General features: G+C 37.4%; 3 protein-coding genes across 5 annotated transcripts; all 3 read left to right on the top strand.

Moving 5' to 3' along the window:
* The first annotated feature begins 10763 nt into the window (after positions 1–10763).
* On the top strand, positions 10764–13132 carry LOC111019247 (SWIB/MDM2 domain superfamily protein). The gene is made up of 2 exons (XM_022295592.2): positions 10764–11241; positions 12827–13132. Exons 1-2 carry the CDS (start codon positions 11068–11070, stop codon positions 12953–12955), a joined length of 303 nt encoding a protein of 100 aa, XP_022151284.1. The 5' UTR covers positions 10764–11067; the 3' UTR covers positions 12956–13132.
* A 20331-nt stretch (positions 13133–33463) lies between these two features.
* Positions 33464–40981, top strand: LOC148208549 (Pentatricopeptide repeat (PPR) superfamily protein). 3 transcript variants are annotated; one of them, XM_088118655.1, is made up of 7 exons: positions 33464–33745; positions 34233–34398; positions 34473–34666; positions 34797–34964; positions 36967–37414; positions 37511–39873; positions 40685–40822. In XM_088118655.1, exons 1-6 carry the CDS (start codon positions 33599–33601, stop codon positions 39751–39753), a joined length of 3366 nt encoding a protein of 1121 aa, XP_087974781.1. In that variant the 5' UTR covers positions 33464–33598; the 3' UTR covers positions 39754–39873; positions 40685–40822. The 3 variants fall into 3 exon arrangements, with proteins under 3 accessions (XP_087974781.1, XP_087974780.1, XP_087974779.1); XM_088118654.1 differs by lacking the exon at positions 40685–40822 and adding an exon at positions 40842–40981 and having other exon boundaries at positions 36967–39873; XM_088118653.1 differs by having other exon boundaries at positions 36967–39873.
* On the top strand, positions 40911–42287 carry LOC111019252 (serine carboxypeptidase-like 42). The gene is given in 5 exon segments (XM_022295595.2): positions 40911–41120; positions 41216–41349; positions 41536–41628; positions 41721–41838; positions 41913–42287. Coding segments are annotated over 5 exon segments (723 nt in total). The 3' UTR covers positions 42081–42287.
* Positions 42288–60948: the final 18661 nt, after the last annotated feature.

Raw genomic sequence — 60948 nt, 5'->3', positions numbered from 1 at the left:
GAAGGGGAGGTTCCTTCTTTGCTATTTTTTTGTGTTTTCTTCTTTTGGTTAATGACGTAGTTTGCATATTCTAGCATTACTACGCATGTTTTTTTTGTATTGATTATGTTTCGAGCTCAGTTGAAGCATGAATAAATTAGTATCGTTTATCTTCTGATCACTTAAAGTATGCCTTCACTTAACCTTAGTTTAGCTTTTCACATGCCTATTTTGAAGCATCTGTGCTGTGCATGTGATTTCATGTCGATGATGATTATAAGAGATTGTTGAGTTTTCTGTTCTATGCCTGACTAAGCTTTGAGCTATTTCCTTTGTTTATGTGATAAACTCATTTTCTTTTATGTCTTTTTGATCTTTACAGACTTTAAGCTTTTTTCTTTGCCCCTATATAGGAAGTCCTTGTCCTTTTTACTGTTAAGCTTTTTTTCATCTGATGCAAAAGTCTTTTCCCAGTGAGGACACTGTCTCTCTTAAGTTTGGGGGGACAGTCGTTGTGTCAGTCGTTGTTTCAGAAAGATAAGGTGTTATTTATATTTGAAAAATCATGCTATTTTCTTTTGAAAAAGAGTCAGTTGGAAAAACAAATGCTATTAAAAAAAGAAAGTGTTGAAAAGAAAAAAAAAACACAACAAACAATAAAAAAAATTGCAAAAGAGTAAAAAGAGTCTTGTTGAGAGAAAATAAGAGTGGGGAAAAGACTTGTGTTAGAAAGAAAAGAGCGGTAAAAACAATGAGAGTTAAAGAAAATGTATTTATGATTCCCGAGTCCTACTGTAGACACCCATTTAGTTTTAGGTTGGGTGTTGACTTTGAAAATAGCAGTAAAGATGGTGATAAGTGACTTCGTGTTTCTCATTGTCGTTGTTTTATGACCTAGCTGTTAGTTCAAAGTCTTTCTACGAGTAGCTGTGGTTGAAACCGATGTTAGTGTGTCGAAACCTCAGGGGCTAGTAGCCGGTCTGTCAGATGTAAAAGTCTTAGTGTAAGGAGGGAGTGTGCAGATTCCTTAGGGGTATTTGAAAACGTTTTCTGTTTTTGAAAGAGAAAAAGGATTTTGAAAGAAAAAGTTTTTATCATTTCAAACTTGGTTTATAGTGACTAAGTTTACAAAGGCAATAGAATGGTAGGCTCTGACATCTTTTCCTTGAGACAATTTATGATTGAACATCTCGGTTGCTTTTGCTTTTCCTTGTCCATGTGTTAGAAAGCTGATTAAAGTTGCTAAGTTTTGCTTGAGGACAAGCAAAAAGTTAAGTTTGGGGGTGTGATTACGCTTGTTTACATGCGTAAAAAGAAGGTTTTAGATGCTGTTTTTACAATGTTTCAGCTTTGTTTCGGATTTTTCTCGGTCGTTTGAGTTCCAATTCATGCAAAATTCATATATTATGGTTTGTGGTTGGCTTATATTGTATTTATGACATTTTAGGACCATTTGGGACTGCAAATTAATCAAAAGAAGCAAAAAGACGAAAAAAGCTTCATGGGAGGCGCCAGGCGCCTGCGTGCCTGCAGAAAAACAGTTTTTCTTCCAACTTTGCCCTTAATGAAACGCGTCTTCCAATGCGTTTTGGTGGTTCCAACCGATGCATACGTGTAGAAGAAGTGTTCCACTATCAGTTTGAGCACGATTTGGTCAGTCAAAAGAGTTGGAAATGGGTGATTCACCATCGTTTTAGGACCTACCTAACCAATTCTGCACAGCTATAAATTCCAGCAACTTTTCCACCAAAATCATCAAGCCTTGCTTTCTTCTCTTGATCATTTTTAGTGTTTCTTTGTTGCTTTCTAAGTACTTTTGAGTTGCTTTCATTAGTTACTTTTGGTTTTTAAATCCCGAGCACTTTACATTCCTTTATTGAGCTTGTTTTGTTTCCATTTGTACTTAGTCATTTTCTACTTATTTAAATATATAAAAATCCAGCACTTTGCTTATCTTCCCTTTGCCTTTACTTTATTTTTAGTTAAGAGAGTTGTGTTTTTGGAGGAAAGAGCACGTGACACTCCCCCTTGCTTGAAAGAGAAGGGCGAAGCTCTCAATCCCGATAAAAACTCTCCGTTAGTTAACTTTTGTTTTTCACACATGCATTCCACATTCAACCATTTTACTTGCTGTATTTTCTTCAATATGTCTTTCTAAATTCCCGTCTCTAGCCCGGTTATGGATAGTTAGCCTTTTATGTCTAAAAAAGGTTGCTAAGAAGTAGTGTTTTTGCTTTCCATTCATTGCTCAACATGTTTTCCCAAAAAGTTAGGATTTAGAGAAGGTCACTGTAAGTCTTAACAAGCCAATACTGAAAAGGTTACTTATTTGCATTGTTGAGTGGTTAAACCGAGGAGAGGAGTGCCTTAGACATAAGGGTTCCGCTTAAGTAGCCTAGACATAGGACCTTAACCCGAGGTTGCGACTATTTCCATCCTAAAACTAAGATATCTCTCATAATAGACATATTAGGGAATGTCTTAGGACTTTGAACTTGCTTAGACATAAGTCAAGTGAGAAGCGTAGTCGTTGGTTTCTAAAGTAAAAAGCATATTGTCCTTAGCATGTCTTTGATTCTTTTTTGGCTAACTTGAAGTAGTTCGGGCTAGGTTTTATCATTCTAAGTCGAAATCCCAAATCCAAACCATTATTTGTGACCACTTCCCATTTTACAAGAATCACTCATTCCAACATTCACTATTCTTTAAAACTTTAGAGTTTGGAAATTGTTTAGAAGTCCTTGAGGATCGATACTTGGATACTCCATCCATTTTATATTACTCTGACAGGTGTGCGCTTGCATCTATATAATTGTTACCACGCTTAGCGCGTGCGTTCAGCATAAACGCCCAGTCAGTTACAATAAGCATGAAACCAATCTATAGGCGCCGCAGAGTGAACCCCATTCCTAGGTACTCACTACTTTGTTTCAGAAAGAACATAGAAACTACGACTAACAGCAGCGAATCCACACACAGGAGCTTTCCCAAGCTTCCTATGAACTTGCACACTAAACCTGTTGGCCAAATATGTTTAGAACGATGGAAAAATAAAACTCACTGCTATTAAATAAGAGTTCAAACGCATTCAACAGTGGTTCAACGTCTATTACAGTAAGTTTCAACCCCTCACCGAAGGGGGGGATTAGTTCATGATGAAACAGAAATCAGAAGATGTAAAGGTGGAAGAAGAATCCATAAGCTTCCCCGGATGAACAGTGAAGATCTCGAGCCAAATCAGTGTTTCTCTCTCTTCTGTCTTCAATGGACACCCTACGCTTTTTCAGGGAATGTTTCCCTCCAACTGATGCTTCCAAGTTAGGTCCACCTTTTTTTCTCTGTTGTGGCTGGGGTTGCTGTTTTTCTTTAAGTACCGGGCCTTTAGCTTAGGGCACCAAAGAAACTCATGCAGATGTTGTCTGAACAATGTACGGATGTTGTATGGACACAGTAACGGAGCGGGTGAAATCAAATTACTACTCCAGCCTCTGCTCTCCAAATCGCTAGCCTGCTTCCGACTTCAACCAGTTGCCCTTAGCCTTCAACAGCACCAATCTATTCCACTAATGCTTCACCTACTCCGAATGCACCATACTTTTCTCTCTACACTAAACATCCATAATTTAGTATTCACTCAAAAATTTACTGAATTTACAAGAATCTATGCATTGAAGGTTCCCTCTGGAATTTCTCACATTCTTGTGGCTTAATTAGCTTGTATCTCACATTCCTGTCACACAGTTACCCTTAGCTTGGCCCATAATTCACTCTCTATTTGAGAGCTATCATACCTTTATGGTTCAGCTATTGTTATATTTATATAGGGAAAATCCTAAGACCATCAAGATATTTTATCCTTTTGGATATATGATATCTTCTTCTGAATCTACGGGTCCCAAGACATCGGGATATCATATTCTTTTGGATATAGGATATCTTCTTTTGAATCTAAGGGAAATCCGAAGACCATTAGGATATCTTTTTCTTTTGAAGTTCTAAATGTAGAAAATAGGGATTTTTCTCATCCATAACATTAGCCCTTACTCTCAAAATACATAGTATTAATTTTGAATCTTTATCAAAAATTAACATATATTTATGTAATGTGTCAATATACATTATATACATTCCCTTATATAATTTGAACATTTCAAATTATTTCATAATTCTTGATCCTCATTTTACCCATTGTGAGCTAGCAAGGGAACCTAATGAACTTATAGATCAGAAGCTCTAACGATGCGAGATTAATCAGTCAAGCTTATTAACCGAGTTAATCAACATTCATTAACTGTAGGTCACTCCACCAAATACATGCAACTGCACTCCTCACTGTAGAATATTTTTGTATCCACGGATGTACGACCATTAACGACAAGTCAATCCTTCACGAGTGCTCGTAACTCTAGATGGGTCAAAGTACTGTTTTACCCCTGAGTTACATCTTGCTCCTTAAATACTACTGCTCATTTAATGAACAATCTGGTTATGTTTCTACAAATAAGCAGAAGTCCCTCTCAGCTAATGAGAGGGTGGAGCCCCTTGTTCAAGTCTCAGAGTCAGTATATAAGAGAACACTCATCTATTTCCCTAAAGTCGGGAAGAAGTGAATTTCATGTTGCGTACTTATGTTGCTAGCTCCCAACTTGGTCTCGTCCCCAAAATGGTAGAATCATTGAGTCGGAAACCCGGGTCACGCTTACCCATACAAATCAAAGGACGATCCCTTATAGGCAGGAGCCCATAACTCGTTCAGGATTAAGATCGGGTTACCTGGTCATCCTATGAGATAACAATTTATTGACTGATGGTGTTAGAGCCAATGATTAATTATTTCGCGGTTCGGTCTTATACAAACTCATTGTATAGGATACCTCCATTCGCATGTCTCTACATGAACGACCTGGATAAAATTGTTTGTAATTATTACTATTACAAAGTGGGTCGTATCCATAGTATTATCAGGATAAAGTATCCAACCTTATCCATGTACTATAGACCATTTAGGTTATTACTGGAACATTATCCACTTATATATCGAATATATAATTTATATATATTGTATATCAATTATATACACTGTATATTAAATATATACTGTGTATCAAATATATACTGTTCCAGTTAGATTAAATAACCATGGATCTTAGTTTATTGGAATACGAGTAATGCAAAGAAATGATAAAATAACATTTATTAATAATAAATAAAATTTTTACAAATTACAAACTCATGAACTTAAGGCACTAAACCCAACACCAAGACAGATCCTGGATGATATAAATCGATGGATTCCTAAACATGCTCCGGGAGAAACGAGTCAACAAATCCCATAATGGAGAAAGCAACTTGTTGAAGTTCCAATGCATCCAGATGACAAACTGGCTGCTGTGAAAAGTCAAAGGAATGTATCGGAAGCATCACCCCTTCAACTAAGTATAGAATGAAGTCATGGTCAAGCAAGTAGAAGAGTTATTAAAATATAATTACGAGAAATGATATCAAATATTGGGGTTGTTCCATAAAAATGTTCGGCCCATGAACAATGAAGTCTTCGAAAACCAAACAACAAGTACTCTCAATATAGACGTATAGCTTTTTATCAGTGCTTATTGTCTTCTATTTTTAGAGCGGGTGTTACTATAGGAAGACAAAATATGACTCGATAGGTGCATTACATAACTGGTCATGGCCCGATCATGACCCGATCGAGGACATGACCAGACTCCAGGACATGACCAAGTCCAAGGCATGACTAGTCAAAGCATGACCAAGTCTCGGCCGAACAAGTCTAAGCCGACCAGATCTCTTCTATCAACAAGGTCTCTTCCGTCGACCAGATCCGATAACTGCACGACAGCAAAAGTCAGCAGCACACAATAGGAGGAGCAACCTGAAATCGATCAGGTCTCAAGAAATCGTGCCCGACAAAGAAAAGTCACATAGCCGACACGAGCAAGCAGAGAAAGCATAGGAGCTTAGTAAAAAATGGAAAGATAGAAGATGTGATCCTCCGAAGATAATTGACCAAGTGGATTCACCGCTTGTGGAAGAGAAAGTCCCTTTTAAGTTCAAATTCTCTGCTATCAGACAATATGACGGCCAACAAATCCTATCGACCACCTGGACGCATATAGAGAATGGATTGACATCTACAGAGTGATAGATGCTATCAGGTGCAGGGTATTTTCATTCACATTAATCGGCACGCCCTACGTCCAAGTTCGACAATTGAGGAGAAAGTCAATTTCCTTTTTCAAAGAATTGGCCAAGGCATTTGGAGGACGAAATAAGAGTCAACTTGTGGCCCAATTTCTTACCATAAAACAGAAATCAACGAAGAGCCTCAAAGAATGTGTGACTCGCTTCAACAAGAACCTTTGGAGAGGTATACCTCAATGACAATCTCGCTCAAGCAAATCGTGATAAGAGATGAGAAGCTACCCAGATGGCTCGAAAAGATGGAAACACCATCTTAAAGGAAGATATTGCCTCACTCGCTAGAGTCGAGGCCACCCAACACAAGAATGTCATGATCTAAAGGAAAAAGTGAAAGATCTCATCCGCAAAGGTCACCTCAAAGAATTTGTTGAAGATTCCAAGGTAACTTCCAACAACAACCAAAGCAACAAAGTTTCCCACCAGAGAGATAAGGATAATGTTAAGAGGACCTATAGGATGAGAATCTAGTAGAAAGAGAAAACCAAGAATAAAAAAAGAACAAGTATCACAAGAATGCTACTACACTACCTTGAAAAACAACTAAATAAAATATGGAGTTTCTACTTCACATGATGGCAAGTTTATGGTTTAAATTCTAGTGATTATGAAAGTTTAGGTTTAATTTTATGGTAATTGCATATTTGGTAGATCGCATAATTTAGGACTGGTTTTTTGGTAAATGCATATTTATCAAAGTCAAATATTATGTTTCCAAAGATACTTATTCGTTTATAATTAGAATAAGCTTTTATCATTTGAGATTTAATTAGTTCTTTATTACTTGAGCATTTATTTTTTATTCTAAGCGAAAAGCTAGTTAAGGAACTCGAACTGGGACATATCTAGAACAAAGTCTATAAGCTAGAAGCCAGTCAGTGAAACCAAGTAAGATTAATAGTAGATTAAGCCTAAATCATCAAAAGAATCCCAAGGGTATCCAAAAAAGCATGTGTATAGGCCCTGCAAGGTTAAAACAGAAAGCAGGCGGGCCAAACCACTCAACGAAACCCAAGATATAAAACCATTTGGTAAAAAGCCAAAATAGGTTCTAACCCAAGGGTATTGATTAAACTTAGGGTATAAAACCATGGGCAGAAGCCAAATAGGTTAGAAACCCAAGGGTGTCAACTAAACTCATGGTATAAAACCATTGACGAAAGCCAGATAGGTTAGAAATCCAAGGTTGTTAGACTAAACTCTATGGTATAAAACCATAAGCAAAAGCAAAATAGGTTAGAAACCCAAGGGTGGTACAGCTAGCCCAACTAAACGTTGGATCCCAAGGTCGAAATCTAAGCGGTTAAAACTAACTGTATAGCAGAGCTCAAGAAACTTGACTGCAGCTAACTACGATAAAAGGGTATGGTGGCTAAGTAGGTCAACCCGTGAAATGACAGTCAACCACGACAAAAGGGTATAGGGGCTATTCCACAAAATAGCAATTCGTGGAACGACCAAGTGACAAGTACTCTCAATATAGAAATTTTAGCATTGAGCCAACCAAGTGACAGAAGGGAAAAGAGGGCTCGAGAGAAGTAAACACAAACGGATGAGCCAGGAGTCAGTGGCCTGGGTCTTCCACGACCTACCCAGGGTCGACGTTGAGCATTACCCAGGGTTGACAGGACCTCGGCATCTGTTCGATTTTGCGAATTTGGTGAGATCCACGTAGGTCAAATTTCTGCATCAACAAAGAAAAATTGGATTCATAATAAAATTATAAGTTAAAATTAATGTGCATAAAATGTACATTAAAAATTGGTTTTAATTAAATATGTGATATTTAATTAAAAATTAAAAAATTAATTGTTAATTATTTATCTATTTAATTAATATTTGGATTAATTAATTAATTATTAATTAGATTCATAATTGGTAATTAAATATACTAATTATTAATTAAATTAATTAATTGATTTTAATTATTAATTTAATAATATACAACTTATTTTAGTAGGGGTGTGGGGAGTTATGACATAAATAACTCCCAACGTCATTTTTGGATAAAACCTATAGAAGTTGTTTTGCAGGTTGCTAAGAGAAAACTCTCTCTCAAAATTCTCGGAAGCTCTCAATCTCTCTCGGTTCCCACAAATCGGTTCCTCACTGAAGTTATAGTACGGAAGATCCCCTGGAGGTGTCACTTGGGTCACTTTGGTTTAAGTGTGGAGAATTTTACTTTTCTAGTTAGTGTTTTTTAATTTCAAAAGGATAATCTAAGAACATTGTGTTACTGCTTTCGCTCGGGATTAACATCCATCAACAAGATGCTAACTCAGTACCATGTGAAACACGTTGGTCAAGAGGCATCATCAATAGTGGAGTTTTCATGGCAGTAGTAACCTCGTTCTGACACACAACAGCTTGTAACATATCTGGATGTGAAATTATTGACTGGTTGAACAAGAACGGAATTCACAACAGCTGGATGTGAAATTGATGATGATTGAGAAGGACGTTGATTCCAAGTTTTATAACTTGGAGGATAACTATGAAGCTTGTAACATATGTCCACAATATGACCTCGTAAGCCACAATGAGTGCAATAAGGACGCTCTCGTCATGGGCCATGCGTGGAAGTTGAACCAGTAGAAATAGTCGAGGGAGTAGCATACACAGCAAGAGCCATATTTTGTGAAGAAAAAGAATTAATTGAACGTTGTTGTTCTTCCTGTAGGAGAGAAAAATCCTTTGTTCACAGATGGAAGAGGATCCAAGCTGAAAGAAGAGATCCAGTGGGTCATGGAAGAGTGCCATCGATGAAGTCGAGTTTATTCTTCACAGATAAACCGATCAACATAGATCTGCTCCAAGACATGTAGTTATTCTCGGTAAGAAGTTCGGACTAAAGCTAAACCTGTGTTATCATTGTGATGGAGATAACAGGGGTTGGTGTAAGCCTCTAGAGCAACAAGAATGGTGGAAGAAGAAGACGTACTTGATGGACTCAGAATTCGAACGTCAGGAACAACTGGAGTCTGATCAACCGGAGTAACAATATCATCGACGACCATGACTCTATGATGAAGAAAGAAAATGCAGAAACGACAAAGAAGTGAAAAAAAATTAAAAGCTCTCTAATACCATAATAAAACCGAAGAAGTGAGAAAAAATTGATTCTGTACTTTCATTCAGTATGAAATAGCATGTATTATACAAGAAGATGCCAACTTAAAATAGTATACTGACCAACTAATTACAATCTAATTAGTAACCAAAAAATCAAAACTAGCTAATTTACAATCTAACGAGTAACCAAATAATCGTAACATAAACAAACAAAAATCACAACTAACAAAATCTTAATGATTTTTTGTCCACACTCTGAGAGTATTTGATATACCACTAATATGTTGAAATATATGTTTATTATTTTTAATTAGTTAGCATACTTAGTGACGTGTGCTTGTTTTATCTATTAGGTTGTTACTTTTTTTACTTGTACTTATATACAGTTAGGATCATTATGTAAAATAGAAAATTGTTAATAAATAAACAATTTCTTTTCTCCATCTAAAATGGTGACAAGAGATAATATATAGAAAGAGAGGTCAAATTGGAATTGAGAGAGATACTGTAATAAAATGATAAATAACGTGTGCAACATACGTGTTGCTCACTAGTATAATTAAAAGACAACCGCTTTTCCTTTGGAAACGTAGTTAGAACTTAGAAGACCTCGATAACATTGAGGCAAATCAACGACCTCGCCATTTCTCTTCAAACTTCTACAATGATATAAGTTTTGAAATAGACTTTTTAGGGTCTGTTTGGTTAGAAATTTGGATTCTGTTTTTTTGTTTTTAGATTTACTAAATCAAATGGATCAAGTGAATACACAGGATTTTGGAGATTCGTTTTAAAAATGGGATTCTATAGTAGAATTTCTGAAAACGATTTTTTTATGTTTTCAGTGTTTTCAGATTTAGAATTTAAAATTTGTAAGATGTAGAATTACATTAAAAAGATAAAAACTTTGATAAATATTATAAACTCATTTTATGTCCGTTAAAATTAAAATAGGTAAAATATAATAATTCTAAATTATATACTCTTGTAAAATAATAATTATACAAAATTGATAAAAAAAATTAATAAATTAATTAATATAAGTTTACGTTAAACTAAATATTTAGTTTGTAAATACTTATAGTTTACAAATATATTACTAAGCATACCTTGAACAATGTTTTAAATTGATATTCAATTACAAAATTTGCTACCCAACAAAAATACTGAAAATAAACAATACAAGATTTTTATTGAATCTCTTAAATTTTTAAATTTATGTTTTTTTATTACCAACCAAATGCACCCTTAACTTTTCATAATTAACTTCCTTTTCCATGACAACATGGACAGAGTATTTACTTTTTAATTAAATCTTAAATGTAAGGTTTGAGAAATTTACTTTAATTATCTTTTTTCCTTAAGTTTCGAGAAGCCAAATCTATCTTCAATATGGGTCCCCAAATTTTTGAGAGATTAATTGAATTTTTCAAAATAAGAAAAGAAAAGAGAATTTAAAGAAAAGCCCTAAAATCCTCTCTTTTTATGAGGTAGCATGACATCATATCTGTTCCTCTTCCAAAAACCCTAGCCCCTAAGCCTCCTTTTCCCACAGCGCCAGATTTGCAGCCCACGACAGAGCCGACGCGTGACCTCCAATCCAGCGGCGGCGAGCGACGATGGCGTTGGCGCTCCCCTCGGCGTGGCGACGACCAGAGTCCGACGACCCATAGCGGACCTGCGACGGCACAGATCCACAGCACCACCCGTTGCGCGTTGAACGACGGTGGCTCAAGCCCAAACCCGCGTCGATCCGAGTAAACAATTTTTCCGGTTGGAGGATTAGGCGACAGAAAAATGCTGCCACAGCGGATGAAGATGACCATTACAGATAACCCAAAGAAGCTTGCCAACTTGATTGATCTTTTCAACCTTCCTTCAACTCTCAGAGAGTTTGTGGGACAGTCCCAAATTTCTCGCCTGGGCTGTTTCATGCGTGTGTGGTCTTACATCAAAACCAACAATCTGCAGGTTCCTTTTTGTCTCATTTTATGGGTTTTCTGATTAGTTTCAGATACGCATATTGATTATATTGCTATGCTGTTGACTAGACAGATCACATATGCTCCCATTTATCAAATTTCCTCCTACATTTAGAATAGTACTGTTCATGGATTCTAAATTGTATAATAGTTAAAATATAGTTTATGAGAAGAGGAAAGGAGCAATCAAAGAGATATAGAAAGACTTGTATGAGAAGGACCTCAAGGAATCTAGGATTCATGTACGAGAGTAACTGGAATTAGAGTAAGGACAGATATCATGCAACAACTAGACAATTGAAGATAAATCTGAAGACCCAGAATAATATAGGATCTCTTGAAATCGAAGTTATGAGATTTGGAGGGAGGGGGTCAACATTCAAGACAAAATACAGTTAATAAAAGCGTCTTTTCGAAATGAAAGATTGTATAGGCTGGGAAGCAACTTTGGATGGTTCCAAGAGTGAATACAAGACTTGTCCTGAAGAGAATTTTATGAATTTTTTGAAAATAGGTAGACAAATTGAGATGGCTCTCTATGAACTTCTTGATCCACTGAAGAGAATTTTATGAATTTTTTGAAAATAGGTGGACAAAGTGAGATGGTTCTCTATGAACTTCTCGAAGTGCCTCTAGACACAATGGAAGTATCCCAACCTATGGAGAGGCGCCCAAATTGACTCACAACGATCTTATGCCAAAGTATTAGACACTAGAGGGAAGCGCCAAAGCACTTTAGCAGTTTAGCTAGAAGGGTGACATTTCTTTTTGTCAAGTTCTCAATGCCTAACACACCCTTGTCACACAACTTAGACATGACCTTCCTCCTCACGAAGTGAGATCCACTTCCTTTCTCAATATTCAACACTGTCCCACGAAATGTTGCTCATAATACTCTCAAGTTTGGAAGAAACCAGAGACTGAATTCCAAAAAAGGAGAGAGAGGAATCAAGAATGCCTCCAAAACTGATTGGAGTAAAATTAACCTCCCACCCCTAGAGTTAAAAAAATTTTTTTAGGAGATCAGACGCTTTTCTCATTTTTCATCTCAGGGTCACAAAATGAACAAAATCATTTACAGATGAGACCTAGAGGTCTCAGGTCATAGGCAACGTAGGAACCTCACACAACCCACCAAATGAGCCCACCTCTCAAGCTTGGCTGCTTCACTATTAATAACAACTAACAAACACTTCTCCTTCCTCATTTCAGGACCAGAAATGATTTAAAAAACCTATAGTCTTATTAAGCTCATACAAACCATTAATGTTTAAGATAGATGAACTCTATCCCTCCCAACAAAGACTTCTACTAAACCTTTATCCATCCCTTGTCTCGAAATATGGATGTGCTTGATGTTGCTTGCAAAATCAATGTTGTTTATTGCACCAGTTTGCAGTGCACATTGAGACTGTTGCACTGCCATATAATACGATTTCGGGAAGCTAGAAGTTTTTGAAACTTTAACGAAGTAGCAGTTGTTTTCTAAATGTTATAAATATGTTTTCTGCTGACCCGTAAGTGGCTTTCTCCATTCTGATTAATGGTTATGGATGTGTACCTTTCTTGTCTAGGATCCGGGCAACAAGAATGTGGTCATTTGTGATGAGAAGTTAAAGAGTATATTGCTAGGGAAGCCCAAGGTTGAGCTTGCCGAACTTCCTGCACTGATTAAATTACATTTTCCCAAAACCCCAAAGTGAGTTATGCCTGTAGTTTGACCTCCAATGCCTTCCCGAATGATGTTGTCATGTTGTCAATATTTAGAATGTTTAGCCACAGATTTTTATCATTCTCATATCAGGTTTATTTCACATATATTATCAAAAAATTATTTTGCTCTTACAGAAAATATTTATTCAGCCATCTCAGTTTAAGTATCTTCTTGTGCCTCATGCCTTCTGAATAATGGTATTTGTCTTCACTTGATTTTACCGTTTCTGGATTTTTGTGCATGTTATTTCACTTTCATCTTGCTATGCGTTTTCCATTTCCTCTCACTAATTCTCTCACTGCTGGTCTCATTTCATCTATATGGAGCCTTTGTGCTAATGAAAAGATGACTGATGATTCTCTTGATCATTCTTGGGTTGTGAAAGGGTTTGCATTACATTTACTAGATTTATAGCTAGGCTAAAACCAACCCCAAAGCCAAAATTTTTAGAACCAGTTGAACTGAGCCAATCACCTGATCAAATCACCCAGATGGATAGAACAGAAATGATTGTCATTTTTTTTTTGTTTTAACTTTGGAAAAAACTTGAACCAAAAGGACAGTTATAGTTCAATGTGTTGTATACACTGTCCCTAGTTTTGCTGTCAGGGTGGTGAGGGAAATGTTTGATGTCTCCTAGTGTAGCCTTCTGTTATTGAGAAAGCCATTATCTATCATCTCTAATCTCTATATCTCACCAAGAAATGATGTTCTCAAATAGTGTGCGAAATATGTGTATAGTTTTTGTCAAATTATATTTCACGTCTATATTTCATTAGCACTTAGTTGATAATTGTTTACTTGTATGCTATTTCCTTCTAAATTTGTTTTCTCACTAAATTGCTATTTAGACTAGCCTTCTATCCATCCTCAAATGTAAGAAAGAATTTTATTCTTATCATTGAGATGGCACCAAAGACTTGATGTTTCTTTTGATTCACCTTCATTATTGATCAATTTCGTACCTGATCATCATTGATCAACCCTAGCTACGATTGGTCTGAGATTGATTTTGGTGGTGTCCAAAACTGATCATCGTTGGTTAACAAGTTCTTAATGAAGAATCGTGTCTGGGCATCAATGATTACTTCAATTTGACTTGTGAGCAAAGTTTCTTGGTTGTAATCAGTAATGTGGTCTCTCCTTATGATTTTTTGGTGAGATTTCTGTTTGGTATGTTTCGGTCTTGTCTTCTAATAGACATCAATTTCGGACACCACCAAAATCACCAAAAAAGCTCTTATGGATGAAACTAACAAAACTATGGCTATAGAAGGGGACTTTTGAGTTATAGGTTGGATGGAAAAAATTATCTCAAGTGGTTTCAACTTGTTCAAACATTCTTGAAAGGAAAATGGAAGTTGAACCATATACTTGGCTATACATAAGAAATCACCATATGATTGCATTATTACTATATTTTTTCCCGCGACATATTTTTGCGACAATGTGCTCTAACCAAGTCTAGAGACGTGTTTGCCATGACATACTATGTGGTTCACTAGATTAGTCACATCTAGTCTAAATGGTAGAGATAGGTCATGTATTAGATTAGTCACATCGGGTTGACCTAGTGTACAATCGATTGGCAATTATGGCCTGATCATACGTCATGGATTGCATTTAGTCTACGTGGCCTTTCCACATGATGCCACACGTTGGATGTTGGAATTTTCTATATTTATAGTTATTTGTGTAAATATTGATCTATGGTCTTTAATTCTTTCTGTATCATAGTAGGTCTTTCTCCTATTTCCTTTAATAAGTTTTTCTACTTTATAAGAAAATTTAGGTTACACATTTGTAAATAGTAGAATATTTTTATTCTATCAAATTTAAGATGGTATTATAGCAAGGATATCCTTGCTTCCTCTGCAAACTCTAACTGCACCTTTGATCAATGCACCCTACTTTCAACGTGTATCTTTATTTTTGAAGTGAGGACCTTCTATTGTGTTCATGAAACATCCCTTGCCTACGATTCTATATCCGTACGTACGCTCACACCATTTCTGTCCGTTTGCTGTTTGGTGCCTGAGAACTTCAAATACTCGTGATTTGTTCTTGGGAACCTCCATTGGATTCATCGTCGTCATTGTGTCCATTTCGTTGTGCAAGTTGATTTCACTTCTGTTGGAGCTCTTGCTGTCCACATCGTTGAAAATTCAATTTTCGTGAAACATCACTTTTTTCCTTATTCCAAATTTGGTTGGGTGAGTAATTGGTTCGGTTCTCCAATCGATTGGTCTGATTTAAAATTTGTTCATTCTGGTTTGGGTTCGTGTTTTTGTTCAAAATTGTTCCTTTCTTTAAATTAATCCAAGTGTTGCCAAACAATAATACATGACTTAGGTATGGAGCAAATTAATCTTTTCTTGAAAATTGCTACTTGATGAGATTCCTCTACCTTAAACGAAAAAAGGTTGTGTGCAAGCACCTATGGCCATAAGTAATACAGGGAAAAGAACCTCTCTACTTCCTACAGGGAAATTGTGCTTTTGGTTGTTTCAATGCCTAAGGTAACCACTAGTCATATGTCTAGGTGTGATTACTACAAACTCATCTTCTTTTATGGGTCATTTATGGGTCAGAGAATCTATGTCTAGGGTCATCTTTTGTGTCTATGTCTAAATTACATCTCATATTATCTTCCTATTAATCACTTAACCAAACCCTTTAAGTATTAGACTTCATTTTAGTAAAACTCCTTAGCGGCCAACTTAAGAAATTGCTTGAAAAAGTATGTTGAGGAGTTAATGCAGCGCTTGGACTTTTTCTCCCATGTTAAATTTAACAAATTTTTCTGAGGCATTTCATAGAGAGGTTGAAAGCTAATTTAGTTCATAATAAAAGTGTGGAAATTACTCAGACATAAAAGAAATTCTTGCCATTGAATGAAATTGAAGTTTAACAAAAGTACGAGTGATAGCTTAACCTTCTCTTTCAAGCTTGAATGAAGTTAAAACTAGCTAGAAAGCGTTTAAAAATGAAAACAAGAATGAAGTATAAAAGAATTTGAAGTTGAAATGAATTTAAACAAAGTTAACAATTGAATTGCGAATAAACCAAAGGTTTGAAAAACATAAAACTATAAAGAAACAAGAACAAGCTAGTTTCTAACTAAGAATGAGGACTTTGAAAAATCATAAAAGGTAGTAAAGATGAGATGATTTTTACTGAGGAAGCTCTTCAATTTTTAGGCATGGAGGTAGTTGCAACTTGCCACCAAAATAGGAGTGGAGTGAAGCAAATTCTGACCCTAATAGCGCCGAATTGAGTGGGGGAGCTGACTTTGAAAATGTCTTATGTGCCCTTTGCATCAAAACATGCGTGTCATTAAAAGAAAAAAAGTATTAGATGTTTTACTTGCAATTTGAAAAATCATAAGTTTCTACTGAGTGTTCCAACATCTTTTACATGCAATAACAATATGGTCTAACCAACTTTTAACAACGTGCAATCAAATTATTCTAACTAATGGGAAGAAAAGCATCATGCATAAAAAACCACCTTTGAACCTAACCTTGATAAGCAATCACACCTCAAACTAAGGTATTTGCTTTTTAGCAAAAACAACAAATTCAATTCCAACATACAATGTACTAAGACGTCAAAAGCTAAACTTTCCTATTCCTAATCTCAAGCCAAGTTATCATAATCCATTCTTGTTTTGAAAATAAACATATTTCTAAATCCAAAAACTTGTTACGATATTAAGGAATTTGAACAGTTTCTTTTTGTTTAAAAAAGTTTGCATCGTAAAGGCACGAGGATTTGGTTACTAGCCCTGGAGGTTTCTAGCACACTATTATCGACGTTCCACCACAGCCACATCTAGAGGTCCTAAGAGAATAGCTTATCCATAACATATCTATAGTGGATGTCATGAGGTTACACTATGTGCAGCTATTACTTCAAAGCTGCTTTTTCCCCTCAATCTAAACTACATGAGTGTATATAGTGAGACTTGCAATTATTTAATGGCATTTTCTTGCCGCTCTATTTTTTACAATTCTTATCTTTCTCTCACTTATTTATCTTTTCCTATTTTCTCACAAGCAAGCAAGGACTCTTTTACTAGATTTGATTTTTTCTTTTGCTTTTTTTCCTCTTAATTTGCAAATAACTATTTTTCGTTGAAATGAAGAACAAAGTTTGAAATAATTTACTGGTTTCACATGGCAGCAAAACATTTTATGCTTACAAAAGCAAATATGCATCTCAGCTAAAAACAAAAATTATCTAAACAAAAGAACAACGCTAACACAAAAGAAAGATAAACTATCCAAACATGTTCAACAAGAAGAACTAAAAGCGAGAAATAAAAGGGTAGAAGGGGACTCCCCTAGTTATCATCAGAAAAGACGGGTTGGTGAGAAGAATGAAGATTAGCCTTCAGATCGTCTAGAATTGAAGGGGCAGCATCTCCAAATATTACTGGAAGGAATTCACAAGTTTCAAAATGGCCAAAATGCGGGAGTATTTTTGCTCCAAATGCTTGATACTAGGCTCGTAGGGTCGAGGAGCTTCAGATGATCAACGAGATTCCATTCTCCAAAAGCCGTTGAGGCGTATGAACGATTAAGAAAGCGGGACTTTTTTGTCAAAAAAGGTTTCCAGGTGGACCTATGCCCCCGTTCATCTAGAGCGTTATCGACAACAATGGCTGGGCATACTTCTACGCCCCACCTGGGCCCTTGCTCCCAAGACTAGTGAAGGAATTCTATGCCAACCTCAATGTCGACAACATTGGGAAAACGGTAGTAAGGGAGATCGAAGTAGACTGGAGCCCATAAAAGATCAACAAAGCCCTCTATTTTCCCTCCAACCATGCTGCAGAGTTCAACCAGATGCTCGAGTGCCCTACTGAAGAGTAATTTGCTCATGTGTTGACGATTGTCACTCATCTAGGAGCATCCTGAAGCATCACAACAAGAAGCCAGTTCCTTCACACTTGAAGTCAATACACGGCTCTATTTCTTGAAGAGCCGAATCATGCCCACAATGCATGATTCATCCGTAACAAAGGAAAGGGTACTGCTCCTAACATGCTTGATGAAGGGTATGAGCATCGATGTCGGCCAGCTCATCCACAGAGAAATCGCTAAATGCGCAGCCAAAAGAATGAACTACTTGTTCTTCCTGAATCTTATCTACAAAATGTGTACGAAGAGTAACGCTTTGGTTGTTCAAGATGAATAGGTAGTGACAGAGAATCGGTTTATCGACAAGCCCCTACTCGACTAAATGATGGCCAATGACATCTCCTATCATGGTGCTATTCCAATTGGGACCATCATTTCATGATGGCCACTAGACCCGAATCTCGACTGAGCTCAAGTCCATGGTGGCCGCCTTAGCTGAGCAAATGACTGCTCGCGATACTGAACTCAAGAGCCTTCTAGACCGCCTGGCGAAGTCGGATGCTCCAACATCATCTGCCCTGCACCATACAATAGACTCACTATTGTAGCATAGCTCCAATTCGGCAAACGATGAAGCGCAGCAGGGCAATGGCTCCGAAGTGGAGGAGAGCGAAACTAGCTCTATATAGCCAGTGGCAGTCCCTCCCTCATTCTTCGCATCTTTCTAGACTTGGAAACCCAACTCACCAATCACCAACCAAATCAAATAAAATCTTTTAATTTCTACATTTATTTTTCTGCCATTTCAATTCAGGATTTTAGATTTCAATTATTTTACTTTCTGCAAATTCTCGTTATTATAGTTTAGATGTTAGGATATTTCTCTAATCATCATGTCCCGCTCCTTCTATTTTTAGCGTAAATTTTGATAGTAATATGATGATTCTCCATCTGCTATGTTGTCTCTTGTGTTTTCACTACTAGAAGGAAATAAAAGGGCAAAAGCAAAGGTGAGTGAAAGGAGGCTTGAGAAGTGCGTTGCTAGGTGAATTGAAGTTTTTGAAGTGAAAAGTAGGAGGATGCTAGTGTCGTACGAAAGAGTCTTTGGTAGAGTTGGAATAAGGGTTTAGCTGCTCGCTTGAGGATGCTTTTAGAAAACAGATTCATAGACTTAGTTATGTGTTGGTAATAGGTGTGAAAGCAGAAAGTAGAGTTGAGGTAAGAGGTATTCTCATTGGATGCAGTTTTTATCATATTTCTGGGACTATAAAGTAATCTTTCTTGGGGACAAGCCAGTTTTAAGTTTGGGGTGTGATAACTCTAGAGTTATCACACCCCAAACTTAAAACTTGCTTGTCCCCAAGAGAGAGTATTTTGCGGTCTAATTTGTGTATTATTTGTGTGGAAATGTGAGAATCCTTGTTAAAAGACCATAGAAAACAGGAGAAATCATTTAGTGAGGTCCCTAAGCTATTAGAATTCTTAATTTCCTCAATTGGAATGAATTATGCTTAATTATTGATGTTTTATGTAAGAATGTAGAATTTGTTAAGGACAAGCTAAGTGCTGCCAGAGTGTGAGGGTGTTGCTGGACCGCGACTAGAAAAGGCATTTACGCTGGAGCCTAAAGTCGCTCGGATGTCCTAGCACATGTGACCGCGCAGTAATTCTCTACATCTGTTTTTCACCACGTCCGTACAGCTCCTAGGGGGTGCCCTAAATTTCAAGGACCCGATATATAAGAAAAATATACCCTAGCCGCAAAAAGGGGGAACAGAACAAAGATCCATTATGGAAGCATCGATTTCAAAGAACATTCCCTTCACCATCTTTTTCATCGAAGAAGGAGCTGAAGATAGTGGTTGCTTTCTTGTAGGTCTCATTCTGCTTTTAAGGAAGCTTCCAGCTCTCTGTTATCTACTTCAACGATGGAGACTGCTTATTTCATTCCCATTTCTTTTCTGTTTTCCATTATGAACTAAACCCCACCTTCGGGGGGATGAACTCACTGTAGCCTTGTTGCAGTTGTATTTTAGTGACCTTAAATACTGTTTTAATAGAAGTGTTTTTATTCTTCCATCTCACTGGATTTATTTAGCTAACTTATTTAGTGTGTTTGCTTGCTTGAGGCTCGAGAGAGTCCTTGTTGAGTATGGTTGTTTCTATTAGCTCTAGATTCCTCCTCTCTTTGTGAGTACTTAGGGATGAGGTTCACCCTACTATGCCTATAGATTGATTTTATTGCTTGTTTTGATTACAACGGGAGTTGGGTTCAGGCTGTTTAGGTATCTCGGGAGAAAACCATAACGGTTTAGGCATTCAGTATTTTTGGATTGTTATTGCATAGCTAGCATTAGGTGAAAGCAACTGAGTGAAATTCCCCTCAATTTACATCCAAATTGTTTCTTCCTGGTAACTTGCGTGTTCTCTGTGTTGGATGCTCCAAAAGTCTTACTTAGAATTCTCTATTGTGTTCTAATCTGTTGTTTTCTATTTTATATTCAATTTAAATACAACACTTTGATTAAACCATTTTTATTTTCTTTTTGATATTTTGAAATTGTTAAAATCAAAATCTAGTCTAATTCTATTAGGAGACGACCTTGTTTTTATACTACAACTGGTTATTTAGTGTATAGGAATTTTCTCCTAGTTGTGATGAAGCAAACATGCGCCTACCCTCGCCCGCGTGCTCGCCCTCACACACACTCGCTCGAACCTCACGTCAGCCCCATGTTGCACGCGCTCAGCCTGCAGCTGACCTCACAAGACAGCATCCGCTTGTTGCACATGCCCTTGCCAGCACCCTTCGTCAGTCGCTTGCCACTTGTCGCCCATCTGTTCATGTGCACACCCTTTCATTGTCGGCATAACACGCCTGCGCGCGCCGGTTTACCCTTGCCCATGCGCTCGCCTCGCCACACTTTGCACCCAACGCCCTCACCATGCCGCCTCATCCATGTGCCCACGCCCACGCCACAACTCTCGCGTGCGTGCCTGCTCCTACCGCAACCCCATGGGTGCCCCTGACTGGCGTTTTGCTGAACGCACGCACTAAACGTGGTAACAATTATATAGATGCAAGCGCACACCTGTCAGAGTAATATAAAATGGATGGAGTATCCAAGTATCGATCCTTAAGGACTTCTAAATAATTTCCAAACTCTAAAGTTTTAAAGAATAATGAATGTTGAAATGAGTGATTCTTGTAAAATGGGAAGTGGTCACAAATAATGGTTTTGGATTTGGGATTTGGACTTATAATGATAAAACCTAGCCCGAATTACTTCAAGTTAGCCAACAAAGAATCAAGGATATGCTAAGAACGATATGCATTTTACTTTAGGAACCAACGACTACGTTTTTCACTTGACTTATGTCTAAGCAAGTTCAAAGTCCTAAGACATTCCCTAATATGTCTATTATGAGAGATATCTTAGTTTTAGGATGGAAATAGTCGCAACCTCGGGTTAAGGTCCTATGTCTAGGCTACTTAAGCGGAACCCTTATGTTTAAGGCGCTCCTCTCCTCGGTTTAACCACTCAACAATGCAAATAAGCAACCTTTTCAGTATTGACTTGTTAAGACTTACAGTGGCCTTCTCTAAATCCTAACTTTTTGGGAAAACATGTTGAACAATGAATGGAAAGCAAAAACACTACTTCTTAGCAACCCTTATTAGAAATAAAAGGCTAACTATCCATAACCGGGCTAGAGACGGGAATTTAGAAAGACATATTGAAGAAAATACAGCAAGTAAAATGGTTGAAATTGGAATGCATGTGTGAACAACAAAAGTTAACTAACGGAGAGTTTTTATCGGGATTGAGAGCTTCGCCCTTCTCTTTCAAGCAAGGGGGAGTGTCACATGCTCTTTCCTCCAAAAACACAACTCTATTAACTAAAAATAAAGTAAAGGCAAAGAGAAGAGAAGCAAAGTGCTAGATTTTTATATATTTGAATAAGTAGAAAATAACTAAGTACAAATGGAAACAAAACAAAGCTCAATAAAGGAATGTAAAGTACTCGGGATTTAAAAACCAAAAGCAACTAATGAAAGCAATTCAAAAGTACTTAGAAAGCAACAAAGAAACACTAAAAATGATCAAGAGAAGGAAGCAAGGCTTGATGAATTTGGTGGAGAAGTTGCTGGAATTTATAGCTGTGCAGACTTGGTTAGGTAGGTCCTAAAACGATGGTGAATCACCCATTTCCAACTCTTTTGACTGACCAAATCGTGCTCAAACTGATAGTGGAACACTTCTTCTACACGTATGCATCGGTTGGAACCACCAAAACGCATTGGAAGACACGTTTCATTAAGGGCAAAGCTGGAAGAAAACCAGTTTTTCTGCAGGCACGCAGGCGCCTGGCGCCTCCCATGTAAGTTTTTCCGTCTTTTTGCTTCTTTTGATTAATTTGCACTCCCAAATGGTCTTAAAATGTCATAAATACAATATAAGCCAACCACAAACCATAATATATGAATTTTGCATGAATTGGAACTCAAACGACCGAGAAAAAGTCCGAAACAAAGTTAAAACATAGTAAAAACATCTAAAACCTTCTTTTTACGCATGTAAACAAGCGTAATCAGCCCCCTCATTTTGGCGCCAACTTGTTGCTTTGCCGCCCACTCCATAACAAAATAGCAAATGATCTTTCGTTATTTTGTTTTAAACACTTTTGGGATTATTTTACTTCTTTAGAATTTATTTGGTTTATTTTATTTCTTTAGCAAATCTTATTTTTTATTTTAGGAAATAATTTTGTTTAATTTTTATTTTCTTGGTATTTTTAGGTTTTTTTATTTAGCAAAATTCTTGTAAAGGCCATGGGCCTTAGCCTATAAATAGGCATGTTCCTCTGTTTATTTGAAACCATTATTGCTGACATAATTTAAGGTAGGAATTTCGTTGCTAGCAATAATTTGTTTTTGTATTTTGGGAGAAGGATGACCAAGACGTTGATGTCAAATTGAAGAAGAAACAACAACATAGATCACCAAGGATGCCCCCGTAGTCAAATCCTTCACAAGAAAATAATAAGGAAAGAATTCAAAGAGACTTTATTTTATCTATAAAATTGAGCAACATAAATGAAATTTGAGGTGCACACAAAACATTATTTAGTGTAAATGAGCTATTAGGAGAATTAATAATAGAGGAAATAATATGAGAGATAGGTATCACATTACCATTGTCGACCATAATATCCTCATTACCAACATAACCAGAATGTATGAATAAATTTTGAAAATCAGATGTGATGTGATGTGTTGCACCGGAGTCAAGGACCCAATTGGAGTTGGATATGTTGGACTCTCCTTCTGTTGGATTTGCTTGAGGAGGTGATGGAATATAGGATGGTCGTCGTGTGTGTACGACAAAATTTTGTTGTATGGCCCACTTTGTCACATATTTAACATACAATTATTTATTTACCTTGATCTCCATTAAAATTGTTCGCATTCCAATGGGAGTTAGTTGGAAAATTTGTGCCGGGTGTACCTCGATTCTAGCTAAAGCTTTGACGTGAGAATTGGTTCATTTGACCACCCAATTTGTTTTCATAATTAGATCCATAATAACCACCATGCAAACCATGACCACTAGTGTTGTTGGTTTTTTATTTGAACAAGTTTTGAGTAACTTGCACTTGCTCTCCTTCTTTCAACTCACCATGATGAGCATAAGTAGTTTTTTCATATAATTCCTCAAACAACATAGGAGTGCACGAACACAGACTGAGCAGCAAGCTCCTTATACTCATCACCCAAACAATTTAGCACATCTGACATGATTTGAGCATTATTTAGCGGATTTCCAATCAAGGCAAGATCATCAACAAGAGTTTTTATCCGACTCATGTAAGAAGAAACATTTTTGCTTCCTTTTTTTTTTTTTGTATGTAAAAGTGAGGAAAGTATTTATAGCATCCAAGTATTTGAAGAATTAGCATAACTAATCTCCAATTTGTTCCATGCTTCAAATGAAGTGGTGCAGTTATTAATTAATGGGCTTAATGTGCTGTGATTTGTAGCTTTAATGTCAAGAAGAACTAACTGATCTTGCCGAGTCCAAAGTATGTACCCATTGTCAGTTGAAGGTGAAGATAGATGAGATCCATTGACATATCCCAAAAGACTATAGCCAAAAAGAAGATTGATCATTTGAGACTTCCAAGAGGCATAGTTGGCGAAATTTTTCGCTAGTTTGAATGGAATTGTGAAGAAGCATTGAGTGAGACCAAATTTCCAGTAAGCGGCAAGGTTTCTGGTGCCTTTAAAGAAAATCCAGTAGCAGTAGTTGGTAAAATCATGGTTTATTGTGTCTTTGAAGAAGAACTAGCAAGAGTAGTTGGAAAAATTGTGTTGTTTTCCATGACTGCTACCTTTAGAATAAGAAAAAAAAAATCTACACTATTATTTTAACCTCTACTCAATGATATAAAGGCTCTGATACCATAAAATAGTTTATGGTTTTACAAAGAAACTTGAAATGATATTGAATAAACAAAATGTTACATATATAGTAGCAGTGAGTTGACTCTATTTCATAAGGAAGCCCACTAATATAGCCTAGAGTAAATAATATGTAATCTATTACAAAAGGAAATAATATTACAGCAGTAAATACATATTGAATACTTAATATACAGTTAGGCAAAGCTCCAACAATCACTCTTTTATCACTGCGAAGGAGCCATTGGGTATGGTAATGGCAACCATCTCAGCTCTAGTTGAGGTAGTGGGATGGCAGCCCTAACAGGCATAGTTCATGCACTTGAATAGTCAATGGTAGAATGCCTAAATATCTAACAAATTTGGCAAATGACCTTGTAAGGAGAGAGGAGGTAGGTTGACTATGGGGGAGACGCTAGACACTGCATAGGTGGTTGTCGAGTGCGAGACTAATCCAAAGTTGCCACTAAGATGCCCATGAGAGGAACATCCTCCCCACCACCACAGCCACGTCCAAATTGTGACTATTGCCCCTATTACGAAAAAAAAGTTAGAACCATTAGATGATTGTGACTAAGCAAAGAGATTAGTAGCATGAGAGAAATAATCCAGTGGCTTCATTTATGGCCATATAATAGATTTGATGTGATCATAATTGATCAACAGCTCCAATAATCAACCGACATAAACAAAGATGAAGAGTTAGAGGAGAGACCTCCTAAAAGGAGGAAGCTTCATTGGACTCACAATCAAATTTGGACTATTTTGAATGGCCAAGAACCACCATTAAGGATCAAGAGGAAGGTGAAGGTTTAAAAAAGGCCAAGTGAATGGTCTAGCCTCAAGGACTTGCCTACCGCAAGCCCTTGGCCACCATCGAATTACAGAGTCCATGCTCCACACCGTGCGTGCCACATGCCGCATATGTCCTGCCGCTTACCATGCACACGCCTCGCCCTTGCCCTTGCCACCCCTGCACACGCCATTCGCCCAACACCCTTGCCCATGTTGTTCTACACGCTTACTACCTTGCCAAGTGTCACAATCGCACTTTAACGGGACTCAGGAAGCGATTGTGCGGCACTTGCTTTCACCCTCTAGCAAGTCAGCCAATGCGGAAACGAATAGCCGGTGGCACAAAGGCTATATGTTGCAACCTTCACCCCCGTTCTCGAGAAAACGGTTTTTGGAAAACGGGGTTAGAGAAAAAGGTTTTGGAAAACGTTTGTAAGCATTTTGGAAGTTGTTGTAAGCTTGAATGCAAGAGAATAGATTAGCGGCAAGACAAGAATACAACGCAATGTAGGGAGGAGACTAGGTGTACCCCCCTAAGGTAGATTATAAAGCATTTTGCCTTTGGCAGGCGTGAACATGCAAAGTGGCGAGGAGTCACTCGCCACCAAAAGTACAAGGAAAACTAAATAACAAGCAAAACTAAATACATGGCATGAAAGTATGTGGAAAGAGGTTGTTATGGGCATGCGGCCACGGGCAACAAGCCGTGGACAAGCATGACCATGACATTCTCCCCCACTTAAATGGTTGACGTCCCCGTCAACTGTCGCTGCTCGAACTCTTCAATTGCTGCTACAGCTGTCTTCAGGTCTTCAGTACGCTCTCAACTTATCTCTTCATCTGGGAGCCCTTTCCACTTGACTAGGAATTCCTGGACGTCCCTTCGTGGTCTTCCTACTCGGCGTGTTCTTTCGGCGAGGATTGACTCAACTTCTTTGTCAACCTTGTTTGTCAACGTGACTGCTGGACGGGTTACCTCGTTTCGTGTAGGGTCGACAGTGTCGGGGTGGTAAGACTTCAAGTTGCTCACGTGGATTACTGGATGGACTTTCATCCACGGGGGTAGTTAACCCTATAGGATGTCTTGCCCACCTTCTGAAGAACGTTGACGGGTCCTTCATATTTTCGCACAAGGCGTTGGTCTTTGTTACCTCGGAAACGAAGCTGTTCAGGTCTCAGCTTCACAAGGACTTGATCTCCTGCCTGGAATTCTAATGGTCTTCGCTTTTTGTCTGCCCACCTTTTCATGTGTTTAGACGCCTTTTCTAGTTATGCTCGGGCCACTTCGGTGGATTGACGCCATTCCTTGGTGAAATTGTAGGCTTGAGGGCTCTTACCCACATAAGGATGGTCGACAATATGAGGTAACACCGGTTGTCGCCCGCACACGATTTCGAAAAGGGTTTTTCCCGTGGTGGTGCTCTTTTGGCAATTGAAACAGAATTGGGCTACATCGAGCATCTGGATCCAGTTCTTTTGCCGAGCATCAATAAAGTGGCGGAGGTACTCTTCTAGCATACTGTTGAAGCGTTTCGTCTGTCCGTCTGTCTGTGGGTGATAACTCGAAGAGATGTTCAAATTGGATCCCAATAGGCGGAAAAGTTCTGTCCAGAATGTCCCTGTGAAGCGTCGGTCTCTATCGCTCACGATGCTCTCAGGAACACCCCATAGTTTCACAACATTCCTGAAAAATAACTGTGCAGTCATTTCGGCCGAACACATCTTCGAAGTTGGAATAAAGGTAGCATACTTAGAGAACCGGTCAACTATCACGAGGATCGCTTCTGTCTCTCCGACTTTAGGTAAATGGGTGATGAAGTCGAGAGACACACTCTCCCACGGTCGTGATGGGATTGGCAAGGGTTCCAGTAAACCTGCAATTTTGTTTCGCTCGACCTTGTCTTGTTGGCAGATGAGACACGTTTTGGTATACTGCATCACGTCGTCTCTCAAACTCCGCCAGTAGTAGCATTTCTTTAACAGGGCGTAAGTTCTCTGCCATCCAGCATGGCCTACCCACATCGTGTCGTGACATTCTCCAAGTAGGAGCTTCCTTAGGTTCCCAGAACGGGGAACATACAAACGGTTACCTTTGGTGAAGAGGAGGTCATTCTCCACCCAAAACTGTCTAGTCTTCCCTTCGTTGGCTAACTGAATTATCGCTTGGGCAGTGGGTCATTCTGTAAATTCTCTCTGATGGCTTCATGAATGGATCCAGTGAGCTTGCTCGCTTTTAGGTGAGCTAACATGCACAGGGCCGCATGTTCGCTCTTTCTGCTAAGGGCATCTGCCGCCTGATTTTCTCGACCGGGCTTATGTTCGAACTGAAAATCGAACTTGACAAGGTACTCTTGCCACCTAGCTTGCTTGGACGACAACTTCGGTTGGTTGAAGAAGTGACAGACTGAGCTGTTGTCGGTCTTGACAACGAACTTGGCCCCAAGGAGATATTGCCTCCAGGCCCTCAAGCAGTGGACTACTGCTAACATCTCTTTCTCGGAGGCGGCATACCTCCTTTCAGCATCATTCAACTTCCGACTATCGTATGCAATGGGGTGACCGTCTTGGAGAAGCACTCCTCCCAGGGCGAAGTCTGACGCATCGGTTTCGACTTTAAACGGTCGTGTGACGTCTGCAATTCCCAACACCGGCCCCTCCATCATTGCCTTTTTCAAACTCTCAAATGCGGCGTGACATTCTAGGGTCCAGTTCCACTTCTGGTTCTTCTTCAGTAATTCCGTTAAGGGCCCGGTCCGTTTCGAGAATCCTTCCACGAATCGCCTATAGTAATTGGCTAATCCGAGGAATGAACGTAGTTATGTGATGGACGTCGGAATTTTCCACTTTTGAATGGCTTTGACCTTTCCATCCTCCATGCCTATTCGACCACATTATATCACATGACCCAAGAAACTGATGCGTTCTTGGGCAAACGAGCACTTTTCTCGTTTAACATACAACTGGTTCTGTTTGAGCTTCTCGAAAACAAGCTGTAAATGTACCTGGTGTTCTTCCATGGTTGGACTGTAGACGACTATATCATCTAGATAAACCACCACGAATTTGTCGAGGTATTCGTGAAACACCTGGTTCATTAAGGTACAGAAGGTGGCGGGAGCATTCGTCAGGCCGAAGGGCATGACAAGAAATTCAAAGGCCCCATACCGAGTGACGCAGGTCGTCTTCGGTTCATCTCCTTCTGCGATGCGCACCTGATAGTATCCAGATCGCAGATCTAGCTTAGAGAAGTACTTTGCCCCATGAAGTTGATCGAACAGGTCTGTGATGATGGGCAAAGGGTACTTGTTGCGGACTGTGAGTTTGTTTAATGCTCAATAGTCGATGCATAGGCGGAGACTTCCGTCTTTCTTCTTCTGAAAAAGGACTGGGGCCCCATAGGGAGCCTTAGCCGGGCGGATGAATCCAGCATTCAGTAGTTCATCAAGTTTTTTCCTCAGTTCGGCTAGCTCGGGAGGAGCCATCCGATAGGCATTCTTGGCGGGCGGTTTTGCCCCCGGTAACAATTCAATCTCATGGTCTATCCCCCGTCTTGGAGGTAGATTTTTGGGCAGGTTGTCTGGCATTACATCGGCATACGCCTCCAAGACTCGCTGGATTTCTCTGGGAACTGGCTCTTCAGAATTTCCGCCTTCTGCAACAGGAATGGCCATGAAGGTCGGCTTGTCACGGGCGAGACCTTTCTTTAGCTGGAGTGCTGATATCATCTTCACTTCGCTTGGTTGTTTGATGCTTGTCTGAACAACTGTGGGATCGGAACTCGTTACAACCAGACACTTAGTAAGGGGCATGGGGATGACTTTGTGTTCCAGCAGAAATTCCATCCCCAATACTACGTCGAAGTCGTCCATCCGCACTATCATATAGTCAACCAGTCCACTCCATGTCCCTAGCTTTACTGAGACTCTTTTTGCAACTCCCATAATGGGGAGGGCAGCCGAGTTGACCGCTTTCATCTTTCTTGGGTCTTTATCCCATCGCAAGTTCAGCCGACATGCTTTGGTTTCCGTCATGAAATTGTGGGTGGCACCAGAATCTACCATAGTGCTTTTTGCGGCTTTCTGATTGACCCATGCTTCCACATACATCAGACCACGTTCCAGGGGTTCCTTCACTTCCTCGGCTTTCTTCTGAAGCGCCGATAAGAATTTGAGTGCTCCCATACGGGGGTTGTCATCGGCGTCTTCAGGAGGAGTATCTGTTTCGGGGCCTTCCGATTCGATCGCTCGGTCGTTCGTCAGTGTGGCTTGGAAGGCCCGGAGAGCAGCTCGATTCGGACACTCGTATACTCTGTGTGGTCCCTTACAAATGAAGCAGGATGGTCATGTCCGATTGTTATTGTTTGGTGGGTTCGGCCCTCTCCATGTATTTCCCCTTCTCTGCTGGAAGGGTCTGCGGGTTCCTCTTCCATTTCTGTCAGCTCCCCCATTTTTAGGGGACCCCGATCTAACGGGTCTGTTTCTACTACTGGAAGAAGCTTGGGTCTTCCTCTACTCTTGTGATGTATCGTTGCTAAGATCGAACAGTTGTTCGGCTGTTGCGTAAGCAGTAGGGATATCTTGTACCTTCTACTCATACAGTTTGGCCTGGGCCCATGGTTTCAAGCCCTCCATGAAGGCGAAGACCTTGTCTTTCTCGGACATATCGCAGATATCCAACATCAACCCTGAAAACTGCTTTACGTAGTCTCGAATATTTTCTGTGTGTCGTAATTTACGCAGTTTACGACGAGCAAGGATCTCTACATTCTCCGGGAAAAATTGGGATCTGAGTTCCTGATTTAGTTTTTCCCACGTGTCGATGGTACATTTGCCCTCTTGTACATCTACGTATCTCACTCTCCACTACAACTTCGCATCGTCAGCAAGATGCATTGTGGCTAGTGTGACTTTCGAGTCCTCTGTCACCGTGCTTGTCGCCTTGAAGTACTGCTCAAGGTCGAAGATGAAGTTCTCAAGAGCTTTAGCATCTCGCGCCCCACAGAAGGGCTTGGGTTTGGGAACTTTCACCTTGTTGAACTGAATCGGTCCCCCAGCTGGGGCCTGGTTTCCCACCGCTCTCATGGTGAGATTTACTTTGGTGCCTAATTCGGCAATCTCCGCCCTCATTTCGTCGATGGTGGATTTGAAGTCGTCGGTCAGCTCACTGACCATCTGCACAATAGTCTTTTGGGAGATGTCTATTTCTTTGACACGCTCCTCCATGTGGGCGATTGAGCTCGATGAGCTTTCGCCACGCTTAAGGTTATCAGTACGCTTAACCTTGTCTTCAAGGGTCTCAACCCGAAGCATTAACTCACGTATAGCAAGCCTGTCTATGCGGGCATTCACGACGTCAATTCCGTCAGCTTTGGTGGAGATCTAATCCAGCCGAGATTCCACATATCTAAGGTTTTCAGGGATTTCCCTCAAGAACAACAGCTGTTCTTCGATCTCGACGAGTCTGTCGACGTGGGACTTGCCCAACTACTTTGTCGCGGACATGGTTACTATTTTCCAACTCGAGGAGCCAACTAGGCTCTGATACCAACTGTCACAATCGCACTTTAACGGGACTCAGGAAGCGATTGTGCAGCACTTGCTTTCACCCTCTAGCAAGTCAGCCAATGCGGAAACGAATAGCCGGTGGTACAAAGGCTATATGTCGCAACCTCCACCCCCGTTCTCGAGAAAACGGTTTTTGGAAAACGGGGTTAGAGAAAAAGGTTTTGGAAAACGTTTGTAAGCATTTTGGAAGTTGTTGTAAGCTTGAATGCAAGAGAATAGATTAGCGGCAAGACAAGAATACAACGCAATGTAGGGAGGAGACTAGGTGTACCCCCTAAGGTAGATTATAAAGCATTTTGCCTTTGGCAGGCGTGAACATGCAAAGTGGCGAGGAGTCACTCGCCACCAAAAGTACAAGGAAAACTAAATAACAAGCAAAACTAAATACATGACATGAAAGTATGTGGAAAGAGGTTGTTATGGGCATGCGGCCACGGGCAACAGGCCCTGGACAAGCATGACCATGACACCAAGCACGCCAGCACACCAAGCCGCCCATACCCACACCACTTGTCCCCCCCCCCCTGGGCGTGTGCCCAGCCAATGTCTTACGCCCCCCGGCATCAAACTGCCTTGTCACCCACCCCATCTTTTTATGGAATAGCTTTCATTTTTATTTTCCTTAGTTTATTTTGTTTTTATCATTTTGAATCTCAGTAATAAATTGCCTTGTTGGATTAGCAAGTTGGCGATTTAGGAAAAATATCTATGTAATTATTTTGTTTATTTTATTTACCTTAGACTTTTAGGTTTATTTTATTTAGCAAAATATCTAGGCATTTGGCCTTAGGCATCTCCTCCTGTAATGAAAGTGAAGTTTTGTTGAACAAATGTTGAGTTGAGAGATTTTTCCCAAAGCCTTGCATTTGTGCAAACCCCCTCATCTCAAATATTGTTATCCTTTGTGTGGTTGAAATTACAGTACATACAATTTGATTCAAGTTGCTAGAGGTTCGAGAAGTTTATACTCTTGGGTTGTCGGGTATCAAGATTCCTTAACCTTTATTAACACGTGGAGATCCTCCATGGATGGAGTTGTGGTGAATGTTTGAAACGAGGTGTGAGATGCATTATAGTCGGGATGGAGCCTGTTGAGAGTGTAGGTCATTATGTCTTCATCTTTGATGTGAAACAGAGACAACACTAAGCTTGTCTGGAATCACAATGATCCGCTGAATTCGTCAATGGATTCAACACTCTTCTTAGATAGACTTTGAATCAATAATACAAGTTCAAGTAGAAGAAGCATATCGTTTTTCAAGCAACTTCCAGACTTCGACGAGCAGGAGGGACAAGGTTGTCTGAGACCGCGTGGCATTAATAAGGATGGTCAGAGTTTGGTCCTAAGTGTACCACAAAGTGAATTGCGAGTTAAGAAACTTAATACCACTGAATTGTTTTGGGTAGGGAAGACTTTCATCAGTGAACCAAAATAGAAAATGAGTCTTGAGGATCAAATTGATCTAAGAATGCCAAGGACAACATCAAGTCGAACCGAGACTAGAGTGCATATATGTGATAGGAGGGAGATCGGAACACCATTGGTTGGAGATGAGGAGGCCGTAGGTAAATTTGAAGAAGAGGTTACAGACGAGTTCATGTCCATGGTGAATTGGTAATTGAAGTAGGTGAGCAGGAGAACTTGATCGGTAGAAGGTTGAGATGAGTTTAGGTGGCTAGACTAATTTGGAGTGGTGATCGAACTGATTTGGGCTCATTTTTGGGTGAAGAGAGAAAAAAGAAGGAAAAAACAACGAGAAAAGGGTCGTAAGGACATGAGTTAGACCTGCTCTCATACCACGTGGAAAGAATGGAAATCCTGTGTTGCATTTTATAGGTCATGTGTGAAATTGTATAAAATTACAATAGTGCTTGCTGGCCTTTAATAGAAAGATAACAAATATAATAAGTGGTAATAGTATATGTCGTTAAATATTGTTAACTTATCTTGAATATCTCTAATGTCTTTGACTTCCTCTAAATCTCTTTAGCATATGGTATTCAAGGTGTCACGGCTGATCGTTTCTCAGGATAGGATAGATTAGTAACATTTGAATGCGGTACTTCTAACTACGATATTCAACAAACACTAATGTCTGAGCAAGAAGATATTTTTTATATACAAAATTGAAAAAAGAATCGTGCCTTTTTATAGACTATTTGTGACCATCTAAATGGTCATATCTTTTCACATCGTTTTGTGTCTTCATCAGAAGAACATATCTTTTGTATATGGTTGCGTCCATGCTATTAAATATCCATCGACATGTCGACATTTTCATGTACTCATGAGTTTGACATTTACAAGGAGGGATAAATTGATATTTCCACAATATTACAAAAATCAATGAAATATGAAAAATATCGACAAAAACTCACTAATATATACATAATATTAATATTAAATATTTTTAACTTATTTAAAAGTGATGAAATGTTTATTTATTAATTAAAAGATATTTCCAATTTTTGGGATATTTTTATCAACATCCACCTCTAAAACCTTGGTTGTGTACTTAATAAAGACACATTCATTCAAAAAAGCTATGGTCGTGGTGGTTTATTTTTTATTAAAAAAATTTATTCACAGCTTTGTGAGACAAGAAGCTGTGAGTACAGAAACGCCAGCTTAATCTAGAAGCTTCCTCAGCAGACTCAACAACGAAAAAGATCTCATCAAGGGAGAGAAAAATTTTCACTCTCAAAAATAAAAAACAAAAAAATCCGACAGCGACAGCGAGCACCTAGAACGACGTCGTTCAATGAGACACAACTGAGGGGCAGTTTCGTCAACTCACTTTAAGCCACCGCAAAACCCTTGTTCCCGTTCTCTCTCCCATGTTCTCCTCAACCTCATTCCTCTTCGTTTCCTTCCTCTGTACTTCGCCGGAAAAAGTTTTGATTCCGATCTCATTCTTCAGTTTCGATCAATTTCTTCGTCAACCATGTTCGTCACGAAGATTTTCTCACGCGCCTCCCGGAACATTTGCCGGAGCTCGCTGCTCTCCTCGGCCTCGCAATCCGACAAAACGACGCACTTGCCAATCCTCGCCAATCACTTACACTATCGTGTTAACCAATCTATCGACAAAGTACGGTTTAAATGCCTGCCAATTACTCGGTTGAGTTTTCTGCTATTGGGGTTTAGCTAGGGTTTTGGTTTTCCCGCAACGGAAGAGCGACATTTGAATTCGAATTTCTTCTCTTTTCGATGAGGTTTTGATTGTATTTGTTTTTTTGTATTCTGTGGTTATGTGCGTTGGGGCCTCCCGTGAATCTTGGTACTGTTGCTGGGTGTCTTGGATTTGTTATTATTTATGAACTTTGGTGTAGTTTTATTATATTTTTCTATAATTGGAGAGCGTTTAATTTTCGTGCAGCTTATGTTTTTTCCTCTTATTATTCTTAGGAGCTCACTGGGATTTATTGGTTTTTTATTGTTTAACGGAATGGGTAACTGGTGCTTCATTTTTTGGTAACGCGTCTGGTCTTCTTATCTATTCAGAATGAGGGAATGTAAAATTGAAAAATTTTATTCGTTGGTCTAACATGCCTAGTTCTATTCTTTTTTCTGCTCAGGAATCTGCGTTGCATCATTCATCTTTCCTTCAAAAGTTCAGATTATCAACATCTGCATCCCCTGAGACTTCTGATAAGGAAAATAGTAATACTGTACCAAGTAATGGCGGCTCTACACCTGCTTCTGAGCCTACGGCTGAAACTACTGGTCAACCCAAAGAATCAGGTTTAATATCCGGATTTTGATTTTTAATGCCTGTCTTAAGGAGAAGTTGTAATGAATTCTAATTTATGATTCAGATTCTGAGAGTGATGACAATCTTTCCATGGATGATCTGGTGAAACTTGTGACTGAGAAGGAAGAACTTTTGAAGTTAAAGCACAAAGAGATTGAACAAATGCAAGATAAAGTTGTTCGCACGTATGCAGAGATGGAAAATGTGATGGTCAGGACAAGGCGTGAAGCTGAGAATTCAAAGAAATTTGCCATACAGGTTTTATTATTTTTATTTGGCTTATTTCTCGTCCTTGATATTTTTTTTTCATGTTGCAATGACATGGGCAATTCATTAATGCTCGCTTGCAAACTTTTATCCAGACATCTATTATTTATATGTATTTTAGAATTTTGCAAAGAGTTTACTGGACGTTGCAGACAATCTAGGACGAGCTTCATCTGTTGTCGAGGAAAGTTTTTCAAAGATTGATTCAACTAATGACTCTAACGGGGCTGTGCCGCTATTGAAGACCCTTCTTGAAGGTGTTGAAATGACTGAGAAACAGCTGTCTGAGGTAAAATGTCTTGTACAAAATGTTCTTGAGGTTTACAATTAGTTTGAATTTATTTTCTTATCAAAATAATTGGTTGGTTTTAGTGGTTAACGAAGAACTTATGTGACTATGTCACTTATTTAGTATGTTGGTATGTCATGTATTTTCTGATTTGACTTCTAAATTGTCGGTTCTGGTGTTAGAATATGAGGATTCCAATTATTTGTAAAACTAATATGCCAGATGAATTAGCCAATTGAAGTTATCTGCTGTGTTACTTGTATCTAATTTTGGTTGTTGATATTCATGTGCAAATTATGTTAAACTAAACTGTGTTGCAGGTGTTAAAGAAGTTTGGAGTGGAAAAATTTGATCCTACAAATGAACCATTTGATCCACATATGCACAATGCTGTGTTTCAAGTACCAGATGGTTCTAAACCTCCTGGTACTGGTTTTTTTTTTTTTTTTTTTTTTTTTTTTTTTGAGACAAAAACAAACACTAAACAGACACCTCATCATGTTATGCCAACTTTTCAAGCCAACCAGAGATAGACTCATCCCAGTAGCATGATTCTTGCAAAATCCAGGCCCTTCGTGCTAACCTGTGTGCACACCCTTTCCTCTCCCTTTCAATCTTGTTGATGGAGATTACTCCCATGGCTGATTGAAGCTTCTTAATTTCCTCCACCAGCCACATCAGCTGAGATAGATCTTCCACCTCCCGCCGCTCCAGCTTGACAATTTCAGCTGAGTCGGATTCGACGACTATCGGGTAAGCCACCAATGTATTAAGTTCCGAAGCCCTTCAAGTAACGCCATAGCCTCCATTGTTCTCACACTGCTCGTATGATCGACAAATTTGTATCCAGCAATGATAATTTGCCCCTCCCAGTTCCAGAGAACCCATCTTAGCCTTCCCGTTTGGTGATTCTCAGTCCAAGCAGCATCCACGTTGAGAGACCAGGTAAGAAAATTAGGACGTTGCCATCTCAACTGAGGTTGATTGTGCTTCTGAATTTTGTTTGGAAAACTATGGGTCTTGCCTTTGTTATCAGTAATTGACTCCTTGTTGAAATGTGTACTGATGGCTCTGTTAATGTGAGTTAACGAATTCTGCATATCTGGCAAATTGTTGTGAAACACCACTCCATTTTGGGAATTCCAAACCACCCACGAACACATCATGAGCTTCTCCAAACCTTCATCATCGGCATTATCGAGCATCCATTTTCCCAGTAGTCCCATATTCTCTAACTAGACCTGTGTAAAGCAGATAGACCAACATAAGATTTTAGCAAAAAACTCCAAAGGTCTTTAACTACCTTGCAATCCCAGAATAGATGCGTTGTTGTCTCTTCTGAAAGCCTGCAAAGAACACAACACCTGTCAGTAGTTATCCCCATCTTAACAAGATTAGATTTTGTAGGAAGAATATCTTTGACAATTTTCCAGCAGGATATTTTAATTTTAGGGGCCACTTTTACTCTCCAAAATCTCTTCCATCGACCATTCTGAAGCTCTGTGTTAGACATATTTGTGTCCTTCAAAGCTTGTAATTCCATCCCCAAGTGATATGCGCTCTTCGCAGAAAAAACCTTTTCTTGACCATTCTGAAGCTCTGTGTTAGACGTATTTGCGCTTCTCCGTTGAACCACGGCAGGGCGACGATTGTAGAACCAGCGGGACACGTCTTCCATGAAACTCCTGAGACGAACAATAGATTCCAGAAGCTCTACGACACCCGGATCTCCAATAAATTAGATTTCTGACCCACTCAGACGAACGAATGAGTAATATGAGTGAATGTTTTGGATGAAATTTTGGTTTCCAATTTGTGGTTATTTAAACTGTTTGTATAAGATTAAATTAGAAGATTCTTGGACTGTATTTTGTGGGTGTATCTTTGAGTTTATGGTAAATTATCTAACCCACATCATATATGTATGATGTCTATTGAAAACTGATATTAAAGGCGAGTTTTATTGGAATGAAATCACAACTTCCGTTCACAACTTCTACAGATCTGCCGGCAGCAGTGCAAGAGAATCAAAGGCCACCACCTGTTAGACAAAAAGCCTAAACCAATTTCTCAAGCATTAAGAACCGCGAAGGTCATCCACTCAAAGAGTCTGAAGATTGGAGTTGGGCTTGAAGGGTTGCTAGGCAATGCAATCGTTGACCTCTATGTCAAATGCGGTAATGTGGATTTCGTCGAGAAGGCATTTTCCCAGCTCGAGAAGAAGGATGTATTTGCCTGGAACTCGGTGCTTTCTATGTACTCGAAGCATGGGTTATTTGCAACTGTTCTTGATTCTTTTGTGTCAATGTGGAATTATGGGGTGCAGCCTAATGAGTTCACGTTTGCGATGATTTTATCATCTTGTTCCAGATTGAGGGATGTTAACTATGGTAGACAAGTCCACTGTGGTGTTTATAAGATGGGATTTGAGTTTAGTCCTTTTTGTCAAGGTGCGCTTATTGATATGTATGCTAAATGCAGTAGTCTAAAGGATGCTCGGTTAGTATTTGATGGGGCACTTAATTTGGATACTGTTTCTTGGACAGCAATGATTGCAGGGTATGTCCAAGTTGGCTTACCTGTGGAAGCAGTCAAGGTGTTTGATAAAATGCGGAGAGTTGGAGATGTTCCTGATCAGGTAGCGCTTGTGACTGTTATAAATGCATATGTGGCTCTAGATAGGCTTGGTGATGCTTGTGGGTTGTTTGCCCAGATTCCCAACCCTAATATTGTAGCTTGGAATGTGATGATTTCAGGGCATGCCCAGAGAGGATATGCAGAGGAAGCTATTTCGTTTTATCTGAAATTGAAGAGAATTGGCTTAAAAGCCACTAGATCTACTATAGGAAGTGTTTTGAGCGCAATTGCCAGCTTGTCGTTGCTGAATTATGGTTTGATGGTTCATGCTCAGGTGATTAAGGAAGGGTTGAATGCTAATGTGTATGTGGGAAGTGCATTGGTGAACATGTATGCCAAATGTGAGAAAATGGATGCTGCAAAAGAAGTGTTCGATTCTTTGGACGAGAGAAATATCGTCTTGTGGAATGCGATGCTTGGAGGTTTTGCACATAATGGGCTTGCCCACAAAGTGATGGACTTGTTTTCGTGCATGAAACAACATGGACCTCAGCCTGATGAGTTTACCTACACTAGTATTTTAAGTGCATGTGCCTCCTTGAAGGATCTCAAACTCGGTTGTCAACTTCACACTGTTATGATTGTGAACAAATTTGCATCTAATATATTTGTTACAAATGCATTGGTAGACATGTATGCTAAATCGGGGGCATTAAAGGAAGCAAGAAAACAATTTGAGTTGATGAAAATTCATGACAATGTCTCATGGAATGCAATAATTGTGGGGTATGTGCAGGAAGAGCATAATGAGGAGGCATTTTTCATGTTTCGGAGTATGGTATCGGATGGGACTCTTCCGGACGAGGTGTCTTTGGCCAGTATATTGAGTGCTTGTGCAAATGTTCAGGAGTTTAAACAAGGGCAACAATGTCACGGTCTCTCAGTTAAAGTTGGTTTAGATACAAGCATTTATGCTGGAAGTTCCCTCATTGACATGTATGTCAAGTGCGGGGCTCTTTCGGCAGCCTGTGATGTTTTTTATACCATGCCCTATACAAGTGTCGTCTCAATAAATGCTCTAATTGCTGGATACACCACAAACGGCGTCAAGGAAGCCATAAACCTGTTTCAAGAGATGCAAATAGTTGGACTTAAGCCTACGGAAGTCACATTTGCAGGCCTTTTAGATGGATGTTATGAAGGAGCATCTATGCTGAAACTAGGAAGGCAAATTCACTGTCAAGTTATGAAGTGGGGTTTTCTGTTTGGTTGTGAAATTGTGTGTGTCTCTCTCTTGTGCATGTATATGAACTCCCAAAGTCTATCAGACTCTGAAACTCTCTTCTCTGAGTTGCTGAATCCAAAAGGTTTGGTGTTATGGACTGCTTTGATTTCAGGATATGCTCAAAACAACCACTGTGAGAAGGCATTGCAATTCTACCTACAAATGCGCACCGAGAATAATTTACCAGACCAAGCAGCATTTGCCAGTGTTCTTCGAGCATGCTCTGGATTGTCTTCTTTACAAAACGGTCGGGAGGTCCATTCCCTTATCCTCCAGACTGGCTTTAACATGGATGAAATAGTATGTAGTGCTCTTATAGATATGTATGCAAAATGCGGTGATGTTGAGAGCTCTGCTCAAGTTTTTCATGAAATGTGTAGTAAAAACAGTGTCATTTCTTGGAACTCTATGATAGTTGGACTTGCTAAGAATGGCTATGCAGAAGAAGCGCTTGAAGTATTTACTCAGATGGAGCAAGAATCCATCATGCCTGATGATGTCACATTTCTTGGTGTTCTTTCTGCTTGTAGCCATGCTGGGAGAGTGGCCGAAGGCCGAAAGATCTTCGACTTGATGGTTGGCCATTACAAGTTACAACCAAGGGTCGATCACTTGGGCTGTATGGTAGACATTCTTGGGAGATGGGGATTCCTTAATGAAGCAGAGGAGTTCATCATCGGACTCGGATTTGAAGCTGATCCGATGCTCTGGTCAACTTTGCTTGGAGCTTGCAGAAAACATGGAGATGAAGTTAGGGGGAGGCGTGTAGCTGAGAAACTTATGGAATTAAATCCTCAAAGTTCTTCACCTTACGTGCTGCTCTCTAGCATATACGCAGCATCAGAGAATTGGAAAGGAGCTGACTCTTTAAGGAGGCAAATGAAATCAAAGGGAGTAAAGAAGTTGCCTGGATGCAGTTGGGTATAACCAAGAAGAACCATACTAGGCCGCTCATACGGTTCGGGATCCAAGCCCTCCAGGATGAATTACAATTGGTCAAAACCTTCGACCAGCATGAGAAATTTCTCACAGGCGCAAGTTATGCAGGTTTGATAAACATGAACTAGACCAAGTTCTCTTTTTTTAATGATAATTTATGTTGTGACTTGGAGTTGGTTTGATAACCACTTTGTTTTGTATTTTTTTGTTTGAAAATCAAGCTTATTAACACTACTTGCAGCACCTATGTGTTTCTTTGTTTTGTTATCTACTTTTTAAAATTGTTTCAGAATCAAAGTTAGGTTTTAAACTAAAGTCTCATTTAATAACTATTTTGTTTTCTGTTATTTGTTTTTAAAAATTAAGCTTAGAAACGTTACTTTCACTTATGTGTTCCTATTTGTTGTATTTTAAAAATCTAGGCTAAATTTTGAAATAATAATAATAATAATAAAAAATAACTTTTTTTTGGTTTGAAATTTAGGTAAGAATTCAAATATGTTTTCAAGAGACCGAAAAACTTACTCATGAAATTGTTAAAAACAAGCATAATTTTTAAAAATAGAATTAAAAATGATATTGTTATCGAATGGCCCAGAAAAAAATAGCTTTAAAAGACTTTTTTTTTTAAAAAATTTATCTAAGAATTCATGTGTTCTTATGGAACCGTACCAAAGAAATTGAGAGCAAACAAGCATATAATTTATAAAACTAAAAATGAAATTGTTATCAAATGTGATTTTAATTTTCTTGACTGGAAAACGAGTAATGGAGACTGAATCTTCGCTTGTGGTCCTTTCAAGGTATTACAAGAGATCATAATAGTTCATAGATGAAATCAAATTCATATTAGGAATTTCTCTTTCCTAGCCTAGCATGAAAAAAAATGTTGTTGATAGATTGGTTTTTAATTGCACAGGGTATTACATACCACAGTTGGCTATTGCTCTTTTGGATCACAATGCAAGATCCAGTGGTTTCAATTTCAACATCAAAGAAGTTGCCCTAAGAAAAAGTTAATTTGATGATTCAATCTCGTTTCCAAAAACTTTTATTAATTTGGTTCCTATTTTTAGATTGGGAACCCTCTATTGAGACTTGACAGAGATGTTCCAGCAACGTACAAGTACTTTTGGTCGCACGGAATGATATCAGATGAGATCGGTATCACCATCATGAGCAAATGCAATTTTGATGATTATACTTTTTCAAGTCCTCACAATGTGACAGATTCATGCAATGAAACCATATCGAAAGCAAACCACATTGTTGGTAATTACATAAACAATTACAATGTCATCCTCGACGTGTGCTATCCATCTATAGTGGAGCAAGAGCTACGATTGAGAAAAATGGTATCGACTTCTTCATGTTCGTAAACTTCATTTGCTATTCGATTCAAGTTTAGTACTTCTGGTGCTGTAATTTAAGTCTTCATTCATCTTTGCAGGTTTCTAAGATAAGCTTGGGGGTTGATGTGTGCATGACCATGGAAAGAAAATTCTATTTCAACCTTCCAGAGGTTCAGAAAGCGCTTCATGCTAACCGAACTAAATTACCGTATGGTTGGTCGATGTGCAGTCCGTAAGTTATATCGGTCTAACATGTTGAAGAACTTCGAATATACTGCAAAACGGTTAGCTTTTACTAAAGTAAAACCCATCATTTTGATGCAAGAAATGAGATTTTTGATAAATGGCATGAGTTCTGCTTATGTTCATTGCAAAATCCATTTCAGGAACTTGACATTTTGTTAACTTTGATTGACAGAGTAATAAATTACAGCTATACCGACGGTAACATCAACATTCTTCCATTGCTGAAAACGATAATCGAAAATCATATTCCGGTTTTGGTTTTCAGGTAATTTCGTTTAGTGTTTGAAAAAAGAGTTGTCTAAGTAGATTTGTTTGTCGTAGTCGTTCTAAACATGACATGTCTCATAAACTTTATAGCGGAGATCAAGATTCTGTCGTCCCCTTGTTGGGATCTTGAACGCTCATCCATGAACTCACTCATGATCTGAAGTTCAAGATTACAGTCCCATATGGAACTTGGTTTCACAAAGGCCAGGTACTCACTGCATTCTAATTGTTTCATCAATCTGAAGTTTGGTTTCATCTGAAACTATGGTTGCAAATGGGCAGGTCGGAGGTTGGGCGATCAAGTACGGAAATCTTTTGACATTTGCAACAGTAAGAGGTGCTGCTCAAATGGTACCTTATGAGCAGCCATCAAGAGCGTTGCATCTGTTTAGTTCCTTTGTCCATGGTCGGAGACTGCCTAATTCGACTCGGGCTTCAATTGATGATTAGATAAGTTTTCCTACACGTAATACTCTTACTTGAGATCTATGCATTCTGGAATATGGAAAAGAAGAAAATAATTTAGCATTCAGGCCCCAAGTCTGAGCAGTTTACAATATTGAGCTCTCTGGTTTATACCGGTTTCTTCTTATTGAATTCTTTGAAAGTTTGGGTTTGAATTAAAGTGAAAAAGAATTGCTTCTTTTGATTTCTTCAGTTGAATGCTGTGTTTATTATGTGTGCAACTGTCGATATCTAACTGCAAAGTTGTACAAATCAGCTAATCCGAACATATTTTAACGGTTAAAGCTTTGGTAGCATTCCTTTTATATTAAAGGTAGTCCCCAAATTAGAAGTGCATTTGAGATGATTTTTTTTAAGTTTAACATGTGTATATACCTTTTTAAGGGAAAAAAAATAATTGTTTCTAAAATACTCTAAAGGTGCTTTAGAACTTTTATAATAACTTTGAAATTAAGTGCTCAACTCTTCATTGTGTAGTGTTATCATAAAATAAAAGAATTGGAGACTTTGGAGATATAAATATATGCAAGAGACTATGTAAACAAATTGAACATAGTTGAAATGTTTCAAAAATTGTCAAATAATTGGTATATACCTCCAATCATGAGATTGAGAGTTCGATCTCCCACTCCTACATGTTATACTTAAAAAAAAGTTTCAAAAATTGATAACCGAACTAGGAATTAGGGGATCTTACAATCTAATTATATATCTTGGACCCTAAGTTTTAAGCTAAAAGTTCGTTTGGTCTTTACGCTTCAAAATTGTACATTTTTGTTCGGGTTTTCAAAAGTAGATTTAAATGGTCCTTCAACTAACAAATATTTTAAGTTTATTTTAAGTCTAACAAAAAGTTCATTGGCTATAATTGTAAAGTGGTTTATATGATTAGGATTTTAGGAATGTCTTGGAAGGCTGATTTAGAAACTTATTTACACAAATGTCTAAAATTTTCTAATTTTACACTTTTAGAGGAGGATTTTATTTTAATTTTGATTTTATTCTTATTTATTGCAGTTACATTTATTATAGTTTTTTTTTAAATATAAAAGATTTAATTCCAATTATTATTACAATATTTTAATTATTGTGGGTCCTATACAAATTTTCAACACTAATCGCTTGATTCACTTCTTTGAAACCTTAATTTACTCTTGATTTATCAATATTATTAATTACAAAAATATCCAAATCATTCTGTCCCCTTTTGTAATTTCCCAGTTCTCCTTATTCAATAGACACATGTCTTTCTAAAATCACTGTTAGCAATTCACTCTCTAACTACAACACTCGGATATATCCAGATTAGCAACTCGCTCTCCAACTACAACCCTCGGATATATCCATACATAAACTAAATTTCATATAAATTTCCTTATATCCCCATATATACAATAGTTGACACGAAATCAGAAATGAAAGAGTTTAACAGTAAAAAAAAACGGGGTTTTCAACATTGTACAAATATGAAAGAGAAAACTATTAGGATATATTGGAATACAAACCTTTCGATCGGGATAAACGGAGACGAACTGCTCCGACAATGGAGGGAGACTGGAGACGAAGGAATGAAGACTGGAGACGAAGGAGCGAACGGAAAGGGCAAGTTTTTGAATAAGAATGGGAACGGAAAGGGCGAGTTTTTGAATAAGAATAATGAAGACGGCGACGAGATAAGGAGAACGGATACGACAACTGGAAAAGGAGGCACCCAGACGGTGGCGGAGGCGAAGGAATGCATGGACGGTCGGTCGGAGACAGAAAACAGAGACGGTTGGCTGGAGACGGAAAACAGAGGAAGTAGAAGAGTCGGAGAGAGGGATTTCAAATTTTTCGAAAATTGATGAGTTTGGGGATTTTTGTGATTTTGATATTTTTTTTTTTTTACTTTTGGAAAGTATAATTAAACAAATTTTAAGGGATTTAAATTGTTGTTGGATTGGTATGACAACTAGAGGGGTGAATAGGGTTTAATGCAACTTTTTAAACTTTTTACTAGGATGAGCCCAAATTAAACAAATAAGTAAACTTTCTAGGAACAATTAATTTTATCAGAAATTAAACAATAAATTAGAAATACAAATACCCTAATTAATTTCACCACCCAAATATTGCACATAAATATGAATAACAAATTAAAGCAATTAATTCATGCAATTTATAATAAAGAAAATTAATTGCAAAAATTAAATAGAGTAGGGTTAGAGAAAATGACACCGGAAATTTTATAGTGGTTCGGCAACACCAGTCTAATCCACTTCCCAAGCTCCTCTTGGGTGTTCCACTAGGAAACTTACTCTTTTCACGGTAGAAGTCAAACCGGTACAAAGTCTTGTTTTTTTGAGAGCATGAAGAAACTCGATCATTTCCACGGTTCAGGATCAAACCGTTACAAATGCTCTTTTTCGAGCTCAAGAGCAACCCTTACAAAGAATATGAAAATTTAAGAACAAACTTACAAACTCTCTCAAAGAGTGGGTATACAAATTTTTGCTCACAAATTTGTAAGAAAAATTCTTACAAATAAAAGCCCTCAATTTGTCTAAGAGAAATAAAATTAGAAGTTCAAATATCTCCCAAATAAAAAATCTCCCTCAAAAGAAATTATAAGAACATTGAAATTTTGGAGAGAAAAACATGAAGAGATTGGAGATAAAATTGGGGAGGAAATTGTTATTTGATTTTGGGAGAGAAGAGTGGTTTAAATAGGAGGGAGAAGAGGTTTGAAATTGGCTTGAATCCAAAATTAATTTGGATAATTGGATTTGAATTAGTTAAAATAAAAAGTTGGGATTAAATAAAATAAAATAATAATAATAATAATGATAAATTTTATATATACACACACCAACAGAATAGTTTAAAAAAAAACTTTGATTTTTTTTTTTTGACTACCACCTGCCACACATGCTACACATGCTACCTGACACTTTTTTTTTATTTAATTTCAATTTACCGTTGTAACTGGGGTTTTTTTTTTAATATTGTTCTAGATGAAACTTATTTTTAAAATATAATTGTTTAATTAAAAATATTGTAGGTTTTGAAACTTAAAACAGAAGGTTAGAAGAGACGACCGCGCCACGTAAATTTTTTAAAAAATTTGAACGTGGTCGGACGATCATCCCACATGGTCGTCTCTTCATTTTTGGAAAAAAAAAGTTTGTTATATCATATATTATTTAGTAGTTTAAATGTAAAAAACTGTTTAGTGGTGGGTGTACTGTTACCCTAATATCACTTCCATCTCTTTTTTTTTATTTAATTTCAATTTACGGTTGTAACTGGTATATATAATAATATATATATATTTTTTATTTCTTTATGCCAAATAAAGAAATATTTTTTATTTCTTTATGCCAAATCATTATGCCAAATAAATGAACCGTTACAATTTACTTATTGTTGTCATTATTATTATAATGGAACGATAACTATAACATTCCACATGAAATATATAAATAAGAAATATTAGAACCAATTTTCCAAATCAAAATTTAGTAAAAAAAGTTGCAGTAGAAAATTGGAGACAAGAGAAGGGCTAATTCCGAACAAGATGACAAGACGACAAGATATGCAAGATAGTGAAATTGATGAACGAATACTCAAAGGGGAAGGAAATTAGTAAACAAACAAAAGCAAAGATGATGACACAAAAGGAGAACATGAACATCAGTGCGAGGCGAAGGCGAGCAAAAGTGACAGAAACAACAAGCAACAATGTAGTGTCAACAATGAGCAATAAGATGATGGCAACAATAACAACAATTGAAGAAGACTAAAAATTGAGAGGGAGAGATGACATTTGGTTATGTATTCACGTAGAGGAAAGAAAGATGAAATGAAATATGATATTTGAGAGAAAAGTATGGCTCATTAGGATTTGGTAAATATTACTTTAATTACAAAATAATAAAATTGATGAATGAATACTCCGTGGTTAATGAGGTTAGTAACCAGATTAAATATAGTGCTTTCTAAGAAGGGCTTGACTTGGAAGAAGAAAATGAAATACGAACAACCGCGCTTCAGTTCTTTGATCCATTCTGTGGCGCGAAATCCATCATTGGCTAAACAATCATTTGGTTATGCCATTTTGGACTTTGCTCTAACCGAAGCTATTGCATCCTTTGCCCCCTTCCGTCTTTCTTTTCTTATCAGCTTTTTTCTTTGTTTAGCGAACGGGGCCGAAGATCGGGGAAGGTTTAGGAGAGATGGGGAAACCCAGCAGCTGCCGGTCGAGGCGGGGAGAAGCTAGTTATCTCCATTTCATGACTTTGCTTTTCACTCACAGGATGGTCTCATTGTATTTTTTGTGATACAAAAAGTTACTTTTGTGTGATTTTTTTTACTTGGAATATTTTGATTACGTCATGTAATTTAATTTCTTTTTTCATTTTGATCACGCGGTCGGGGGGTTCTGCCTTGTTATCAAAAAGAGAGTTGGGTAAAGCAAACTCCCTCCTTGCTCGAGCACGAGGCTTAGTCAAGTAGAATCGGGTTGCGCTACTGGATGCTCTGATCGAAAAAAAAAAACTAGTGGGGTCATGCTGGTACGACTGAGTATGCGTTAGAAAGGTCAATCCTGCCCCTACGACACCAAAAAAAACCGGGCCGAACTTCTAATTGCCCGCCCGCTTCCATAGAACAATATTGTGGCAATGTAGACCTAAGTGATCATATTGGATCCTTGGGAACCATCACAAGTACAGCCGGCCTATATTTGAACGAGAATGTCGTGTCGTCCAGCGAAGCCTAGAAGAAGGTGACTCGCGCAGACGGCTGACTTCTTTTCAATAAAAAGATACCAGAATATCGAACCATGAACGAAGAAAGACATGAGAGAAACATATTGGCTAACGATTGTGAGGCCCCAATTCTTGACTGGAGGGGACACCAAAGGCCTCTGCCCTTCCATCCTTTGGATAGATAGAGAGGGAAGACAGAGCTGTTGGGCCAACCTATGGTGTACCGGTTGTTATGCCAATAGCAGTGCCAGACAGCTAAAACCTTCGCCCGAAATGTGAGCAAATATATCATGTCGATTGCTCAACCGTACTTTGGCTATCTTACGTGGAGCTGAATTAGATTTTTTTGGTGCTCAAGCGGGCGTACTCCTTGCTTCTGGGGACATTGATCCGAAGCTTGAGTATGATCCCTCCTGTTTGTCATGCTATGAATATAGGTAGGAAAATCACGCCATTTCTTTTGAAGAGTAGCGCTCATCTGATATAATTCACTTTCACTTTGAAAGCATCTTTTGAAATCGTTTTCCCACTTTATTGTTGTTAGACTCTATGAAATTATGTCGATACTTCCACATATTACGGGTAAGGTAGGAGACATCTCTATTTTTTCCCTCGGGAATCCTTAGAATTACCCAGAATGAAGAAGAAGAGAGATTCTTTTTTGAACAGGAAAATTTGGTCACGTAGATCCTCGATTTTGCTGGAATTCCCAGATTAAATATAGAGAACATAGAGGAAAAAAAAACAAGAGCAAAGATGATGACAACAAAAGGAGATGATGAACATCAGAGTATAATTGGTGGTAACAAGCAACAATGTGGTGTTGACGACGAGCAATAGGACGATGACAACAATGACAACGATTGAAGAAGACTACAATTTTAGGGAAAGAGATGACATTTGCTTATGTAGTCACATCAGAGAAAAGAACAAGAGAAAAGAACTAGAGAAAAGAAAGATGAAATGAAATATGAGATTTGAGAGAAAAGTGTGGCTTTAATTACAAAATTGCTATTGAATTTTATTTTTGGGTAAATTGCAAAAACCACCCCTGAAGTATGGTAGTTGTTACGATTTAACCCTTAAAGTTTCAATTGCAATCTCTAAACCCTCAAACTTTCATAAATTAAAAAATTAGACCCCTAAACTTTCAATAGTAAAACTTAAAGCCCTGAACTCCCACCAAAGATAAAATTAAACCCTTATTAAAAAAATAAAAATGTGAAAGAAAAATCTAAGTCGAAATTTCGGACACAGCAACGATCACGAACGAAATGTATGGGCACCAGTACCGATCTTCTTAGGGAGTCAGAGAGTCCAAGATTAGAAAATTGAGTTCCAACGATGAAATGCCCAACAAACCCAGAACTTGAAATGCCTTAGAAAAAGGCCAGAATCCAAAATCAGTTAGAAATCTAAAAAAAATTTGATTTTATAATAAGTAACTAATTGATAAAATAAAGGATGAAATAGAAAAGATAAAAGAATTTTAGTCCCAAAAAATGGGTCAATGGATTGATCGAAGGTGCCCATGAGCTTGAATCTAATCGAAAAACCGAATTCGAAGTGTAAAACTCTGATCCCAGTTAAACAAACCGGACAAAGATTGAAAATTTCCAACATTGAGTTTTCCAAAAATGATACTTAAAATCGTGTGAGGTGTTGAAATAAGAAAGGGAAGCCAACAATGAAAAGGGAGTTATGGGAGAGGAGAATGAGGTTTTCTTCCAACCGGATTTGGAGATGAAGGCGAAGAAAGTTCCCAGGCTTGGTGGTGGCAGTGGTTGAGCATTCTGAGAGATGTGGAGAACAGATGTGAATAAGAGACATCATTTTTTTCTTCTTCTTCAAATTGTAGGGTTTAATTTTTACACTTGAAAAGTTAGGGGTCTAATTTTTTCATTTATGAAAGTTTGAGGGTTTAATTTCTACATTTGAAAGTTTAAGGGTTCAATTGTAACAACAATCATACTTCGGGGTGGTTTTTGCAATTTACCATTTATTTTTTAATAAAAACATTATGAGATGTGATTGTATTTAGATTTAAAAAAAATATATGAACCTAGATGAAAATTAGTGTATTGTGAAATCTACCCTCTACTTTTTTATAGAATTAAAAGAATAATAATAATGAAATTATCATGCAATACATTAATTTCATAATTTCCATATTTTTTTTAATTCCAAATTTTCATAGATGGTGATGCAAAGTAGTGTAATAAATTTTCATTATTTATTTGTCATTGACACATTTCAAAATGAAAATTTTTATTTGGTAACTCATTTTTTCCTTCATAATCGTCATTAATATTTTCCATCATCATAGTGTTTCCATATTTACATTTAAAATTAGTAATTAAAAAAGCACGAAAAAAAGAGAGAGATACAAAAAAACTCATATGATATATGAGATAAAAAAATTATTTTATTTTTTAACTAGTGAATAAAAAAAAAAGAACCAAGTGAAATAACATATACTGTAATTATAGCAAATATTAACCATCTTCTCTTCAATATGGAAATTATAGAGAATATTGGTAAAAAAATAAAAAATAAAAATTGTAGAGGATAATATATTGGTAACCCATTGCAAAATTCTTACCCTTCATAGTCGCCATTAATATTTTCCATTATCATAGTCGTTTCTATATATACATTTAAAATTAGCAATTAAAAAAGCACGAAATAAAAAAAAATAGATACACTTAATTCGTATGTTTTAAAAAAATATTTTGTAATTATAGCAAATATTGATATCTTCTTTATGAAAATTGTGGAGATAATATATTGGTAACTCATTTCAAAAAGAAAAAAAAATCATCTGAAAGTTCATCTATTCCTTCATAGTTGACATTAATATTTTCTGTCATCACAATCATTTTCATATTTACATTTAAAAATTACTAATTAAAAAAGTATGAAATAAAAAAATACACTAAATTCATATATATATGAGATAAAAAAATTATTTTATTTTTTTGTAGATAAAAAATTATTTTATTTTTTGAAGATAAAAAATTATTTTATTTTTTGAACTAATGAATTTTAAAAAAACCAAGTAAAATAATGCAAGGTAATTAATTTAGATTATTAAAAAAATTATTATAATTAATCACATTTCGCCAAAAACATTTTAAAATTAAATGATTTCAACTGAGAAAACAGGTACATTACAACATTAAAAAATTATTATAAGAGAATATTTTAACAAATAAATAATCATTTTAAACATCTTATTTGATTTTTTTTTTATACAACATGTGGAATGGTGATTCAAGCTCACAGACTCTTGGTCGGAGATAGGTGTATAGTTTTTTTTTTTTTTTTTTTAAACTACACTCAACTTGTTAGTTAAAATATTAATCTATTTTTACTAGTAAGTCATTTATATGAATGAAAATTAAAATATACAAATTGAGACATGAACTCTCCAAGAGTAAATAATTCAAATCTTACTCTTATAATTATTGGGTCATATTCAAAATAAATTTATTATTTCAAAATAACAATTGAGTTAGTTAAAACCATATTCACGAAGCTTAATATGAGCTCATTACTTATCAACGTATTGTTTAATTCGAAAAAAGAATCACAATTATGGAAATATAACATGTGAACAAAAGAAGTTATAATATTGCGTTATAATCCTAATGTTTGAGTTTTTTTTTTCAACTTAGTTACTTAAAAATATTCAATTTAATCTCTTATATTATAAAATTTCAAGTTAGTCTCTCACGATCGACGAACGTTAAAATTGACTAATTATAAACTTACACGTCACAATACCTAATGAATTAGTGAAATTTAGAGGATAGAAATATTATAATACTTAGTGTGTCCACAAAAAATATATAAGAAAAAAAATATTATCTTGGAGAAGAAAAAAATTTAATTTCTAATGTTTTCTTAAATAATTTTAAATTTTTAATAATTTCTTAAAATTTTGAAGGAGTAATTAGAGACTTTCCCCTCTAAAGTTATATTTTTTATCACTAGAGATGTTGCAATAATGGCTCAATGACTGACAGATATACTCTTGTAACCAATTAGGTATTAGGTATATATACATAATTCTAGGGATTTAAGATTTTTACGAATAGCAAAAACAATCGGCCTTAATATTAGGGAAATCAACTATATCTAATAAAAAAATAAATGAAATTAAAATAATTATCTTAAATCTAATTTAAAATCGGTAATTAGAATTTGAAAGTATATTTAAAAAAAATGATAAGACGAGGTAGATAATTTACCCATCTGAAATAGAAGATTTCCAAATAAGAGAGGAAATATAATTAGTGAATCAAGTTACCTTTATTGGATTTTTAACAAATTGGAGTTTGGCTCCAATCATTCCTTTCTTTCACGTGCCCTTCACGCTACCGCCTCCATTCATCTCTGTTGCCCTCTCTACTTCCCGCTCCGCCGCAGCGTCACCTAGCCCGCTATCGCATCACCCAACCCGCCGCCGTGCCATCCAGTCCTCCTACAGCCGCACTATACCATCCCAACCTAGATCTAGTCGTTTTGTCGCCACGTCTTTCCTTCCGACACAGATCCGGTCCTCCCCGCCGCTGCACCATCTATACTGGCCAAGATCCAGGCGTCCCGTCGCAGCACTGCACTGTCTGAACCAAATTCGGCTGTGCCGCCATAGACCAAAATTGGTCGCCGCTGCCCACCACTCCGACTATTCGAGGAAGGTAAAATCTTTATTATGATTTTGTGTAGAAAACTTAGTTTAAAAAGATATTTTTTGTCTTCCTAAATTTCAGGTGTATTTTAAAAATTATATAAATGTGGGACCTACCACATGAGCGTGTTGTTAATAACCAAATTTGAGAAGTATATTTGTTTAACTCCAATAAACTTACGGTAAAACTTAGAGGAGTAATATCTTGACGATCGAGTGAACGATTAAAGACTGTTTGAATAACAGGGCGTCGAAGAGAAACGTGCACAATCATCTTAGATAGTGAAGAAGAGGTATAGATGCAACAATTTATATATGGTTTGTTTCTTTTTTAAATAATTGATTTATCTTTATATATACAGATCGAATCATTAATGACCCAGGGAGAGACTCCAATGGATACTGGAGAATGTGATGATATCCAAGGAAAGAAAAGTAAGAAATTGATGGAGACCCCCAAAAATAGGGGTGGGGGAGACTTAGTTAAGACAAAACAGACTAAAGTTGACCCTAAAAGGAATTTGGATTCATGTAAATAACGTAAGAACTCAAGAGATATTTGTGTTGAATAGTAATATTTACAAATTAGATTCAGTAAGCTAATCCTACTTTTATGTTTCAGGGAAAAGGAAAGAGTTTCAAGATAACTGAGGAAGAGTGCGTTGTTAGTGAGGTAATTATTGAGATATATATGTACTAGTGTAGAAACATAAATTTTGGGCCAACCATAAACGGCCATGTCATTATATATTTTTAGGGATTAATTATATATTAACCCTAAATTAAAATTAAAGATAATTTGACAACTAAAATATATAATTGGGTCATATGAGTATTGGGCTTGAATTGATTTAGTGCACAAACTTGGCCCAAAGCCCAATTTACCATGAAATAAAGTGGATTAATATTTGAGATAATATCTTGGGAGAGCTATTTTTGATTATTAATTTCATAAATGTCTTTAGTTTTCTAAATTTACACTTTTAGATTTTTTCATATAGGATTTTATTCTAATACCGTTTCTACCCTTATTTATTGCTTTTTATTTTATTATAATTTTAAAATTTAAAAGATTTGAATCCTTAATTTGTTATTATATTCATTTAATTATTGTGGGACCCGTTCAATTATTCAACCTAAATTCCTCAAATCTCTCCTTCAAAAAAGATTTTATTCTCTCACCAATTAAGAACTTCCAAATTTGTGAAATCATTTTTTGAATTAATCAAATCGTTTGCTGCATCTGCTTCCTTCTCCAACCTTGATTTTTTTCCCGGCGTCTTCCCTTTTTTCGTGTATACCTTCATCAACGTTGACAACATTGAAGTGCATACCGTCTGTGTACTTCTTCAGAGCTTCCATCAACGAGCGATTTTTTCATTCTTCTTTCCATCGAGATCTTCTTCTTTCCGTCGCCGAGTAGACTTTCCGTCGACCTCGTTCCACGTTTCCGACATCGTGCAGCGTGCTTCCGTCAACGAGGTATTTATTCCTTCAATTTCCGTCGATGTCTTTGAACGTTTCCGACGCCATTCAGCGCGTTCCTCGTCTCCTGTCCCCTTCTGTTTTTACCATTGATACTTATTAGTCTTCCGTTAAGATCGGTATATATGGGGATATATTTTATGTATGTGTACATAAAATGGAAGTTCTAAACGTCTCACAGTCTTAGTATTCCTGATTATATTCGTATATATGGGTATATATTGTGTATGTGATTATATCTTATATGTGTATACATATATCTTATAGTTCTGTAGAAAGGATCCTTCATACCATTTGTAATTATTAGTCTTCCGTTAAGATTGGTATATATGGGGATATATTTTGTTTATTTGTATAGAAAATTGAAGTTCTAAATGTATCATATTCTTAGTATTCCTGATTATATTCGTATATATAGGTATATATTGTATATGTGTATATATCTTATATGTGTATATATCTTATAGTTGTATATAAGATATAAACGTATATATCCTATAGTAATGTAGAAAGGGTCCTCCAAAATTGAAGTTTTAAACGTCTCATGGATGAAGCGAAAAAAGTTCTTGATTCCGAATTTGGGAGATTTTGGACGAGATTTGGAGATATTTTAGGAGGTTATGATTTCAATTTTGGGGAATTTAGGGTTTTGTTTTTAATGTTTTGGTGTTTTAATTTGTTTTGGAAAGTATCATTAACCTAAAATTATGAGATCTAAATTATAACCTTCCAATTAATCAATTTTGCATATTAAAATGAATTTGTAAATACAAGAGGCTATTTAAGTAATTTATATGATGGGTACCCTCTTAAATAGGGTTGATACATGACAAATGTGTAAATTCTATACATTTCATCCTTTTATGTAATTAGGATCTTTAAATAGCTCATCAATGTACTAATCCCTTAATATTTAAATTTAAATAAATCCATTTAAAGAATTGTGTTTGGCCCAAAATTATCTAAGCCCAATGGCCCACCAAAGCCTAAGGAAACCCCTATAAATAGAGGGGACCTCATTCATTTTGGGGGTGGAGAATTTCAGAATTGAGAGAATTCACACCAAATTGAAGACTCTCTGAAGACTTGAAGATTCGAAGACCAACTTGAAGACTTTGAATACTTGAAGACTTGAAAACTTTCGAAAAACATATAACTTCGATCCAAATTCAAGAACAAGCATCTCAATCTTCACATCAAGTTCGAGAGAAAGAATTAGAGGATAAAATATTAGAGATTGAATCCACTATACAACACATACAAACAATATAAAAGTTCAACTCCACAAAACTTAATTTCTCCAGAAATCTAGTGTGAACAAATTGGCACGCTCAGTTGTTGGGTGTGTTGCCCTAAACTCGTAGTTTGTATTTTGTGTAAAAACAAATGTATATTCAATAAATTTGTTGTTGAATTCATAGCATTGCATTGTCCAAAATCCAATAAACTAAACATCCGAGGTTATTTTAGTGTAACTGGGACAGTATATGTACTGGGTATATATTTGATATACTGGGTATATATTTGATATACCCCTGATATACGAGGTATATATTTGATATACCCTGATATACAAGTGGATAATGTCCCTTGAATAACCTAAAAGGTCTATAGTATATGGATAAGGCTGGGTACCTTATCCTGGCAACACTATGGATACGGCCCACTCTGTAAAGGTTACAGACGACTCGATCCAGGTCGTTCGTGTGGAGACATACGAGTGGGGGTATCCTATACAATGAGTTTGTATAAGACCGGACTACGAAATAGCCAATCTTTAGATGTAACACCGTTAACTAATAGATTGCTGTTTCTTATGATGACCAGACAACTCATTCTCATCCTGAGTGAGTTATGAACTCCTGCCCATGAGGGCTCGTCCTTTGATCTGTATGGGTGAGAGTGGCCCGAGATGCCGACTCAATATTCCTACCATTTTGGGGACGAGACCGAGTGGGAAGCTGTGAACATAACTTCACAAGATGGAATTCACTCCTATCCGACTTTAGGGGAGTAGATGAGTGTTCCCTTAAATGCTGACTCTGGGACTTGAACAAGGGGCTCCACCCTCTCATTGGCCCGAGAGGGACTTCCGGTTATTGGTCAGACCATAATCGGGTTGTTCATTAGAGGAGCAATGATATTTAAGGAGTAAGATGTAACTAAGGGGTGAAACAGTAATTTGACCCAACTTGAGTTACGAGCACTCGTGAAGGATTGACTCGTCATTTATGGTCGTATATCCATGGACACGAAAACATTCTGCAGTGAGAAGAGTGCAACTGTGGGTCTTTAGTGGAGTGACCCGTAGTTAACGAATGTTTATTAACTTGGTCAATGAGTTTGACCGATTAATCTCGTATCGTTGGAGCTTTGGATCTGTAGGTCCATTAGGTCCCCTTGCTAGCTCATAATGCATAAAACGAGGATCAAATTTTTGGAAGAATTTGAACTGTTCAAATTTCTTAAGGGATTATATGTATATTGATATATTATAATATATAGTTAATTCTAAATTAAAACTATATATTATGAGAGAAATTATTTGAATCAGATTCAAATAAAATTAATATGAATGAGATTCAAATAAAATTAATATGAATAAGATTCATATTAAAACTATAAGTTAAAAATAATGTACATAAGATGTACATTAGAACCATATGTGATAAGAAAGAATATGATTTAATTAAATATTAGATATTTAATTAAATATTAAATAATTAAATGTTAATTATTTAATATTACAATTTAATTAATTTGATTAATAATTATTTAATATATTATATTTTAAATAATTAATATTTATCAATTATTATTAATTATTAATTTTGATTAATAATTAATTATTAAACTCCCCTACAAATTTGTAGGGGAGTGGGAAGTGTTAGTATGACGTGGGGAGTTACCCCACGTCATTTTTCTTCTTTTCTTTTTGGGATTGCAGAATTGTTCTGCAATTGTTACAGAATAGAAAAAGAAAGGAGAACTCCCATCTCTCTCAAGCTCTCTCTATACTCCCTCTCATTCCAAACGAGGTGCTCCCACAAGCACGGTTCTCGAAACTCAAGAGGATAGCAAGAAAGATTTTTTGCTAGTGTTCGTTGGGAAAAAGTTGAAGAAACGTTCTTCAAAGGTAATGGTTTCCCTCTGTTTTTCCTCTCGCACATTGTGATTTTGTTTCCCAAATTTCACGAACAACAGTCCGCTTCCGCTCCGGGATTCACATCTCTTCACCAGTGAGACAATCTCTACCTCTCATCTCCTTCTCAAGACTTAAAGTTTTTCAATAAAATCAATGGAATTTAAGAAGGCTTTTACAACAGCTGCTTACATAAGTAACCTTCACGTGGGTCCATATCACCTATGGTTGCTCTGATGAATTCCAACTACGGGAACATCAAACTCCTCCTGTTGTTGCAAACAAAGTAATGATGCTGCAACAAACGTCTATTGAAAATGAGTTTCTTGTTAATCATAACCCCTTATTTGATCTTAATCCTGACATTGTCTCTGTTATGATGACTGATGCAAGCACTATGGATGAAAAAATGGCTGAAATGGAAAAGATGCTCGCTGCATTGATGAAGACAGTTGTTGGGATTTTCTCTACCTTTAAAAAGATCAGAGACTAGTGCAAGTGCACACGGTCACAAGTAATACTCGGAAGTAATCCAAGGTCGAATCCTCAGGGACTTGTTGCTTTTCAAAATCAAGTAATGCAGCGAAATGGTTCAAATATGCAATTGTGATTTAGGAAGGAAAATGCGATGAAATGTTGTTGTTTGGGGTTTTAACTAACAAGCAATTTAATGAAACTCAACCTCATTGTCTCCTACCTTAGTTTTGATGCAAAACATGGAAAACACACTATGTTGGGAAAATGCACCAGGCCCAATTCCTGACTTTTCTTGGGATTTGAGTTCTACTCTTTCACTACCGCTTTTGGTTGCTGTAGAGGCTAGGGTAACCTACAATCATATTCCTATGTGTGAGTACAATCCTAGAGAATATCTACCAACTCATTTGCATTATGGGTCAGAGGGCATATGCCTAGGACCATATTTTATGCGCTTATTCCAAAGTCACATCCCATATTGGTTTCCTATTATTTTACCTAACTCACCTTTCCCAAGGTTAGACTTTGGTGTATAAATCAAGTTCCCACTGGCCAAATGGAAAAATGACGTAAAGAGAAGTTTTTAGAAACCAACTCAAAAAAGTGTCAGGCGCGATCTGGCCAAAATCCTGAGCATGTTGAAAATCAAATCATTTCACTAAGGCATTCCACAAGGAGGTTGATAACTAATTTAGAACATGATTAAATGAAAGTAAATGCACAAAAACATAAAGAAAGTATTTTTCATTGAATTTAAATGAATAAATAAGCCGTACAAGGAGTTCTAGCTTGACCCTCTTCTCTCTCGAGCGTGAGGGGAGTTGAAACTCGCTAAAGAACTTTAAAAGAACAGAATGAACAAAGAACGGAAGTAAGAAACTGAATTAAAGGCACTACGAAAAGTAAAAGCGTGAAAAACGAAGAAATGAACAACTAGAACATGAACATGAACCCTAAAAACGTGTTATACAACTAGAGAGCATCGAAAAGAAGATGAAATGAAGCTTGGAAGGGATGATTTGCTGAGGGATGGATGGCTTCCTTTTATAGCACCATGGGTTTGTTGAAACTCCCCTCCATTTTAGGTGGAAAAGGGTTGAGATTCACCTAACCACCTCACTTGGACTTGGACTCACGGTTTTAAACATGTGGGAAATATCCTCCTTGCCCTTCATTAATCAAAACGTGCGTTTTGACAAATTGCCCTAAAAAAATGCGCCGGGTGCAATTATGCAAAAAACAGAATTCTGTTATTTTCTTCTAACTTTGACCGCATTTATCTCATATTTTTCCTAAAGTACCATAGTTTGACTTTTATACAGAAATAATCTATGTATGTTCTACTTTAAGAATATGTGGTCCTTTTTGGCAAATAATAATGGGAAATGGGTCAAAAACGTGGTCAAACAGGGCTATCGACACATGTTTCTACAGTAAAAAGTCGACCCTAACACACCCCCAAACTTAGCCATTTGCTTGTGCTCAAGCAAAAACAACAACAACAAATCTAAAACAATCAACATGCTAGAAATATGAATGATCAACAATCCAAATGTTCTAAGTAAATGAATCATATAAGTCTCAAGAAAGGCTCCACAAGCTAAACGTCCTAACTTTACTCTTTAGCCAACAAACCATAAACCATCCTTTGTTTTGAAAATAAAAACGATTCTAAATCTTCTTCTTTTCTAAAACACAAAACTCTTTACAAAACCATGGAATATGCACACTTCCGTTTTGATTCAAAAAAATTTTAACATCACATGGACCGACTACTAGCCCCTGAGGTTTTCAACACACTAACATCGGTTTCAAACCACAGCCACTCATAGAAACTTGTTAGGTATCAACCCAGCATAAAATGATGTCGACAGTGGTTTTCACGAAGTCACCTTAATATGTAGGCTACCACTCTTCAAGATGCTAACGCCACCCATTTAAAGAAAATGAATGTCTATAGTGGGACTCGTGAAAAAGTAAGTGCATTTTCTTTCCTCTCATCTTTCTTACCACTCTTTTCTTACTCTCACTTTCGTTTTTCTTTCCCATCACTCTTATTTTCTTTCAAGACTCTTTTTTTTACCTGCTTTTCTTCTTTTGTACTCTTTTTCATACTCTGTCTTTCGAAAAAAAATTTCTTGCATACGACTCTTTTATTGCTTGCATTTTCTTTCTTGACTCTTTTTCCAAAACATAAAATGCATTTTCTTTCTTAAAACAAAAAAACACACACTGTCCCCCCCAAACTTAAGGGAAACAGTGTCCTCACTTGGGAAAGAAATTTTGAGAGATGCAAAATTTTGGCACAAAAAGGACAAGGACTTCCAAAGCAATGAAAAAGTTAAGGTTTCAAAACAAAAAGAAGCAGAACACAGTTTTATAACCAAAACAAAAAGAATGGAAAATGACTCATGACTTGATCATAAAACTAGGAAATATAACCTATTCATGCCCTTAGGAATCCTCATCGACATCATACAAAAACAAAGAACAAAGGAAAACATTTCATTAAAAAGATGAACATGTTGATAGCTTTAGAAAAGATGCATTGAAGAAGCTAAAGACAAGCTAGTAGATGGTAAGTCGGCCACAAGCTCATCGGGAAATGAAGGTGTGTCATCACCGTATATCTTCTTAAGGAAAGCACATGTGGCACGTTGAGTAACCAAAAGAAGCTCGTACTTGTGCCTAAACTCATCATACTGCTCCCTAGTCACCACCCCTCGGGTCTCGGGATCCGCAGTGGTAATGGGAAAATCTTCCTCTCGAACAATGGAATACCCCCGAACTCTTCTTAGGGATGTGAACGGCTTCTTGGGCATCACAACATTGGCATCATCAGCCGCCACTCCCGCCTGCAAGCATAACTCAGTTATTAGTCCAGGAAAACAAGAGGACCTACCATTTTCTCGGAGCAACTCCGTATCTCGTTTCTTATGAGTTCCCCAAAGTTGAACTCAACGCCCTTCATGAGAATGTACACCATCATCGCCCTATTGCGCTTAATGGAGGAATCGTGAGAAGTGGGGATCAACCGGTTCTTCACAACATACATCCAAACCGTCGCTTGCTCATTAATGTCAAGGGGCTTTAAGGAAAGCTTCCCCGTGGTTGAGACGGTCCATGTCTTATGTGGTCTACAAATAAGCCTACGTGCCTCCTCCACTTGCTTGTTCGATGGATGCACCAAAATTCCATTACCTATGGCATTAAAAACATCCAACAAACCATAGTGAGAATTAATAATGGAAGGCGAGAATTTTACCACTTTACCCCGTATTCTCACTACATCCCCTCGGTTTGGGTTGATGGCAGTGTAAAACTCTTTCACCAAGGCCTCTGATACACGTGTAGTTAGGGCAAACAACGCCTCACAACCATCCCCGGCTCTTGGACCTCATCAAAACCTCTCTCAAAGAGGATATCACATGTTGTGAAGGTAGGCCTCCTCACCTCCAATCTCACCCTTTTTACTCTTGATGGTGTTTGTTCGGTAGAATCGGGCTTCTCTTCGTTGGCCTCCTCAAGTGGCTCTTTTGCCCCTCTTTGCACCTTAGCCCTCTTGGCTTTTTTAGATGGACCAACCTCGGCTTCTTTTTGGGCCGCCAAACGTGCTACAGCGGCGCGGGTCCTAGGCCTAGAAATTGCGACGCGCAATTTCTGCCACTTTTTTCTTCTTTTGTGTTTTCTTTACCACTTTGGTCAAACTCACCTCCTCATCTGAAGTGTCTGTAGTAGCAACAAAGTTTGGGTAAAAAACATTCAAACTGGACAAAGAAGGGGTCTTACCTTGTGAAGAAGAGGAAGATGATTCCTTCATGGCCTCACTAGGGACATCTACAGGACCAGATGTTCCTTCTTGCTCTTTTGCAGGGGGCTCCTCATCAACTTGCTGAGATTCGTGCACCGGAGTTCGTACTCTCACTTCATATTGAGAGATATTGTCATTGTCTTCCTCGTCCTCAAACTCATCTTCATGCACTTTATGGGGTAATTCTCGAAAATCTTCATCTTCTCTATCAACATTCAATTGTTCTTGTGTTGCCCCACTGTTTCCATCACCTCCAAAGGATCTTCTCCCCTTGCTTCATTCAACGCCACCAAAATTTCGGCAATTTTCGACGTTGTCCTTTCCTGTTCTAAATCATCAAAAACTAGGGGCTTTTTAGTCAAGATAGGATCTGGAAAAGATGGAGACAAAATACCTTGTAGAGTGGCCGGTGGAGTCTCATCCATAATTGTGCCAAGCGCAAATTGACATTGAATTTTGACCGTGGCTGAATCTGAATGCTCCAAGGGCTCCGTGTC

The sequence above is a fragment of the Momordica charantia genome (assembly GCF_013281855.1).
Source record: "Momordica charantia cultivar OHB3-1 chromosome 10 unlocalized genomic scaffold, Mcharantia_2.0 BLBB01000010.1, whole genome shotgun sequence".
NCBI classification, from domain to species: domain Eukaryota; kingdom Viridiplantae; phylum Streptophyta; class Magnoliopsida; order Cucurbitales; family Cucurbitaceae; genus Momordica; species Momordica charantia.
The sequence above is the reverse complement of the archived record's forward strand: the minus strand, read 5'-3'. Positions and strand labels throughout refer to the sequence as shown.

What these genes read in the sequence shown, in the direction of transcription:
- LOC111019247 (XM_022295592.2), top strand. Translation starts at nt 11,068, where the DNA reads ATGCTGCCACAGCGGATGAAGATGACCATTACAGATAACCCAAAGAAG. An exon ending in TCAAAACCAACAATCTGCAG is followed by an intron (nt 11,242 to 12,826) that starts GTTCCTTTTTGT and finishes TTTCTTGTCTAG; the next exon opens with GATCCGGGCAACAAGAATGT.
- LOC148208549 (XM_088118654.1), top strand. Translation starts at nt 33,599, where the DNA reads ATGTTCGTCACGAAGATTTTCTCACGCGCCTCCCGGAACATTTGCCGG. An exon ending in TTAACCAATCTATCGACAAA is followed by an intron (nt 33,746 to 34,232) that starts GTACGGTTTAAA and finishes TTTTCTGCTCAG; the next exon opens with GAATCTGCGTTGCATCATTC. An exon ending in TGGTCAACCCAAAGAATCAG is followed by an intron (nt 34,399 to 34,472) that starts GTTTAATATCCG and finishes TTTATGATTCAG; the next exon opens with ATTCTGAGAGTGATGACAAT.